Source organism: Salvelinus namaycush, chromosome 40, assembly GCF_016432855.1.
Source record: "Salvelinus namaycush isolate Seneca chromosome 40, SaNama_1.0, whole genome shotgun sequence".
Lineage (NCBI taxonomy): Eukaryota > Metazoa > Chordata > Actinopteri > Salmoniformes > Salmonidae > Salvelinus > Salvelinus namaycush.
This window is the reverse complement of record NC_052346.1, coordinates 17,175,504-17,247,592: the sequence shown is the minus strand read 5'-3', so window position 1 is coordinate 17,247,592 and position 72,089 is coordinate 17,175,504. Positions and strand designations below refer to the sequence as shown.

The 72,089-nt window shown below is 44.2% G+C and overlaps 1 protein-coding gene across 1 annotated transcript; it reads left to right on the top strand.

Annotated features, from left to right (window-relative positions):
* Positions 1-22,833: 22,833 nt before the first annotated feature.
* On the top strand, positions 22,834-49,110 carry LOC120033378 (gamma-tubulin complex component 3 homolog). The gene is made up of 21 exons (XM_038979696.1): positions 22,834-23,055; positions 23,970-24,077; positions 24,551-24,618; positions 24,719-24,793; positions 26,606-26,826; positions 27,467-27,621; positions 28,344-28,456; positions 33,281-33,475; positions 33,598-33,730; positions 33,933-34,099; positions 37,539-37,649; positions 37,758-37,866; positions 38,495-38,684; positions 38,798-38,933; positions 41,319-41,387; positions 41,810-41,945; positions 42,075-42,163; positions 42,445-42,576; positions 43,121-43,261; positions 47,526-47,642; positions 48,634-49,110. The coding sequence occupies exons 1-21, from the start codon at positions 22,980-22,982 to the stop codon at positions 48,793-48,795; spliced, it is 2,703 nt and encodes a 900-aa protein (XP_038835624.1). The 5' UTR covers positions 22,834-22,979; the 3' UTR covers positions 48,796-49,110.
* Positions 49,111-72,089: the final 22,979 nt, after the last annotated feature.

Below are 72,089 nucleotides of genomic sequence, written 5' to 3'. Positions count from 1 at the left end.
CTCCCCAGCCCCACTGCACCTTCATATGGCTGTTCCTGCTATTATAGTAATCATCAGGCTCGGTCTGGAGGCCAGGGTGATTTTCAAAACTACCAACCAAGATGTTAGCGTGTCAGAATTGTGTTCCATGTACGGGGTGAACTGAGATGGTTGGTGTGACTCATTCTAGGCAACCGTGTGGTAATCTGAAATCAACACCCTCTCCAGCGCGTAGAACAACAGTGCCCGTGCATACGTGCCTGTGTCAGTGTGTTTGGTTTGACTCCACCAGTTGAGAGATCTCAGGCTGATTACGTGTTCAGCTCCAGTCCTGCACCTGTGTTGTGACCTCACCTCACCTGACCTCTGTAGAAACATAACATCAACTGGCTAGAGAGAGAGAGAGAGAGAAAGAGAGGGAGAGAGTCAAAAGAAGAGAGAGATGCAGAGGGACAGATAAATAAAGAGAGAGTAACTGAGAAAGAGGGGAAATGAATAAGCACTCCCTTCTCCAGTGCCAGCCTGAACTGGAGGACTGTAGTAATTGATAAATGGAGAGGCAGGATGGTAATGATCAATGTGCAGAGGTAATAGAAGGTAATATAATTTACTGTCATCCCCAGTGCTCTCGAGCGGCTAGATGTTCTTTACCATTCGGCCATCAGATTTGTCACCAATGCTCCTTATAGGACACATCACTGCACTCTATACTCCTCTGTAAACTGGTCATCTCTGTATACCCGTCGCAAGACCCACTGGTTGATGCTTATTTATAAAACCCTCTTAGGGCTCACTCCCCCCTATCTGAGATATCTACTACAGCCCTCATCCTCCACATACAACATCCGTTCTGCCAGTCACATTCTGTTAAAGGTCCGCAAAGCACACACATCCCTGGGTCGCTCCTCTTTTCAGTTCACTGCAGCTAGTGACTGGAATGAGCTGCAACAAACACTCAAACTGGACAGTTTTATCAATCTCTTCATTCAAAGACTCAATCATGGACACTCTTACTGACAGTTGTGGCTGCTCGTGATGTATTGTTGTCTCTACCTTCTTGCCTTTTGTGCTGTTGTCTGTGCCCAATAATGTTTGTACCATGTTTTGTGCTGCTACCATGTTGTGCTGCTGCCATGCTGTGTTGCTGCCTTGCTATGTTGTCGTCTTAGGTCTCTCTTTATGTAGTATTGTCTCTCGTCGTGACGTGTGTTTTGTCCTTATATATGTATGTATATATTTTTTTATATCGCAGCCCACATCCCCGCAGGAGGCCTTTTGCCTCTAGGTAGGCCGTCATTGTAAATAAGAATTTGTTCTTAACTGACTTGCCTAGGTAAATAAAGGTTAAATAAAATAAATAAAATGTCGACCTAGGAGCTACTACATGCAACAGCAGGTACACTCTCATCTCCTCCTCTCCTCCCCTCCCCTCCTCCCCTCCCCTCCTCCCCTCCCCTCCTCTCCTCTCCTCTCCTCTCCTCTCCTCTCCTCTCCTTTCCTACCCTCCCCTCCCATCCTCCCCTCCCCTCCCATCCTCTCCTCCCTTCCCATCCTCATCCCCTCCTCTCCTCCCCACTGTTACTTTGGGAGACAGAGCGCTGAGCCCAGAGAACTATAGTACTACCAGCTGAGTCACTCATTACACACAGACACACTTGAGTTTTCCAGTTGAATGGTATTGCATGACACTGCACTGTTTCCCAGCCATGAGCTAACAGTGAACTAAGGAGTGTAAACAGTCCATGAGAGATTGTTTTTGGAGGAAACATCTCGCCTGTCCCAGTTGTTTCATCTCACTGAAGAGGAAAGGAAAGGAGACAAGGAGAGGAGAGGAAGCCAGGGTGTGGCTATTACGTAATACCTGCTCCAGGTTCCCATTAGTCTTTATGTCACACTGAACCAGCCCAACTCTGGAATGCCATAACTACACTGCTGACATATCATCAATACTCCTGCACACTGAAGGTGACTGTTGCATTAAAAAGACAATAGAAAAAGGCGTATGACTCCGCGTTGCTACACAAACCACATATGTTCCCTTTTCGTTTTCGTGGCTTAACGCTACAACATAAACTCTACATCAGCACCGTATTATTAACATGCCGGTTATTCACTGGGGACAGAGTTTCATAGACAAAGATATTCCCAGATATTCACCTACTTCTGTGTCTATCGGGGTCACCAGGGCAGAACACAGTAGCAGCTGCTCTTTATAAAAGCCCACCTGACAGAGGTAGAGGGATCTGTCTATAGAGCCTTATGCTGAGGGAGGCTACAGTAACTCAGCCTACGTATCCACTCCTGTCCTATTCAATCAAAACCAATGGTCACACTACATTTTTACATGATCATAGTTGCACATACAGCAAGTCTTTTAGTCAGCTACTGGAATGCTACTGCTACTGAACTGCTACTGCAGTGAAATGACATTTGGGGCATGACGAAACATAGGCCTAGGTACTAACTGCATTCCACACATGTGGTTCATAGAATGTGTAGCCTAGCGTTAATTAAATAACACATCATCCATGCATGGTGTCATACAGTAGTCTGCTGTAAGGCTCAGTACAGGACAGCTCCAGTGCTGCTAGGTGACCTAAACTGGGACATGCTTAACACCCCGGCTATCCTACAATCTAAGCTTGATGCCCTCAATCTCACACAAACTATCAATGAACCCACCAGGTACAACCCCAAATCCGTAAACACGGGCACCCTCATAGATATAATCCTAACCAACTTGCCCTCCAAATATACCTCAGCTGTTTTCAACCAAGATCTCAGCGATCACCGCCTCATTGCCTGCATCCGTAATGGGTCTGCGGTCAAACGACCACCCCTCATCATTGCCAAACGCTCCCCTAAAACACTTCAGCGAGCAGGCCTTTCTAATCGACCTGGCCCGGATATCCTGGAAGGTTATTGACCTCATCCCGTCAGTAGAGGATGCCTGGTTATTCTTTAAAAGTGCCTACCTCATCATCTTAAATAAGCATGCCCCATTCAAAAAATGTAGAACCAGGAACAGATATAGCCCTTGGTTCTCTCCAGAACAGACTGCCCTTGACCAGCACAAAAACATCCTGTGGCGTTCTACATTAGCATGGAATAGCCCCCGTGATATGCAACTTTTCAGGGAAGTTAAGAACCAATATACACAGGCAGTTAGGAAAGCTAAGGCTGGCTTTTTCAAGCAGAAATTTGCATCCTGTAGCACAAACTAAAATAGTTCTGGGACACTGTAAAGTCTATAAGAGCACCTCCTCCCAGCTGCCCACTGAACTGAGGCTAGGAAACACTGTCACCACCGATAAATCCACTATAATTGAGAATTTCAATAAGCATTTTTCTACGGCTGGCCATGCTTACCACCTGGCTACCCCTACCCCGATCAACAGCCCTGCACCCCCCACGGCAACTCGCCCAAGCCTCCCCCATTTCTCCTTCACCCAAATCCAGATAGCTGATGTTCTGAAAGAGCTGCAAAATCTGGACCCCTACAAATCAGCCGGGCTAGACAATCTGGACCCTCTCTTTCTAAAATTATCTGCCGAAATTGTTGCAACCCCTATTACTAGCCTGTTCAACCTCTATTTCGTATCGTCTGAGATTCCCAAAGATTGGAAAGCTGCCGCGGTCATCCCCCTCTTCAAAGGGGGAGACACTCTAGACCCAAACTGCTACAGACTTATATCTATGCTACCCTGCCTTTCTAAGGTCTTCGAAAGCCAAGTTAACAAACAGATTACCGACCATTTTGAATCCCACCGTACCTTCTCCGCTATGCAATCTGGTTTCAGAGCTGGTCATGGGTGCATCTCAGCCACGCTCAAGGTCCTAAACGATATCATAACCACCATCAATAAGAGACATTACTGTGCAGCCGTATTCATCGACTCTGTCAATCACCACATTCTTATCGGCATACTCAACAGCCTTGGTTTCTCAAATGACTGCCTCGCCTGGTTCACCAACTACTTCTCTGATAGAGTTCAGTGTGTCAAATCGGAGGGCCTGTTGTCCAGCCCTCTGGCAGTCTCTATGGGGGTACCACAGGGTTCAATCCTCGGGCCGACACTCTTCTCTGTATACATCAATGATGTCGCGCTTGCTGCTGGTGATTCTCTGATCCACCTCTACGTAGACGACACCATTCTGCATACCTCTGGCCCTTCTTTGGACACTGTGTTAACTAACCTCCAGACGAGCTTCAATGCCATACAACTCTCCTTCCGTGGCCTCCAACTGCTCTTAAATGAAAGTAAAATGAAATGCATGCTCTTCAACCAATCGCTGCCCGCACCCTGCCCGCCCATCCAGCATCACTACTCTGGACGGTTATGACTTATGTGAATATGAGAATATGTGGACAACTACAAATACATAGGTGTCTGGCTAGACTGTAAACTCTCCTTCCAGACTCACATTAATTAAGTATCTCCAATCCAAAATTAAATCTAGAATCGGCTTCCTATTTCGCATAAAAAGCATCCTTCACTCATGCTGCCAAACATACCCTCGTAAAACTGACCATCCTACTGATCCTCGACTTCGGCAATGTCATTTACAAAATAGCCTCCAACACTCTACTCAACAAATTGGATGCAGTCTATCACAGTGCCATCCGTTTTGTCAACAAAGCCCCATATACTACCCACCACTGCGACCTGTACACTCTCGTTGGCTGGCCCTCGTTCATACTCGTCACCAAACCCACTGGCTCCAGGTCATCTACAAGTCTCTGCTAGGTAAAGTCCGCCTTATCTCAGCTCACTGGTCACCATAGCAGCACCCACCCGTAGCACACGCTCCAGCAGGTATATCTCCCTGGTCACCCCCAAAACCAATTCTTCCTTTGGACGCCTTTCCTTCCAGTTCTCTGCTGCCAATGACTGGAACAAACTGCAAAAATCACTGAAGCTGGAGACTCATATCTCCCTCACTAGCTTTAAGCACCAGCTGTAGAGGCAGCTCACAGATCACTGTACATAGCCCATCTGTAAATAGCCCATCCAACGACCTCATCCCCATACTGTATTTATTTATATTGCTCCTTTGCACCCCAGTATCTCTACTTGCACATTCATCTTCTGCACATCTACCATTCCAGTGTTTAATTGCTATATTGTAATTACTTCGCCACCATGGCCTATTTATTGCCTTACCGCCCTTACCCTACCTCATTTGCACACACTGTATATAGACTTTTTCTACTGTATTATTGACTGTATGTTTGTTTATTCCATGTGTAACTCTGTGTTGTTGTGTGTTGAACTGCTTTGCTTTATCTTGGCCAGGTCACAGTTGTAAATGAGAACTTGTTCTCAACTAGCCTACCTGGTTAAAAAAAGGTGAAATAAAAAAAATGGAGGAAAAAAAATGCATGGTGTCATACATTAGTCTGCTGTAAGGCTCAGTACAGGACAGCAACATGCATGGAGTCATAAAGTAGTCTGCTTTAAGGCTCAGTACAGGACAGCACCATGCATAGTGTCACAGTATACTGTAAGGCTCAGTACAGGACAGCACCATGCATGGTGTCATAGTCTACTGTAAGGCTCAGTACAAGACAGCACCATGCATGGTGTCATAGTCTGCTGTAAGGCTCAGTACAGGACAGCACCATGCATGGTGTCACAGTCTACTGTAAGGCTCAGTACAGGACAGCACCATGCATGGTGTCACAGTCTACTGTAAGGCTCAGTACAAGACAGCACCATGCATGGTGTCACAGTCTACTGTAAGGCTCAGTACAAGACAGCACCATGCATGGTGTCACAGTCTACTGTAAGGCTCAGTACAGGACAGCACCATGCATGGTGTCACAGTCTACTGTAAGGCGCAGTACAGGACAGCACCATGCATGGTGTCATAGTCTACTGTAAGGCTCAGTACAAGACAGCACCATGCATGGTGTCACAGTCTACTGTAAGGCTCAGTACAGGACAGCACCATGCATGGTGTCACAGTCTACTGTAAGGCTCAGTACAAGACAGCACCATGCATGGTGTCACAGTCTACTGTAAGGCTCAGTACAGGACAGCACCATGCATGGTGTCACAGTCTGCTGTAAGGCTCAGTACAGGACAGCACCATGCATGGTGTCACAGTCTACTGTAAGGCTCAGTACAGGACAGCACCATGCATGGTGTCATAGTCTACTGTAAGGCTCAGTACAAGACAGCACCATGCATGGTGTCATAGTCTGCTGTAAGGCTCAGTACAGGACAGCTGCTGAATCACTGTTAATAAACTCCTTCCTCCATGCTACAGAGGGTAGGACAGAGGACGAGGCTATGCTAAGCTATACTAGCCCAAACCTCCTGGGCCTTCGCTACACCATCTCCTCATAAATCCTCTTCTCACTTCCTCCTTTTGTTCCAGGAGACACTACACATACAGACCATGGCACAAGATGATATCGTAGCCATCTTGGAGATGGCTAACCCACAGTGATAAGTGATAAACCTGTGTTGGCGGGTCATAGTGTTTTCTGGGACCTGCTCAGCTGATTGGGGTTAGCAGTAAACAACTGATGTGTGGTAGGAAAGTGTTCTAGCTGTATCCCTCTAGCATAGTCAGAGATACTGTAGTCAGCAGGGAATGACAAGAGCACAGAGTGATAGGAAACAGCAACACCTAAGTCCCAGCGTCCCAGGCTCTTTGTTATTGTAGAGGCTGACTTGTCCCAGTCCCAGGGCTATAAGTCAGTCCACCCAGAGCTGAGTGTTCCCAAGGCTTTGTTTTGTCCCAGGCAGGACCAGACAGGCTCCAGGGGGTGTGAAGTGGTGGATATTAGGCTGTAGCTGGATGGAACCAGACTAATTAGTCTATTTCCATGAATTGCCGACTGGCCGTCTGCTACATGGGGAGAAGACTGATCATATTATCCTACTGATTCATGGCACACTGTGACAGACGCTGTTTCACAGTCAATGCTTGGACGGGAAACAAAAATGCTGTTCCTCAAAGTATAATTCATTACTAATGTCAAGTAAATGAAGCAATCTGTTTAATCATGGACGAAGAGGTTCACAAACTCAATACAAGCCTGATGAAACTTTAAAGGGGAGTTTCGAGTGGCGCAGTGGTCTAAGGCACTGCATCGCAGTGCTAGCTGTGCAACTAGAGATCATGGTTCGAGTCCAGGCTCTGTCACAGCCGGGGGACCCATGGGGCGGCGCACAGTTGGCCCAGCGTTATCCGGGGAGGTTTTGGACGGCTGAAATGTACTTGTCCCATCGCACTCTAGCGACTCCTGTGGCAATGCACGCTGACACAGTCGCCAGGTGTACGGTGTTTCCTCTGACACATTGGTGCGGCTGGCTTCCAGGTTAAGCGGGCATTGTGTCAAGAAGCAGTGCGGCTTGGCTGGGTCGTGTTTCGGAGGACGCGTGGCTCTTGACCTTCGCCTCTCCCGAGTCCATACAGAGGTTGCAGCGTTGGGACAAACTGCAACTACCAATTGAATATCAAGAAATTGGGGAGAAAATACTTTTTTAAATACTGCTACACAAACAAGTCATATAAGCATAAGTTCCTGCAGGCTTCTTACCTTGAAACTGAGATACTCCTTTTGGTTCCCAGAGCAATGTTCTGGGCATACTGCCAAATTGCTTAGTCAATCTGTCACTCGCAGCTAGTCTGTACAGGTTATTAGAAAGCAGCATTATTCTAAACATACGATTGGATACACACAGAACATTTCCATCACAATGCATTACTAAAGTCAAGTGGAAAAGGTGCAGGTTATCAGTGCGTTCATGTGGCTTCACAAGCAGTATGACTCCCAGGAATGGCTGTGTGACGGCAGCTAGTCTGTTTGTCTGTAGAGTGGTGCCAGGTTTGGTCCTCTCCTCTCTGTCTCTCTTCCTGCTCGGTCTCCCCAGCTATCGTCTCTGTCTCTCTGTGTGTGTGTGTGTGTGTGTGTGTGTGTGTGTGTGTGTGTGTGTGTGTGTGTGTGTGTGTGTGTGTGTGTGTGTGTGTGTGTGTGTGTGTGTGTGTGTGTGTGTGTGTGTGTGTGTGTGTGTGTGTGTTTTCCAGGCCTAAGAGGCAGTGTGTCTGAGAGAGCAACATAAATCCCAGGATGGCCACAGCAGCCAGTCATCCACTCACATGGTCTCTGTGTGACTTCCTCAAACAAACCCCCTTTGTCTAAAGCTACCACACACACACACACACACACACACACACACACACACACACACACACACACACACACACACGATGCACTGCATTCCAGAGACAGGAAAACATCCAACTCAACTCCATTCAAGTCAACCCGACAACACTCAAACCAAGTGCACATAAAAACTCTAGATGTTGTCGCCAAAAGATTTTAGCCTTTGGAATCCGTTGAACACAGCTATGAATCCTAACAAAGCTCCCCATGACTGATCATCTACATGGTCACACTAGTGTGCATGTTACACCATAGAGGCAGTTCTGTTCTGAGCTAAACAGTCACATGATCACACAGGCCTTAGTCATGTGATGGGGGACTGCCTGTGTGGTGGGATCAGACCCGCTGACCCTTCAGCAGGGGTAAATATGTTAAGACCTAATCTGCTCAGCTCTACTGAACACAGGCACTGTGAGGAACACCTCAGAGCTCTGTGCTCAGCCAGGTTTGATTATACCTCCACTCCCATCAATTCAAACGTTATAAACTACACAAGCTTCCAACATATCAATTAATGAGATACCAAACCCGTTCACGGGGTTGGTTAACTCTTCAGATTCCTCAGGTCTCCATGGAATTAGGTAAATCCGCTTTTAGTTCTCACGCTCCACATTTTTGGAATCACTTACAAAACTCATTACATTTAGATTCCCTGGTGCACTAGGGCAGTTTGAAACCCTGATGATGAATGAGTTCACAGAGGTGTGCAATAGTTTTGACTGATTGATTTAGTAACTTGTTAATGAAGGCTGTGATGTTGCTGATGTTCTAATGTAATGTACTTGTTATTGGATCTTGTTATATTTCTTTAAATCTTTTGCTTTGTGGTCTCAGTCTACCATTGAAAATGAACCCTGGTCTCAACTGGACTCCACTGATTAAATAAAAGTAGCTAAGAATGTATCAAATGACAATAGAACAGACGCCAAAACAGAAATGCCAAAAATAGACCTGTCAATTCTAAGTCCAGGGCTGTGTTCAAAAACCTAGCGGAGGTGTAAGTGTGAGCGTCACAGTGAAAGTGTCTCTCTGGTCTCAGTGTAAAAGGTTACATCGCCGTGCACCGCCCCACATATTGTAACAATGCGGATGGCTCGTAAAGCTCCGCATTGACCTGATTGGGACTTCCTGTATAAACACAAACACTTCTTTGACAACTTCCTTCACAACAGCTCTGCTCTGCGAAGCGTAAGAAGTATACATGCCCTGACTTCTGCAGAGGCCGTATCTCAGTAAATGCTGTACAGCCACTGCAGACGTCAGATTGACCATACAGAGCCTTTAAGGCTGTCTGTCTGTGGTGTTATCTAATCCACCAGACTAGAGCCAGGTGTGTGTGTGTTGGCCCTGTGGCATCACTTCACTACACTCTCACCTTAGCAGCACCAGTCAGCCAGCCAGTCAGTCAATCTCCTACTACCTATAAAACATTCAACAGCTAAAGCCAGGACCAAAAATAGCATAGACCTGTCAGGAACCTCCCTGTCATAGAGCTAGGAGCCAGCTAGGGGACAACACAGACCACAGTCACAGCTCTGGCTCTGACTTTAACCCTTTATTTAATTAGTTTGAATGAAAACATTGAAAATCGATACCAGTAAAAGTTTTGAACGGAGAGAGTTGAGGTTATTTTTTTCTGACTTGAAGCTGAATTGTTTTGACTAGCAGAAATCTCTCTCACACTCACTCAACGTGCAGCCAGGCATAACAACCCAATACCTCTCCGTCAGATCACTGACAGCTCCTCTTCTCTTCTAAATGCTTCAAATCGATCTGTGGGCACATTGTATCCACTCACATCACCAGGCGTTTGATAGACAAAGGCTGCCAGCAAGAGCCAGCTATCTTTAAATAGATCATTTAGCAGATTACAGGCCTAGACTGAGGAATTTCTAAGCACGCAGAGACAAAAGGACATGGTAGGGAAGTGATACTGAAACAATGGAAATCTGTTCTGAAGTTCACGGAGCTCGCAAAGTAAGAGTTGAAAAATAATGTCTTTGTGGGATCAGATTAGGCGATTAAGCCAATTGTAATACTTGTATCATTACGGTGCCTCGGCCCACTCACAATATGTGGACAACGAACACGATCATCTGTGATATTTGATCACAGGATATGACAGATATACACAAACATACATACACTGAATGTACAAAACATTAAGGTCACCTGCTCTTTCCATGACAGACTGACCAGGTGAATCAAATCAAATTTTATTGGTCACATACACATGGTTAGCAGATGTTATTGCGAGTGTGGCAAAAATGCTTGTGCTTTTAGTTCCTACAGAGCAGCAATATCTAACAATTCCCCAACAACTGCCTAATACACACAAATCTAAGTAAAGGAATGGAATAAGAATATAATATATGGATGAGCAATGACAGAACGGCATAGGCAAGTTGCAATAGATGGTATAAAATACAGTATATACATATGAGATGAGTAATGCAAGATATGTAAACATTATTAAAGTTGCATTACTAAAGTGACTAGTGATCTATTTATTAAAGTGGCCAATGATTTCAAGTCTGTATGTTGGCAGCAGCCACTCTATGTTAGTGATGGTTGTTTAACAGTCTGATGTTTTTCAGTCTCTCGGTCGCAGCTTTGATGCATCTGTACTGACCTCGCCTTCTGGATGGTAGTGGTGTGAACAGGCAGTGGCTCGGGTGGTTGTTGTCCTTGATGATCCTGTCACATCGGGTGCTGTAGGTGTCCTGGAGGGCAGGTAGTTTGGGAAAGGGAAAGGGGTATACCTACTCAGTTGTACAACTGAATGCATTCAACTGAAATGTGTCTTCCGCATTTAACCCAACCTCTGAATCAGAGAGGTGCGGGGGGCTGCCAAAATCGACATCACCCATGGCCACGCAGTCATGGGTGAACAGGGAGTACAGGAGGGGGCTGAGCACGCACCCTTGTGGGGCCCCAGTGTTGAGGATCAGCGAAGTAGAGATGTTGTTTCCTATCTTCACCACCTGGTGGCGGCCCATCAGGAAGTCCAGGACCCAATTGCACAGGGCGGGGTTCCGTATAGCTATAATGATTGGTTGACGGTAGGTGGGGGCGGTAGTTCCTAAACACAAACTCACTTCTTTGACAACTTCCTTCACAGCAGCTCTGCATGAAAGCTATGATCCCTTATTAATTCACTTGTTAAATCCCCCTCAATCAGTATAGGTGAGGAGACCGGTTAAAGAAGGATTTTTAAGTATTGAGACATGGATGGAAGGGTGAATGGACAAGACAAAACATTGAACTGCCTTTGAACGGGGTATGGTAGTAGGTGTCAGGCGCACCTGTTTGAGTGTGTCAAGAACTGCAATGCTGCTGTGTTTTTCCCGTGTGTATCAAGAATGGTCGACTACCCAAAGGACATACAGCCAACTTGACACAATCCCCTAGGAACGCTTTTGACACCTTTTAGGCGTCCATGCACCAATGAATTAAGGCTGTTCTGTGGCAAGGGGGGGCAACTCAATATTAGGAAGGTGTTCCTAATGTTTTGTACACTCACTGTATATTTAAGTCTACTTTAGTCAGTGGTGACACAATGACCTCAGAAAGCCCCCATTCCAGCACTTTCCATGTCCTCACAATCCACAGTTCAGAGCATGAAGAGATTGTTTTTATTACCCAGACAATTCAATTTGACTTCCATCACCACATTATTCTAAAGCCTCTCTCTCATTCCCCCACCCTTCTCTCTCTCTCGTTACCGGCTTCAGTCGGCGAAACCTTTCCCCTTTTCCTGTGTGTGTGTGTAATGCTGCTGTCTCACCCCAGGCCTCCTGGCTGGTGGGCGGTCACATGATGATCCAATGACCCAGTACTCCAGGGAAACAAAATCCCAAAATCTACACTGAGGTCTTCCTCTATGAGACTGAGGTCTTCCTCTATGAGACTGAGGTCTTCCTCTATGAGACTGAGGTCTTCCTCTGATGATCAGAGACAACAGAGTTGTAGCAGGATCTTGTTATAACATGGTACAATTTAGGAAAATAGAATTATCTTTGATTAATAGGAGATGGTGTGTGTTTTCCATTTCAAAATGGAAGGACACTTTGACACTATCAGTTTTCTGCTGCAGAGAACACATCCTAGTGATGAAGACCAAGATAAAATTCAGACTGCCATGTCTTTGTTCTAGTTTTCAGACGACCTTTCTTGTACATTATGTATGACAGACAAACCATAGACAGTCAATCACATGAGTGTTTAACATGTTTTCTATGACGACAACCAATGTTGAAAGGTCAGAGGTCACAGCCTAAACACATCAGCAGCGTGACGTCTACAGAACCAACCATTGACTTCTAATCAAACTAGTCTTTGTGCTCCATTATAACCCTGAAAAGGGTTTTTTAAGGGGATCACACACACTGATTTTCCGCTCCGCTCGTCCGGGCACGGGCCAGAGAGCTGGTTGCATGAACCCTGATGTCCTTGGTCGTCACTGTGGGAACAGGAGGAGGATCTATATTATGGTACGCTGCACCACGGCTCTCACCTATGGTGTTGACACAGTGGATAAAATAGTACTACGCCTCAGTGTGTTTCATTAGTTCCCTATCAGCCGTGAAATAAAGCTGCCACCTGTGCCCTCAGCCACTCCCCCCTCTCTTTCACTTCCTCTCGCCATCTCTTCCTCTTTTACTCAGTGACAGCATGTTTCAAGGAGGCTCAAGACGCCCCCCCCCCCCCCCCTCTCTGTTTTACACTCATTCACACAATTTATTCCAAGGACAGAGTGTGTCTCCAAGTTGTCATTGCACATTCTTCAAGAATTCTGACAATTATTTAACCATTAGCTCATCATTTCCATCCCAGCAGGGGACCATGAGGAGGGACATCCTGTTTTAACTAGTCACTCGTCAATAATCTGATTAATATCAGTCATAATAGATCAAAGGGAATGTCAAGCTCTTTCTTTCTCTCTCATAATGTATTTCCAGGCTGAGCGTGCCGTTCATCAAGTCTAGAAGTTGAGAATCTCTCCTATTCGAACAGTGAGGACTTTCACACTTCACTTCACTAAGGTCCTATCAAACTGACAAACGCTCATCCACCATCCATTGCTATTACATCACCACTGTCTGCTGTGCTAGGCTTGCTCATTCTCCTCTGACACTGCTGTAGATAGGTAGAGGGGCTCTGTTCTCTAGGACAGAATGTCCTGAACGATCCATCCACATAGAAATGTATTGCGTAGAATGGACAATGTTCTATCACACAGTATTATTTCTATCTACATTCAGTTTTATGAATGTGTCGTGCTGGGCTGCTTTCATCCTAACATCACTGTAGATTAGAACGGTTTCAGTTGGATCACATGGAACAGGTTTTGAGCAGCTCCCTCTGGGCTCTGGGACCAGTGACCTAATAACAAAACACTGTTAAAAGAAAAAGAGTACTGTCATTGAGATTTGATTGAATTGAGCCCAAAGCCATTTCAGACTATTGAGATACACCTGAGCAATGTTCCCATCTCTGTATGATCTCTAAAGAATGAGTGTGTGCTGTGTAGTGAGATATGATTCTCTGAGGGGGACGGCATTAAGGGTTATGCCCCCATTTATCAGCACTCTTTAGTGTTCCTATCCAAGGGCCCGGAACCAACACGTGGGACATTACCAAGTTCAAACACTCACTGGCTCAATCTCTCCTGATGTGGCCTTTTCTGCTCCATTAAATCACTGCAATCCATCATCAGCCTCTTGGTCCACAGGGCCCTCCCTGTGTAGGTTAATACTCAGCAGTACGGTTGGTAATACTGGAGCTGTAGCAGCTCAATAGTTATAGGCAGGGCCAAAGATATACAGAGTTTGGTGGTCAGCTTTGAGATTCTAGAATTATGATGGACACCATGTTGGAACCAAATGAATGGAAAGTAGAATGTTATTGTTATTGGATGGAAAGGAAAGGAATTAACCGGATACTTAAAGGAGAGCAACAAGACAAAATGTATTAAGGAGGAGCTCTGTGAATCCCTGTTCAAGAAGTAGTCCAGTCTGTCCGCACAGAGAGGCAGACAGACACACGAACAGTATGAGGGTGTTAAGTCATATGTTATTACCACCTGGCTGAAAGGCCCTGGACCGAGAGACACAGAGGGTGGGTGCAGCGAGGTGTGATAACACTGTGATTACACAGCTCACACAGTCATAATACCGCTATTTAACCTGGCTACAGCTAGATCAATACGGGAAGCTTGAGTCGAAGCTCTATGAGTGAGGTCATCAGGAGAAATACGTACTCATGTCCATTGAGAGTTGCATAGTATTTTCATGCAGCAAGCCTACATCAAGGAAATTAGCTTTTTTTTTTCTTTATCTCAGAAAAATGGTTTTAAAGAGACCAAGCATATTACATCATATTGTAATGTACAGTACAGCTTTTGAATTGATGTAATTTACACAACAACCAAAAAATTTTTTGGGTTCAGATAAAATGTTTGTGTGAACTTTAGAAACCCCTGACCGGATCCTAAGTCTAACTACTAACGACAAGTGGTGTCATGGCCCGTTATCCGTTTAGCTCAGATCCTACTAATCCCAAAACGTCTCTCCTGTCCCGTTCTGTCCCTAGAAACACAGCACAACAGTCACAACGCCATACATAGGCAGTAGATCCTGTGTAAATATCCCACTGGTGGACACAGATGCTGTAGTACTGTATTACTGACTGTCAGGAATAATTAAACACTAAGAACATGCTATACAGTACATCTAATGTAACAGAGTATAGGCTAAGTTACATAAAGGTAACATTACATGCTCATGAGTTTCTCTTTCAAAGCAAATTAATTCAATATCTTCTTGTCTCAGTTGGAGAGATCCATTGTGCAGTCAGATATGATTATTTACATGTCTGTATATTCACCTCATAATCACCTCTCAACAACATGACCCCATTATATCATGATATGGTTCTAGTGCTTCATTAAGGTCCCTCCCCCTGGCGAGTATAAATTAGATTATATATCTATGTGGACAGCGAGAGAGAGAGAGAGAGAGAGAGAGAGAGAGAGAGAGAGAGAGAGCTCCCCCACTCCTAACCTAATCCCCAGGAGACAGGAAGTCAGCAGGAGAGAGACTTCCTGTCCAGACGAGCAGATTAGTCAGCAGCCAGACAGCCACGGCCTGAGAGTTTCAGGCTCTGTCCCACCTTACTAGTATTGACCAGTGTGTTATTGTTCCTATGTGATTGTGTCTGTCTGTCGGTCGCCCGATCTGCTTCATACATGTTTCATCGCTCACCTTCGTGTTAATGAATAATACATTACTGTCTCTATGCTGTTGTTGTTTCTATGTTTCTGTGTATGATTTTGTACTTGTGTTTTGAGTGAACCCTCAGGAATAGGGAAGAGTAGCTGCTCTGGGAACCAAATAATTGAATAGCGAACAGATGTCATTGGCTGAGACTGATGGCAGAATCATTGATAATGTCCTGATTCCTGTGTCTTGGCTGATTTCCCCCGAGGCAGAACACGTTCCCGAGGGAATTACCCCAAAGGAATAATGTATTCATCAGTAACAAGCCATTGTCAGGGGATGAGCCCAAAACACAGTGCTACACACAGAAAAAAAGTCTGTACAACGAGCCTCATCATTGTAAGAAACAGCAATTTCACTCATGGCTTCATCTCTATGGATGAATTAGTATTTGGGTTTCATAACCCACCAATACATCATAGGCAGAGTGGGGGTGAAGAGGACATGTTGACAAAGAGGAGATGATGGAAAAATGCATAAAAAGACGACCAGGAGAGGAACAGCGGGCACCTTGTGCAAACTGACAGCTACAAAGATTACAATGCTGCCTTTGAACACTTTTGCGGGAATGACAATTTGAAATTGTCAACCTAAAAAAGGTACACTTGCATAACTGTGTGTGTGTGTGTGTGTGTGTGTGTGTGTAAATCTTCTCCTCTCCTAACGCCAGACAGCATTACTACGCATTAGATCAAAGTTCAGGGGGGCCCGAGCTTTTCGTTACACATTACACTCTCGCTCTCTCCACAGTCCCCTCGTGACTAACTAACCCAGTGCGTCCAATGGCTTGCCTCCCTCTACTCACTGTCACGGGACCGCTCTCTAATAGACATCATTGATGCCCATCAAAAGTTACAGTATGTTATTCAATAGTCATGTATGTAGTGAAGTCCTATGGGTGTAGGTTTGTAGCCAATCACCAAGACGACGTCACTATTTGCTATTCTTTAATTCACGCCCATCATCCCTCAACAGAGCGAGGCTGTGTGAATCAGAGTCTGTCTGTCTGTCAGCCCGTCTGTTTGCTGATAAACACACGTCTCAACACGCGGCTACAGTCATGGCCTTCAGAGGTGACGCGCTGGACGACTCGCATGTATACCCCGACTAGTCCACTGATGTTCTGTGTAGTTTTGTTGTTGAGCCAAAGATGCCATGTTATTGAAGTGTTCCAACTTCATGCGAAACATCACAAATAATCACTGAGGCACAAAATGTAATAAACTGAAGTTTCTCTCCGCCACAATTCAGTTCTATAAGCAGTAAGCTCATTAAACCCAGAGAGCCAGGTGTGTGCACTGGGCAGCTACCCTTTAATACCTGAGAGCACCACACTGTGTCTCCTTCATTCAGTTAATGGCTACAGTCAGTAATATGTCCATAAGCTTCTCCAAATGCCTCGGACCCCGTGGGCTCATGGGAGCAGCCCTCTGGATTAGCGCCAAACACGCATTACTGTACTGAACTGGATAACCCACAGCCCATAGGCTCCGCTGTAACCTATTGATTTCCCCAGCAGCACACATCAGCCCTAAAACCACTCGATTACGTAATTCTCCACACAACTACGCTAGTCATATGGTCTAATGTGTGGTAATAGGATGTGTTCCTGCCTGGTCATAAAGACAAAATGAGTGTTTGTTTGCTTTAGGTAAGCCAGAGGAGGCTGGTGGGAGGAGCTATAGGAGGATGGGTTCATTGTAATAGCTGGAATAGAACAAATGGAACGGTATCAAAACACATCCAACATATGGAAACCATGTTTGAATCGGTTCCATTTATTCCATTCATTACATTGAGCCCGTCCTCCTATACCTCCTCCCACCAGCCTCCTCTGATGTAAACTTATGAACAGGTGGTTTATGGACATCTGTAATATTTTTTGCTTAATCTTTTAACATGCAACACAGAACATAAATAAATTGGTAGAAGTGTATATTTGCATTCTTGGGTTGTTGCTGTTTTACATAACTTTACCAGGGGTCTCTACCTCATGAGTTCAATTCCATTATTGTTATGTTTACATTTCAGTCAATGATTCAGTTTTCAATCATTATTCTTCCTAAATTAAAACACTCTGAATTGATGGTTTGGCGTGTGCTGTCAATTACGTCTGTCATTGCGTGCATCAGTTTGACTTTAGCCTATCTGCCGACTAAAGTGCGCTTATATCATAATCTATTTAATGAAAAAGACATGAGGTGACATTGATGCTGTATCAGCAGTCAGCACAGGTTCCTGGTGATGTCAGAAGAAAAATATATATCAACAAATGATTTTGTCAGCAACTAGGCTATAAATTAAAATAAACAATTATAATAGGCTACAAGTGAATACTCTGCCAAGCTCGAAGAAAAAACTGAATTGTAGAACCCTATACCCTTAAATTGAAATGCTTAAATGCAAGTTTAAATGCAACTATGATGATTTGCTCCTTCCGTATTCTAAGCGTGAGTCCATACTTCACCTTACAGAGTCAAGACTATAGTGACATTGTGCAATTCAAAAAGTTTAAACCAACCAATTACAATATCTTTGATGAATTAATTGAACTTTTTATGATGTAGCCCATTTAAGCTTTTACACTCTAAGGAATTGGCCTATATGGATACGGTTAAATTTAAATGTTTCTTACAGAAGAAATATTAAAAATGCATAACCATTGTAGCAATTGAAAGGGAACAGTTTGGAGAAAACTATGAGACGAAAGGTGAGTACACAACAGCTCACCTGACAAAAAAAATCCAACATTAAACTTGATTTTATGTGCATTTTACATTTATGCCACATTTGTTGATAACGAAATCGGAAAATACTCTGGACACATTCAGTAACCTGATAAGACTATACCTGGAAAATGTGGGGTAGGTGCAACATAAAACAAAAACATTACAAGGGTTTGAGTGAGAGGACTAACTGGTGTCTCCAATGCGCCACACCTCTCCAAAGTGTGCACAGTTCCTAAGCAATTTCAATGCACTTTTAATGACTCAAAGAAGAGTCTTCAACTATAAGGTACTTTTTTTTGCTCTGCTAGCTGTGACGTTGAGGAACTAGAGCAAGCACACTTGTAATTCTTTCATTTGGAACACAACCCTGAATCGCCGCCATCACACAATTACTGTTGTTGTTTACACAACCCAAAATTGGCCCGTTATAAATCGCAATCTGGGTCAGGTGGGCATGATTTGAAAGCTTGTTCTATTGCTAAGTTATAAAATACGATCTAACGGCTTTCACAAGGCAATTCGGAGAAACAGATCGTAATTTTGGTGTACATAGAAAGGAGTCATTAGTGCATTTGGGTGCGTGTGCCACGATACATTTTCTTCACAATAAACAAACAAAGTCTCATTCTGTTCAGAACAACATAGGGTATGACAACATAGGGTATCTTGTAACTGTACATAAAACATAATGATCATAAACGTTGACACTGTACACGGCATGAGTTTTATTTCGAAATGTGAAGTTCACATTTGGGTTCACTGTTTGGCTTGCTTGTATGACATCAAAGCGGTATTTACTATAATCCTCAATGTCTCATCTTTCAAAATACATTAAGTCATCTTAATTTATTCAGAAAACAACAAAAAAGCAAAATATTGCCCAATTAGAGGGTGGGATAGGGGCAACTTTTTGTCGTGCGTGGTACTCAAATTCATAAAGGCTGTCAGTCAAAACCCACACAGCGCCGTGAAGTGCAGAGCCGAAGCTCTGACGTCATGTATTGAGTGTTCCTGTACAGCCATTACGTTTCAATTTAGGAGCTTATTAGTGCGGAAATCTGCTTATTTCAACCGGTATATGGGTACAAGTGTAAAGGGCTACATGGGAAATGGAAACTCACAATTGTTCATAGAAACGCAACAATGTTTCATTGAGAATAGACTGTAAAGCCGCAACCACCTGACCAACAAGTTGGTAACCTACGCAATAGTACTATGCAATAGTAGGCTAAACTCCATATACTTTTGTTTTGGCACAACCAAATGGATTCCAAGAAAGTAATTCAGTGCAATAGGCTACTTACCCATCTGGTGATGAACTTGCGAATAGAGCTAAAATCCATTCTTTAACAGGTTCCAGATGCTCCAAGCAATTTCTTTTTTGCCGTCTTCTTTACACTTTTGACGCTAGCTAATTTTTATTTCTACTCTATACTCCATGACTTTCGGACGGTCCTCCTTTTCTGCCTAAGAACTATAATAGTCTGGGTGCGACTATTGTAATCCTACACGATAAGTCACCTATTGGTCTCTCTATGAAAGGTAAAGCTCAAATGCCCACGCGCTTTCATAGTTCTGGTTTCATTCATATGCTGACATGTTAGTCTATGATTCAGCAACAAGTGCGGTATTCTTTTCCCCTAATGTTTCAGACGCAAAGTCGCCTACTTCTACTAGTCAGAAGTAGCGTCTTCTTTTTTCTCTACTGCCTTCTCTCTGTCACCTTCCTCGCGCTGGTAATCTTCTTGGCTCTCCGCTGTGGGAAGTAACCGTTTTTCTTCCATCATAGGCTACGTCACTGGGAGCCGTAAGCGCTTGCGCACTCTAGTGTCACACACTTGCCAACTGGAATGTATCAGTTTCGGTCAGGCATGCATGCTCATGTCTTTTCTCAGCAGAATCGCTTAAAAAACTTCTTCAGGATTGGTGGGTCCCCTGCGGACGGTTGAGCTAATGTAGGCTAATGCGATTAGCATGAGGTTGTAAGTAACAAGAACAATTCCCAGGACATGGACATATCTGATATTGGCAGAAACCTTAAATTATTGTTAATCTAACTGCACTGTCCAATTTACAGTAGCTATTACAGTGAAATAATATCATGCTATTGTTTGAGGAGAGTGCACAGTTTTGAACATGAAAAGTTTATTTAAAAACAAATTAGGCACATTAGGGAAGTCTTAATTCAACATTTTGAACAGAAATACAATGGTTCCTTGGATCAGTCTAAAACTTTGCACATGCACCTCTGCCATCTAGTGGCCAACATCTAAATTGCACCTGGGCTGGAATAATACACTATGGCCTTTTTCTTGCATTTCAAAGATGATGGTACAAAAAAAATACAAAACAACAGTTGGATTTTTCTTTGTATTATCTTTTACCAGATCTAATGTTATATATTCTCCTACATTCCTTTCACATTTCCACAAACTTCAAAGTGTTTCCTTTCAAATGGTACCAAGAATATGCATATCCTAGCTTCAGGGCCTGAGCTACAGGCAGTTAGATTTGGGTATGTTATTTTAGGCGAAAATTGAAAAAAGGGGCCAATCCTAAAGAGGTTCTTAACTAATTCACAAAACTGTTGCATTCACTAAGAGTTAGAAACCAAATGGAATGGCAAATTCCCCATTAATGCATGGCAGCGCACCATGGTAAAGTTTTGGACCATAAAGCCTAATTCATTTTGGCACGTGCAGGCTACAATAAACTTAAATCAAAAAGTGTGTGTGTTTGTGAGAGGGAGAGAGTTCACAAACCTGCTCTACTAACACACTGACACCTTAGGACCAGAACATCCAATCAATCAGATCAAACCAAATTACAACACAGTCAAAACAAAACATGGCACCCTGTAGAGGAAAAGCTGTGCAACCACTGCACCCCAGCAGAACCCAAAACAGAGCTGCATTTCCTGACAAAATGTCACAAATATGAAACAATTAGAGAGTGTGATTTCCCCAAATTTGAAACACTTATTCAAGGTTTCAAAGACCTCTCTGATGTGGATAGGCTAACCGTCCTGTTGCGGGAGGACACAGAGAGCTGTGGGTTGGCAGCGCACTACATTGCTGCCTGCCATTTAATGAGGGACAGTGTCATGCCAATGAAGCTAATTGAATTTAATTGAGAGAGAGAGACTTGAATCAGTTATAGAACCTATTGCCCTTTATGGTTGTGAGGTCTGGGGTTCACTTTCCAACCAATAATTCACTAAATGGGACAAACACCAAATTGACACTCTGCAAGCTCAATTCTGCAAAAATATCCTCAGTGGAAAACACAACGGAAAACACCAAATAATGCATGCAGAGCAGAATTAGGCCGATACCCGCTAATTATCAAAATCCAGAAAAGAGACGTTAAATTCTACAACCACCTAAAAGGAAGTGATTCCCAAACCTTCCATAACAAAGCCATCACCTACAGAGAGATGAACCTGGAGAAGAGTCCCCTAAGCAAGCTGGTCCTGGGGCTCTGTTCACAAACACAAACAGACCCCACAGAGCCCTAGCACAGCGACACAATTAGACCCAACCAAATCATGAGAAAACAAAAAGATAATTACTTGACACGTTGGAAAGAATTAACAAAAAAAACTGAGCAAACTAGAATGCTATTTGGCCCTAAACAGAGAGTACACAGTGGCAGAATACCTGACCACTGTGACTGACCCAAACTTAAGGAAAGCTTTGACTATGTAAAGACTCAGTGAGCATAGCCTTGCTATTGAGAAAGGCCGCCGTAGGCAGACTTGGCTCTCAAGAGAAGACAGGCTATGTGCACACTGCCCACAAAATGCGGTGGAGACTGAGCTGCACTTCCTAACCTCCTGCCAAATGTATGACCATATTAGAGACACATATTTCCCTCAGATTACACAGACCCACAAAGAATTTGAAAACAGATCCAATTTTGATAAACTCCCATATCTATTGGGTGAAATACCACAGTGTGCAATCACAGCAGCAAGATTTGTGACCTGTTGCTACAAGAAAAGGGCAACCAGTGAAGAACAAACACCATTGTAAATTACAACCCATATTTATGTTTATTTATTTTCCATTTTGTACTTTAACTATTTGCACATTGTTACAATACTGTATATTGACATAATATAACATTTGAAATGTCTTTATTCTTTTGGAACTTTTGTGAGTGTAATTTGTATTGTTAATTTCCCTTTTATTTATTATCTACTTCACTTGCTTTGGCAATGTTAACATATGTTTTCCATGCCAATAAAGCCCTTGAATTGAAATTGAATTGAGAGAGAGAGAGAGAGAGAGAGAGAGAGAGAGAGAGAGAGAGAGAGAGAGCTGTCCACTACTTGGGTCATGAAATGCTTGCCTTGTACCCCAAGTCTTTCAAGTCTGGGAACTGTCCACTCTCCTGGTTCTGAAATGCAAATATGCAAAATAACTGTCTTTCGATAAGGCTGTATTTCATTGCAATTAATTCCAATAAAATAATTAAAAATTAACACTGAAAATGTATTTCAAAATTAACAGTCAACTGGCTATCTACTTAGCTTACAATTTGACCACCATAAGCATGGGGCGAAGACTAGGAACAACTGACATGGGAACTTTTAGCGCCATTGCCTTGTTTTGGAGGGTAATATTTTCATTTATTTTTCCCATCTCTTCTTGCTAGCAACGCCTCCAGTCAGGACGCTTTCGGCGGGTTCCGTTAAAATGGCTGTTACTGAGAGTGGAAACCCAAAGCAAGAACAATCGTAGTGGGTACAACTGCATCCAGTAGTATCGCTGGTGTTTGATAAGGAAAATAAAAGACTGCAACGCAATGGCTGCCCTAGATCAAAAGTCCCCCAACGTCCTCCTTCAAAGTCTCTGCTGCAGGATCACTGGGAAGAGCGAAGGTAGCTATGATGCTAGCTAGTTAGATTGGCCAGGCGCGCTTATGTGCAGCTAGCCTGGTCTGTTGCTAGCTAGCTAACATTAACAGTGATGCTGATATAACAGTTGTATGCCAGCGTTCAGCTCGCCATCTAGCTACAGTAGCTAACGAAGTTTGTAGTTAAGTCAAGTTTGTGTGACAGCCAACGCAGTGCCAATGCTAGTTAGCTTAGGCTAGCTAGTAACTGTACACCAAGCTAGCCAAGTCAGAGATGGTAGGCTATGTATGGACCACAGCTAGCTAGCCATCTAGCTAACGTTAGCTCGACCCTTATTTGTATTTAGGTGATGGCTACATCCAAGGCTTTAGCTAGCTAGCTAGCTAACTACCAAAAGTGTGTCATAGCTAGATATAGGTAGCTGCAGATACGGTTGACAACAGTCCAACCACGCCTTGTTCAAGTAAGTTAGCTAGTTAGGGATAGCTAGCTTGGCTTGCCAGGCTGCCAGAAAGTTTGCCTAATAAATCTGACTTTGATACCAATTCTTGGTATACAGTCTGAAACAAAGCACTGCACAATCGTGGACATTTTCCTTACAAGCCAGAATGTTGAATACAATTACGTTTGAACTTACTATACCGGTTGTCTGTGCAGTTAGTCTTTCAGCTGCTCGAAATATGAGACAAAATATTCACCGGAAAGTATTGTTTACCAGGACTTTTTAGAGCGCAGGTACTAAAGTTTAATTTTCTATCACATGGCATGACTACCAGGAAGTGTAAGATTGGGAGCTAGCTACTGATTGAGGGGAAACGTTCTGCATCTGTAAGATTTGAACCAGTCTGAAAGACCCATTCACTAGTAGTGACATATGGTTTAGGAAAAGCCGATATTCCGTGCTCAGTACTTCAACTCAACCCTATTTCACATTTCAGCTGAAGTAGCCCACCAGTTCCAGTATGCTGTGAGAGTCGTCGGGAGTAACTATGCTCCCACCATTGAGAGGGATGAGTTCCTAGTGTCAGAGAAGATCAAAAAAGAACGTGAGTGACCTATGACCTATTATTAGAGACAATAATGTGAGTGACCTAAACTGGACAGGTTTGCTGAGTGAATCCTCTTTGAGGGTCCATCTCGACAGTCGAAAGTGGCATCTGCACATCACTGGTTTGCACTTTCTCTGTTACCTTTGCAAACTTGCATCCTTTATTAATGTGGTCTTTTGTTGTTGTTTTCCCAGTAGAGATTTTCTGTCTTGTGTTAAAGGTACATTTGACAATAAAGAAATAAGTTTGTTAAGAGTGTCCATAATAGTAAATCTCAATAGATTTTGTTTGTAGTCGGAGTAATGCCACTAATGACCATCTCATCGATCGCTAAGCATAGTAAAGAAACAGCACTTACCCTTGTTCGGAGTGGAGTTGAGCCCCCTTTAATCAACTTGTGTTTTTGGAATTGGTCTATGTCTGTTTATTTAGGGGTCTGATTCTGTTTGTCTTGTCCTTTGGTTCTCCAGTGCTGAAGCAGAGGAGAGAGGGTGACGCTGCCCTGTTCTCTGAGCTCCACAGAAAGCTGCAGACTCAGGTCACTCTTCTGTTCCAATACCCTGGTGCATATGCATACTTGTATTGGCTTTGAAAGGAGAACCAATTGAGAATCTGTGTGTTTTGCTTTCCATTAACAGGGGGTGCTGAAACACAGGTGGTCCGTCTTATACCTGCTGCTCAGTCTCTGTGAGGACCCCAGGAAACCATCCAGGGTGGGTATACTTGTCATTACACCACATTGCTCTCAGCACACACACACACTAACCATAGCTATATATACAGTACAGTCAAAAGTTTGGACACACCTACTTATTCTAGGGTTTTTGTTTATTTTTACTATTTTCTACATTGTAGAATAATAGTGAAGACATCAGAACTATGAAATAACACATATGGAATCATGTAGTATCCAAAAAAGTGTTAAACAAATCTAAATATATTTTAGATTCTGCAAAGTAGCCACCATTTGCTTTGATGACCGCTTTGTACTCTTGGCATTCTCTCAATCAGCTTCACCTGGAATGCTTTTCCAACAGTCTTGAAGGAGTTCCCACATATGCTGAGCACTTGTTGGCTGCTTTTCCTTCACTCTGCGGTCCAACTCATCCGAAACCATCTCAATTGGGTAGAAATCGAGTGATTGTGGAGGCCAGGTCATCACTCCATCACTCTCCTTCTTTTTCAAATAGCCCTTACACAGCCTGGATGTGTGTTGGGTCATTGTCCTGTTGGAAAACAAATGATAGTCCCACTAAGTGCAAACCAGATACGATGGCATATCACTGCAGAATGCTGTGGGAGCTATACTGGTTAAGTGTGCCTTGAATTCCAAATACATCACTGACAGTGTCACCAGCAAAGCACCATCACACCACCTCCTCCATGCTTCACGGTGGGAACCACACATTCGGAGATCATCCGTTCACCTACTCTCACATAGAAACGGCGGTTGGAACCAAAAATCTCCAATTTGGACTCATCAGACCAAAGAACAGATTTCCAGCGGTCTAATGTCCATTGCTTGTGTTTCTGGGCCCAAGCAAGTCTCTTCTTCTTATTGGTGTCCTTTAGTCATGGTTTCTTTGCAGCAATTCGACCATGAAGGCCTGATTCACGCCGTCTCCTCTGAACAGTTGATGTTGAGATGTGTCTGTTACTTGAACTCTGTGAAGCATTTATTTGGGCTGCAATTTCTGAGGCTGGTAACTCTAATGAGCTTATCATCTGCAGCAGAGGTAACTCAGGGTCTTATCTTTCCTGTGGCGGTCCTCATGAGAGGCAGTTTCATCATAGCGCTTGATGGTTTTTGCGACTGCACTTGAAGAAATGTTCAAAGTTCTTGAAATTTTTCGTATTGACTGACCTCATGTCTTAAAGTAACAATGGACTGTTGTTTCTCTTTGCTTATTTGAGCTGTTCTTGCCATAATATGGACTTGGTATTTTACCAAATTGGGCTATTTTCTATATACCACCCCTACCTTGCCACAACTCAACTGATTGGCTTAAATGCATTAAGAAGGAAAGAAATTCGACAAATGAACTTTTAACGAGGCACAGCTGTTGATTGAAATGCATTCCAGGTGACTACCTCATGAAGCTGGTTGAGAGATTCTAAGAGTATGCAAAGCTGTCATCAAGGCAAAGGGTGGCTACTTTGAAGAATCTCAAATATAAAATATATTTTGATTTATTTACACTTTTTTTGTTTACTACATGATTCCATATGTGTTTTTTCATAGTTTCGATGTCTTCACTATTTTTATACAATGTTGGAAATAGTAGAAATAAAGATAAACCTTTGTGTGTCCAAACTTTTGACTGGTACTGTAGATACAGAAAATGAAAGCAGTATAATCCTCCAGACTACATCATCACAAACAGTAATTCCATCGTGGCCATGTTAGTTCTGTAGAACTCCATTAATAGCAGAAATAGCTATTCTATTAAATGTTCCATATTATTCCACATTTGATTATTTAATTGATACATCATTGATTTATTGATAGCATGTGTCATTCCCAGGTTGGCAGCTATGGGGCGCTGTTTGCCCAGGCCCTCCCCCGGGACGCCCACTCCACCCCGTTCTACTGCACCCGGCCTGGGAGCCTGCCCCTCAGCTACCCCGAGCGCTCGGGGCCCGGGGGCGTCCAGATCTCCACCAGCATGGGCACCAGTGGCATCAGCAGCCTGGGGGTGTACTCCCTCAACGGGCCCACACCCACCCCTCAGCCCCTGCTGGCCGGGTAAGACCAATTGATGGAACCCTGTTTGTCCGGTCAGCACCCAGGACTCCATAGTCAGTCGTACATGACTCTAGACTTTCTCCAGTCTTGTTCCTGTGGACTCGCAGGGAGTGCATGCGTTTGTTGTAGCTCAGCACCGCAACTGCATAACCAATGAACCTTCAGAATATGAAGGGGTGTTTAAATTAGTAGGACATGTTTAAAAAATATATTTTTCTTTGTAGCCATTTGTTGTAGCAGGGTATTTCCATTCTGTTGTGAGCATCAATTATGCATGTCCTTCTGCACTACCCCACCAGCACTTGTGTATAATTAGTCTGGCTATACTCGTCTAGTGCCAGGGTACGTATCTGATTAGTGGGTGGTTGAGTGGATCATCATCAACACTATAAAAGTCATTTGGAGCTGAGGCATCGCTACGGTGGTGTGACTCTAAAGCCATTCTCTGCTGTTGAAAGGCAAGAGTCCCTCATTAACAGGCTATTAATGGTAATGGTCCTACAAGACAGTTTGCATTAGGAGAACCAACATGTATAGGGGAAGAGTTATGCATGTCGAGGGGGAGAAAAAATGTCTATAGTTACACGGATGTAAACATACAAAATGATCCATTAAACATTTCTGCGTGTGCTCTCTCCAGACACCCACCCCAGACAGCAGGGCAGCAGCTGGGCTCTCGGCTGGCGTGGGCCCTCCCGAACACCTCCGCCCTGGCACCTACCTCACGGGCCCCGCTCGGCCCCCCACCTCTGTCCACCCGGGCCCCCAGGCCACGCCATGACGGGGACCTCACTGGTGAGTTGGGGGTGGGGATCGACATTGTTGGGATGTATAGGCCTACTTTTAGTGTATGAAACCAAATGGCGTTGTTGGGACATGCTTCACGGTTGGAGGAAATGTTGTAACGTAGGCAGAAGTTGGGCAGGGGGCCTGTAATGGTAAAAGACATTGCTCTCTGCACAGTGGCTCTGCAAACTGAAGACTCAATATTAAACAGAAAGAGATTAGTTTGGAGGGAAATTTACCAAGTCTGCAATGAAATGTTCCTGTTCTGCAGTAAGAATCACCTCACATAATCGCCTCATTTCATAAATGTTTAGTTGCTCTCCCGGTATTTAATTAGTCTTGGTGCTCCTCTGACAGGGTTGGGGGCTGACTTTAATAGATATACAGAGAGATACAGCACCTACTCATTCCAGGGTTTTTCTTTATTTGTACTATTTTCTACATTGTAGAATAATAGTGAAGACATCAAAACTATGAAATAACACATATGGAATCATGTAGTAAGCAAAAAAGCACTTTTTTGCTTACTACATGATTCCATGTGTTCATTCATAGTTTTGATGTCTTCACTATTATTCTACAATGCAGAAAATAGTCAAAATAAAGACAAACAATTGAATGAGTAGGTGTCCAAACTTTTGACTGGTACTGTAACTTTTTTCTGGCTTTCGTTAATGTTGTCCTACTTGTTGTTGTTTTTCTGAATCCCTCGTTCTTCTTCTTCTCTCCAGCGGAGGTTGGTGAGGCTGCGCTGGTCCGAGACATCCTGTATGTCTTCCAGGGGATCGACGGCAAGTTCATTAAGATGAGCAACACAGACAACTGCTACAAGATCGACTCCAAGGTGACTTGAACATTCGGTCATACGTGAACAATGTCCATGCCAAGGTGTCTTTGGTATTTAAATTCGTGCACCTTGTTCCTGAAATATTTCCCTGACGAAAATAAAAACTGATGACCAACTTCATAAGCTATTTGACCTTTCACCGAGTGTACTAAACATTAGGAACACCTTCCTAATATTGAGTTGCACCCCCTTTTTCCCTCATAACAGCCTCAATTTGTCAGGGCATGGACTACAAAGTGTCAAAAGCGTTCCACAGGGATGCTGGCCCATGTTGACTCCAATACTTCCCACAGTTGTCAAGTTGGCTGGATGTCCTTTGGTTGGTGGACCCTTCTTGATACACACGGGAAACTGTTGAGTGTGAAAAACCCAGCAGCGTTGCACTTCTTGACACACTCACACCGGTGTGCCTGACACCTACTACCACCCCCCCCCCCCTTCCCAGTTCAAAGGCACTTAATTATTTTGTCTGGCGCATTCACCCTCTGAATGGCACACATACACAATCCATGTCTCAAGGCTTAAAAATCCTTCTTTAACCTGTCTCCTCCCCTTCATCTACACTGATTGAAGTGGATTTAACAAGTGATGGAAAGAGCAGGTATTCCTAATGTTTTGTACACTGCGTATATGTTAGAGTTAGTCAACATGTTGTGTTTAGACGCACCATGGCAGGTAGGCTAGCGGTTAAGAGCGTTGGGCCAGAAACCGAAAGTCTCTGGTTTGAATCCCCAAGCTGACTAGGTGAAAAATCTGTCTGTGCCCTTGAGCAAGGCACTTAACCCTAATTGCTCCTGTAAGTCTCTCTGGATAAGAGCGTCTTGCTAAATGACTGAAATGTTTAATGTAGACAGCGCCGTTCTTCCATCCATACTAGCTAGACCAGTTATTGACAGACTACCCTGTTTCATCGCTAGCTGACTCCCTGACATCATGGCTGTTGTAGAACCGGCTGACCGACAGCGTTTTTCAGATTCAGCTGTAGTGCTGCTGACATCATGGCTGATGTAGAACCGGCCGACCGACAGCGTTTTTCAGATTCAGCTGTAGTGCTGCTGACATCAAGGCTGTTGTAGAACCGGCTGACCGACAGCGTTTTTCAGATTCAGCTGTAGTGCTGCTGACATCAAGGCTGATGTAGAACCGGCCGACCGACAGCGTTTTCAGATTCAGCTGTAGTGCTGCTGACATCATGGCTGTTGTAGAACCGGCTGACCGACAGCGTTTTTCAGATTCAGCTGTAGTGCTGCTGACATCAAGGCTGATGTAGAACCGGCCGACCGACAGCGTTTTTCAGATTCAGCTGTAGTGCTGCTGACATCATGGCTGTTGTAGAACCGGCTGACCGACAGCGTTTTTCAGATTCAGCTGTAGTGCTGCTGACATCAAGGCTGTTGTAGAACCGGCCGACCGACAGCGTTTTTCAGATTCAGCTGTAGTGCTGCTGACATCAAGGCTGTTGTAGAACCGGCTGACCGACAGCGTTTTTCAGATTCAGCTGTAGTGCTGCTGACATCAAGGCTGATGTAGAACCGGCCGACCGACAGCGTTTTTCAGATTCAGCTGTAGTGCTGCTGACATCAAGGCTGTTGTAGAACCGGCCGACCGACAGCGTTTTTCAGATTCAGCTGTAGTGCTGCTGACATCAAGGCTGATGTAGAACCGGCCGACCGACAGCGTTTTTCAGATTCAGCTGTAGTGCTGCTGACATCAAGGCTGATGTAGAACCGGCCGACCGACAGCGTTTTTCAGATTCAGCTGTAGTGCTGCTGACATCAAGGCTGATGTAGAACCGGCCGACCGACAGCGTTTTCAGATTCAGCTGTAGTGCTGCTGACATCAAGGCTGATGTAGAACCGGCCGACCGACAGCGTTTTTCAGATTCAGCTGTAGTGCTGCTGACATCAAGGCTGATGTAGAACCGGCCGACCGACAGCGTTTTTCAGATTCAGCTGTAGTGCTGCTGACATCAAGGCTGATGATCTGTTTCTAAAAGGGTAAAAAGCTCGACAGATCAATAGTTGGCTCTTTGGTTAGGAGCCACATCGATGGCGTCCCTCTATCATCCATCAAGTATTCATTACAACTTTCCTCCTTTCTAATATTCCTACAAATTACAGTCGACCTGTTTCAGCTATACATCTTCTCAGCGTTATATATATATAGCCTGCTGTCAATACGCTGGCCTAGGAGCACTGTATCGGACGAGAACACTGGAGCCAAATCTAGCCGTCAAGGGTGTTTCCTTAGGTCTTTTTGAAGTCATCATTTACGCTATAAGCCCTATTCAATCTAACACGGTTTCCGGAATAATTAGAACAGAATACAGAAATGGAACATTACTAGAGACATGTTTTATTATTCTGTCTAAAGTAGAGAAGGTGAGTATCAACACCTCGTCCTCATAAGACGACTCCGTCAGCAGAGAGACACTGCAGACAGTTTGGGCTCCAGGCTTCTTGGTGAATGTCTTCAATCTGTGAAACAAGGGCCACGCTGACTACCATTTAAAAAAAGTGAAATTAATTCTGAACAAACTGGTGTGAAAGGGATGAACCTTGAATTGGAATGGTCTTCCAGCTGGCAAAGGGCTCTGTAATAATACGGCTGATGTGTTCCTATTCATGATTCTGGGCTGAAGAGCGGAGCTGCTGTTCCTTTGGTGTTGCTGTAGTCATGGGGGGTTGTGGTGTACATGTGTGTAGTGACTGAATGGTAACCTGGCAGCAGGAGAAGCTCATTTTCCGATTGTGAGTGCCTCGTGTCTGTGGGGAGCCATACAGGACAGATGGTACACACTGGGATAATTAACTACCAACCTGGCAACCCCTCACAGAGTAAATGGGTTACTTTTAGAGGTCGACCGATTAATCGGAATGGCTGATTAATTAGGGCCTATTTCAAGTTTTCATAACAATCGGTAATTGGTATTTTTGGACACCGATTTGCCAATTTAATTTATTTTTTATTTTATAAAAAATGTACACCTTTATTTAACTAGGCAAGTCAGTTAAGAACACATTCTTATTTTCAATGACGGCCTAGGAACGGTGGGTTAACTGCCTTGTTCAGGGGCAGAACGACAGATTTTTACCTTGTCAGCTCGGGGATTCGATCTTGCAACCTTCCGGTTACAAGTCCAACTCTCTAACCACCTGCCTTACATTGCACTCCACGAGGAGCCTGCATGGCAGGCTGACTACCTGTTACGCGAGGGCAGCAAGAAGCCAAGGTAAGTTGCTAGCTAGCATTAAACTTATCTTATAAAAAACAATCAATCTTAACATAATCACTAGTTAACTACACATGGTTGATGATATTACTAGTTTATCTAGCGTGTCCTGCGTTGAGTATAATCGATGCGGTGCCTGTTAATTTCTCATTGAATCACAGCCTACTTCTCCAAATGGGTGATGATTTAACATGCGCATTTGCGAAAAAGCACTGTCGTTGCACCTATGTTCACCTAACCATAAACATCAATGCCTTTCTTAAGATCAATACACAAGTATATATTTTTAAACCTGCATATTCAGTTAATATTGCCTGCTAACATGAATTTCTTATAATTAGGGAAATTGTCACTTCTCTTGCGTTCTGTGCAAGCAGTCAGGGTATATGCAGCAGTTTGGGCCGCCTGGCTCGTTGCGAAATGTGTGAAGTCCATTTATTCCTAACAAAGGCCATAATTAATTTGCTAGAATTGTACATAATTATGACATAACATTGAAGGTTGTACAATGTAACAGCAATATTTAGACTTAGGGATGCCATCCGTTAGTTTAAATACGGAACGGTTCCGTATTTCACTGAAAGAATAAACTTTTTTTTTCTCAATTATAGTTTCCGGATTTGACCATATTAATGACCTAAGGCTCGTATTTCTGTGTGTTATTATGTTATAATTATATTTGATATTTGATAGAGCAGTCTGACTGAGTAGCAGCAGGCTCGTCGGCATTCATTCAAACAGCACTTTCCTGCGTTTGCCAGCAGCTCTTCGCAATGCTCCAAGCATTGCGCTGTTTATGACTTCAAGCCTATCAACTCCCGAGATTAGGCTGGTGTAACCGATGTGAAATGGCTAGCTAGTTAGCGGGGTGCGCGCTAATAGCATTTCAAACGTCACTCGCTCTGAGACTTGGAGTATTTGTTCCCCTTGCTCTGCAAGGGCCGCGGCTTTTGTGGAGGGATGGGTAACGATGCTTCGAGGGTGGCTGTTACACTGGCAATACTGAAGTGCCTATAAGAACATCCAATAGTCAAAGGTATATGAAATACAAATGGTATAGAGAGAAATAGTCCTATAATTCCTAAAATAACCTCAACCTAAAACTTCTTACCTGGGAATATTGAAGACTCATGTTAAAAGGAACCACCAGCTTTCATATGTTCTCATGTTCTGAGCAAGGAACTTAAAGGTTAGCTTTTTTACATGGCACATATTGCACTTTTACTTTCTTCTCCAACACTTTGTTTTTGCATTATTTAAACCAAATTGAACATGTTTCATTATTTATTTGAGGCTACATTTATTTGATTGATGTATTATATTAAGTTAAAATAAAAGTGTTCATTCAGTATTGTTGTAATTGTCATTATTACAAATAAATAAATACATGTTAAAAAAAATAAAAAATAATATCGGCCGATTAATCGCTATCAGCCTTTTTTGGTCCTCCAATAATCGGTATCGGTATCGGCGTTGAAAAATCATAATCAGTCGACCTCTAGTTACTTTGACAGATATTCACAGTATTTTGTGCCTGTGTGTGCCTGCGTGTGCATTCTCCTGTCGTAACTTCTCCAGTGTGTCCCTAGGTCGTGCTCTGTAAGTCTCTAAGGGACACCAGTAACCGATTGGCTGAGCTGGGCTGGCTCCACAACAAGATCAGGAAGTACACTGACTCGCGCAGTCTGGACCGAGCCTTCGGCCTGGTGGGACAGAGCTTCTGTGCCTCCCTGCATCAGGAACTGAAGGAATACTACAGACTTCTGGCAGTGCTGCACTCACAGGTAAGACACACACTTTTCTCTACCTCTCAAAACACTACCGCCTTAGTGAATGAACTTTGTTCTTAGCCCTTCAAGAGGAAAACCCATGTAGGCTACAGGACATGTAAAGGTGTGTTTGACAGTTGCAGGTGGAGGATGACCAGGGAGTGAACCTGGGAGTGGAGAGCAGTCTGACCCTCAGACGTCTCCTAGTCTGGACCTACGACCCTAAAGTCCGCCTCAAAACCCTGGCTGCCCTCGTTGACTTCTGCCAAGGTAGAGCTGTGTGTGTGTGTGTGTGTGTGTGTGTGTGTGTGTGTGTGTGTGTGTGTGTGTGTGTGTGTGTGTGTGTGTGTGTGTGTGTGTGTGTGTGTGTGTGTGTGTGTGTGTGTGTGTGTGTGTGTCTGTGGCGCCTGCTGATTGGTACCATCAAGTATCCATTTAAATAGTGTGTGTGGTTGAAATGTTGTGTGTGTAGGGAGGAAGGGAGGTGAACTGGCGTCAGCGGTCCATGCCTATGGGAAGACAGGGGACCCTCAGATGAGAGCTCTGGTGCAGCACATCCTCAGCCTGGTGTCACATCCCATCCTCAACTTCCTCTACCGCTGGATCTACGATGGCGAGCTGGAGGACACTTACCATGAGGTGACGCGCACACACACCATATATTTAATACACACACCATATATTTAATACACACACACTATATATATATATACATACATACATGCATGCATGCATGCATGCATGCATGCATGCATGCATGCATACATACATACATACATACATACATACATACATACATACATACATACATACATACATACAAACAAACAAACAAACAAACAAACAAACAAACAAACAAACAAACAAATGTCTTGTTAACAAACTATAGTTTTGGCCAGTTAGTTAGGACATTACTTTGTGCATGACACAAGTAATTTTTCCAACAATTGTTCACAGACAGATTCTTTCACTTACAGTTCACTGCATCACAATTCCAGTGGTTTAGAAGTTTACATACACTAAGTTGACTGTGCCTTTAAACAGCTTGGAAAATTCCAGAAAATTATGTCATGGCTTTAGAAGATTCTGATAGGCGAATTGACATAATTTGAGTAAATTGGAGGTGTACCTGTGGATGTATTTCAAGGCCTACCTTCAAACTCAGTGCCTCTTTGCTTGACATCATGGGAAAATCAAAAGAAATCAGCTAAGATTTCAGAAAAATAATTGTAGACCTCCACAAGTCTGCTTCATCCTTGGGAGCAATTTCCAAAAGCCTGAAGGTACCACGTTCACCTGTACAAACAATAGTACGCAAGTATAAACACCATGGGACCAGGCAGCCGTCATACCGCTCTGGAAGGAGACGTGTTCTGTCTCCTAGAGACGAACGTACTTTGGTGTGAAAAGTGAAAATCAATCCCAGAAAAACAGCAAAGAACCATGTGAAGATGCTGGAGGAAAAAGGTACAAAACCGTCATAAAAAAGTCAGACTATGGTTTGCAACTGCACATGGGGACAAAGATCGTACTTTTTGGAGAAACGTCCTCTGGTCTGATGAAACAAAAATTGAACTGTTTGGCCATAATGACCATCATTATGTTAGGAGGAGAAAGGGGGAGGCTTGCAAGCCGAAGAACATCATCTCAACCGTGAAGCACGGGGGTGGCAGCATCATGTTGTGGGGGTGCTTTGCTGCTGGAGGGATGGTGCACTTCACAAAATAGGGAGGAAAATTATGTGGATATATTGAAGCAACATCTCAAGACATCAGTCAGGAAGTTAAAGCTTGGTTGCAAATAGGTCTTCCAAATGGACAATGACCCCAAGCATACTTCCAAAGTTGTGGCAAAATGGCTTAAGGACAACAGTCAAGGTATTGGATCAATCCTATAGAACATTTGTGGACAGAACTGAAAAAGCATGTGTGAGCATGGAGGCCTACAAACCTGACTCAGTTACACCAGCTCTGTCGGGAGGAATGGGCCAAAATTCACCCAACTTATTGTGGGAAGCTTGTGGAAGGCTACCTGAAAACGTTTGACCCAAGTTAAACAATTTAAAGGCAATGCTACCAAATACTAATTGAGTGTATGTAAACTTCTGACCCACTGGGAATGTGATGAAATAAATAAAATCTGAAATAAATCATTCTCTCTACTATTATTCTGACATTTCACGTTCTTAAAATAAAGTGGTGATCCTAACTGACCTAAGACAGGGAATTTTTTACCAGGATTACATGTCAGGAATTGTGAAAAACTGAGTTTAAATGTATTCCGACTTCAACTGTATATATATATATATATATACACACACACATTTTGTCCATGACAATAACATAAAATTGATCAGAAATACAGTGTAGACATTGTTAATATTGTAAATGACTATTGCAGCTGGAAACGGCTGATTTTTTTTAATGGAATATCTACATAGGCGTACAGAGGCCCATTATCAGCAACCATCACTCCTGTGTTCCAATGGCACGTTGTGTTAGCTAATCCAAGTTTATCATTTTAAAAGGCTAATTGATCATTAGAAAACCCTTTTGCAATTATGTTAGCACAGCTGAAAACTGTTAGGCTGATTAAAGAAGCAATAAAATTGGCCTTCTTTAGACTAGTTGAGTATCTGGAGCATCAGAATTTGTGGGTTTGGTTACAGGCCACAAAACACCAGTCTCAACGTCAACAGTGAAGAGGCGACTCCGGGATGCTGGCCTTCTAGGCAGAGTTGCAAAGAAAAAGCCATATCTCAGACTGACCAATAAAAAATATTAAGATTGGCAAAAGAACACCGACACTGGACAGAGGAACTCTGCCTAAAAGGCCAGCATCCCGGAGTCGCCTCTTCACTGTTGACATTGAGACTGGTGTTTTGCGGGTACTATTTAATGAAGCTGCCAGTTGAGGACTTGTTTCTGTTTCTCAAACTAGGGTGGCCTTGATGACAGCTTTTACATTTATTTTTACTGCTCTAATTAAGTTGGTACCCAGTTTATAATAGCAATAAGGCACAGCTAAGGGGCTGTGTCCAGGAACGCCGCGATGCGTTGTGTGTAAGAACAGCCTGTAGCCATGGTTTATTGGTCATATACCACACCCTATTTTGCCTTTTTGCTTAAATATAATACACACACACACACTTCCATTAGTTTGTCATGGTCAGAGTCCGGATGGTAGTAGCTGAGCTTAGGCTGAAGTGGACTCAGACGTCAGACAGGTTAATCTCCGAGCTGAGATGGAGGGAAAGGGGGACGGGAGTGGGGGAGGGATACGGCGGCCTTCCAAATGAGGATGGATGAGAGGACGGTAATGGGGAACTGAGTGATGGCCCTCTCTTCTTTCTCTCCTCCCATCTCTGTCCTTGCTCTCCATCCATCTCCCTGTCTCCACAACTACAGGACAGTAGAAGACCGTGAATCTAGTCCTAATGCACCTGCTGCTGAATCGCCCTCTCAGACTCCGTCTACCTGAGACTAAGTGCTGATTGGGCGAGCACAGAGCACAGGAGAGTTGTAGCGGCTTTCAAGACCGACTGCCGAGCTATTCTCAGAAGGGAACGCTTCAAAGGTCACACTGTATTTAAGCCCCCTGTATTGACCCTCTCTGTAGCAGGCCTAAGTGATAGTTATGGAGCTGTTCCTTCCCAGCAGAGGGGAATGAGGGTATGGCTCTGAAGCTTACAGGCACCTCTGTCAGCCCAGAGGGCGGCTGGGAGGTGGCGTTAGACTGTAAACACTCATTATGACAAGAAGAGCCGAAATTTAAATAAAACTTTATATATACTTTTTGTTTACTAAAAGGCTTTTCAATCCCCCTTGTTGTACCCCCTAGGAGAGAAGTCTTCACCTTGTAACACTGATGTCTATTTATCGGCATCCATTTTGGTTTTCAAGTTGAACCACTGGCTCAGTGATGATCAAGATCATGATTGAGAGATGGAACCACCATTCACCTTCTTTCCATTACTGTAATAAGTATCCATTGTTGTAGTAATCTCCTGTGTTGTTCGGATATAGTTGAGTCCTGTCTTTTTAAAGTGTGATTATGATGGGGATTCCTCTCCCTGCAGTTCTTTGTGGCGTCTGACCCCACGGTGAAGACAGACAGACTGTGGCACGACAAGTACTCACTGAGGAAGTCCATGATACCCACCTTCATCACCATGGACCAGGCCCGCAAGGTAGACACACACACAAACACCAATTATCTCATCCTCAATGTAAAAAATATAAACTTTGCATTCACATGTTACTTTTGCTCGTTCTCTCTTCCTCTTCTGTCTCTGTAGGTTCTGCTCATTGGAAAGTCCATTAACTTCCTGCATCAGGTGTGCCATGACAGAACCTCACCAGGGAAAATCACCCCGGCCTCTAAGTCTACAGACTCTCCCAAAGATGGTACGCTCTCTGACCTCTCTCCCCCACCCCAACACACTGTGGCTAGCTCAATACAACACAGGCATTTGGTGTTTGGTACACATTTCTACATAATATATCTCCAGAGAGTGTGTATTGAGCAGGCAGTGTCTTTCGACAGAGTAGAGAAGCCTTGGTCTTGCCATAGTAGTGTTTGTAGCTAGTGAGAGCAGAGCTGCATTGATCTGTTTGGCATCAGAACTGGTTGTACTGTTATGGTACTTACGGTCGTATCGACTGGGTTTAGTCTCACTCCTCTCTCCGTCGCTGATCAATGGTTTTACAGTTCCTTCCTTAGCCTCGTCCTTGAGGGGAATGACTGCACACTGACTGGCGTTGGTTGGGTTGTAGTTTTACCTTGTCTGTCCCAAATGCCACCCTATTCCCTTTAAAGTGCACTACTTTTGACCATAACCTTATGGGTTAAAGGTAGTGCATTATGAAGCCCCCGGTCAAAGGTAGTGCATTATGAAGCGAATAGGGTGCTATTTGGGATGTATTATAGATACAGAGTTCAGCAAACGGTCTGAGAGATGAGTTTAATATGCATCATGTAGTGCCAACTCCAGTACCCACATAATGACCACAGATAATAACTCTCTCTCTGTAGCTGCAGAGCTGTTATCAGACCTGGAGGGGGCGTTCCAGGGGAAGATAGATGCAGCCTACTTTGAAACCAGCAAGTACCTGCTGAATGTCCTCAACCAGAACTATCTGCTGCTGGAGCACCTGCAGGCCATGAGACGATACCTGCTGCTGGGCCAGGGAGACTTCATACGCCACCTCATGGACCTGCTAAAGTTAGTACACACACACACACAGGTGTACAGACAGATGGGTACGCACAAATACACACACACACCAACCCCAACCTATATGTCATATATATTGACCTTAGTGTTTGTCCCTTCAGACCAGAGCTGGCCCGCCCAGCCACCACTCTGTACCAACACAACCTGACAGGCATCCTGGAGACAGCCGTGAGGGCCACCAACGCCCAGTATGACAACGCTGAGATCCTCAAAAGACTGGACGTACGCCTGCTGGAGGTAGGCTACAGCTCATACCATTATTACTGTCATAGGCTATTATAGCTCATACCATTACTACTATCATAGGCTATAGCTCATATCATTACCACTGTCATAGGCTACAGCTAATACCATTACTACTATCACAGGCTACAGTTCATACCATTACTACTATCATAGGCTACAGCTCATACCATTACTACTATCATAGACTACAGCTCATACCATTACTACTATCATAGGCTACAGTTCATACCATTACTACTGTCATGGGGTACAGCTCATACCATTACTACTGTCATAGGCTACAGCTCATACCATTTCTACAGTTCATACCATTACTACTGTCATGGGGTACAGCTCATACCATTACTACGGTCATGGGGTACAGCTCATACCATTTCTACTGTCATGGGGTACAGCTCATACCATTACTACTGTCATGGAGTACAGCTCATACCATTACTACGGTCATGGAGTACAGCTCATACCATTTCTACTGTCATGGGGTACAGCTCATACCATTACTACTGTCATGGAGTACAGTTCATACCATTACTACGGTCATGGGGTACAGCTCATACCATTACTACTGTCATGGGGTACAGCTCATACCATTACTACTGTCATGGAGTACAGCTCATACCATTTCTACTGTCATGGGGTACAGCTCATACCATTTCTACTGTCATGGGGTACAGCTCATACCATTACTACTGTCATGGGGTACAGCTCATACCATTTCTACTGTCATGGGGTACAGCTCATACCATTACTACTGTCATGGAGTACAGTTCATACCATTACTACGGTCATGGGGTACAGCTCATACCATTACTACGGTCATGGGGTACAGCTCATACCATTACTACTGTCATAGGCTACAGCTCATACCATTTCTACAGCTCATAACATTACTACTGTCATAGGCTACAGCTCATACCATTACTACGGTCATGGGGTACAGCTCATACCATTTCTACAGCTCATACCATTACTACTGTCATAGGCTACAGCTCATACCATTACTACTGTCATAGGCTACAGCTCATACCATTTCTACAGCTCATACCATTACTACTGTCATAGGCTACAGCTCATACCATTTCTACAGTTCATACCATTACTACTGTCATGGGGTACAGCTCATACCATTACTACTGTCATGGGGTACAGCTCATACCATTTCTACAGCTCATACCATTACTACTGTCATAGGCTACAGCTCATACAATTTCTACAGCTCATACCATTACTACTGTCATAGGCTACAGCTCATACCATTTCTACAGTTCATACCATTACTACTGTCATGGGGTACAGCTCATACCATTACTACTGTCATGGGGTACAGCTCATACCATTTCTACAGTTCATACCATTACTACTGTCATAGGCTACAGCTCATACCATTTCTACAGCTCATACCATTTCTACAGTTCATACCATTACTACTGTCATGGGGTACAGCTCATACCATTTCTACAGCTCATACCATTACTACTGTCATAGGCTACAGCTCATACCATTTCTACAGCTCATACCATTACTACTGTCATAGGCTACAGCTCATACCATTTCTACAGTTCATACCATTACTACTGTCATAGGCTACAGCTCATACCATTTCTACAGTTCATACCATTACTACTGTCATGGGGTACAGCTCATACCATTACTACTGTCATGGGGTACAGCTCATACCATTTCTACAGTTCATACCATTACTACGGTCATGGGGTACAGCTCATACCATTACTACTGTCATGGGGTACAGCTCATACCATTTCTACTGGCATAGGCTACAGCTCATACCATTTCTGCTGTCATAGGCTACAGCTCATACCATTACCACTGTCATAGGCTACAGCTCATACCATTACTACTGTCATGGGCTACACTCTTACCATTACCACTGTCATAGGCTACAGCTCATACCATTACTACTGTCATGGGCTACACTCTTACCATTACCACTGTCATAGGCTACAGCTCATACCATTACTACTGTCATGGGCTACACTCTTACCATTACCACTGTCATAGGCTACAGCTCATACCATTACTACTGTCATAGGCTTCAGCTCATACCATTACTACTGTAATAGGCTACAGCTCATACCATTACTGCTGTCATAGGCTACAGCTCATACCATTACTACTGTCCATAAGCTTTATCTCAGTGGGCTAACACGGTATTGAGTCACGGTTTTGAAACACAACCTGGTAACCCGTGGCTCAAGACTGTGTTAGCCCTCTGAGCTGAAGCCTAGATGGTTGATGTCTGGATGCTGGATGTACATGTGTCAGAGTTACCTATTGGATTTCAAACTGTCAACTTGGCACCATGTTATCCCTCTGACCTACAGCCTGGTCATCAACCCATCTGTGCTCCTTCTGTAGGTGTCTCCCGGGGATACGGGCTGGGACGTCTTCAGTTTAGACTACCACGTAGAGGGTCCTATCGCCACGGTAACCACAGCACTTTACATACATACACATACCATCCTATCTGGTGTTGCCTTGTCTCTCTCCACACACACACACACACACACACACACACACCCTCGCAAACAATCCAATAAGCTTCTCCTCTTCTCTCTTCATTCATCCATAAAAGCCCACTGGAGCATCAGAACGTTGTTTCTTTCTGCTCTGTTATACATGTTCATTCACAGGCCACCAGTCAACCATGTTAGATGAAGTCAAGTGCTGGCTGGTTTTGTGTTGTTCTGTGAGGTGGCGAGAGAACATGTGTAAATGCTGTGCCACCCTGTGACAGGTGTTCACACAGTCTCTCTCTCTCTTCACTCGGTCTCCTTTGTCTCTCTCTCTCTCTCCTTTGTCTCTCTCTTCTTGCTTTCTGTTTCTCTCGCTGGTTCTGGCTGTGGCAGGTGTTCACACGGGAGTGCATGAGCCACTACCTGCGCGTGTTCAACTTCCTGTGGCGAGCCAAGCGTATGGAGTACATCCTCACTGACATCTGGAAGGGACAGATGTGCAACGCCAAGCTGCTTAAGAGCATGCCAGGTGAGAACGGACACACACACACACACACACACAACCATGCAGTTCCCTCTCACCTCCAGCAGAGGGAGTCATGTACCGAAGAGCTGTAGATAAGGCAGCCAGGGTAACATGTTAGATGTTGTGTTACAGAGCTGTCTGGCGTGCTGCACCAGTGCCACATCCTGGCCAATGAGATGGTCCACTTCATCCACCAGATGCAGTACTACATCACCTTCGAGGTCAGGGGCCATACTTTTCATTCATTTATCTAGAGACCACTGGGCTCACCTAGCCTCTCCCTCTCTAGTCCTCTCACTCCTCTCACACTCTCCCTCCTCCCTTGTCTGTCTGGGTCTCTGGCTGTCTGGGTCTGTGGCTGTCTGGGTCTGTGGCTGTCTGGGTCTGTGGCTGTGTGTGTGTGTGTGTGTGTCTGTGTGTGTGTGTGTGTCTGTGTGTGTGTGTGTGTGTGTGTGTGTGTGTGTGTGTGTGTGTGTGTGTGTGTGTGTGTGTGTGTGTACAGGTGCTAGAGTGTTGTTGGGATGAGCTGTGGAACAAGGTAGAGAAGGCCCAGGATCTAGACCACATCATCGCTGCCCACGAAGGATTCTTAGACTCTGTGATCTCCCGCTGCCTACTGGACACTAACAGCAGGGTGAGACACACACACGTATGCTCATACACTCTAACAGGCACTTACTGACATCCACTTCTCTTTTACCTGCACTGTTGGCGCTTAAAGGGATACTTTGAGATGTTGGCAATGAGGCCCTTTATCTATTTTCTCCAGAGTCAGATGAACTTGTGGATAAACTTTCATGTCTCTGTGTCCAGTATGAAGGAAGTTGAAGGTAGTTTCGTGACCCAATGCTAACTAGTCTTACTGCAATGATTGGAAGTCTGTGTATCTGCTAGCATGCTAGCAGATACCCATAGATTTAGTCATTGTGCTAACGCTAGTTAGCAATTGCGCTAGAGGCAGTTAGCAACTTCCTTCAAAGTACACGCAGAGACTTAAAAAATGGTATCAGCGAGTTCATCTGACTCTGGGGAAGTAGATGAAGGGCCTCATTGCCAAAATCTCTAAGTATCCCTTTAAGAATTTTCCTGTACCCAGCTATTACATCTGCGACCCTGTACATGTGACTAAACTCTAATGTAATCTAAAATGTTTTTCTCTCCCGCTATCCTCTCTCCAGTCCTTGTTGAACCAGCTGAGGGCAATCTTTGACCAGATCATAGAGTTCCAGAGTGCCCAAGACTCTCTGTACCGCTCTGCCCTGGAGGAACTCACCCTGCGGCTGCAGTACGAGGAGCGGAAGAAGCAGAGGGATTCTGAGGTAGAAGGATCAGGGCTTGAAGTGGACTGAAATGGGTGCCAGCACTTAGGGCTGTTACGGTGACCGTATTACCGCCACACCGGGCGGTCACGAGTCATGAAGGCAGTCAAATTCCACATGACTGTTTAGTCAGGGTAATTAGGCTTCTCCAAGCTCTGATGCTGCTGCTGTTCATTAGTAGCCTATCAAACTTGCTAACTGCCTGGTACTCAACACTCTATTGTCCCTCTAGTCACTCTGAAATCAATGCAAATGTATTTGAAAATCTAATCAAACACTTCATGAGAGCTCATGTTGCGCAACATTTCTATAGGCTATGCAATTGTGTGAGAAAACAGAGTGATGGCTTCTATTAAAAAGATAAAATACTATATTTTATTTTTTAAACTTTCCTAATATTAAGCACATTGCTTATATGTACAACAGGAGTATAGCCTACTGGCTGGCATGAAAATAAACACGTCCTCCATTTGCTATTTAAGTGCCTAGATGTATTTTTATCCCTCTGCCCCAGTTTTGAGACAGGTGCATGATAATGGTCCATTCTAAATCAAAACAGATTTCACATATATTATTTAGTATACTTTATGTAAAGACCAGATTAAATCAAGAATAGTCTGATGGGTGACAATATTAGCCTATCATTTATGAATTATATATTATCACTTTCTTTTGCGACTTTTTCAATCTTAGTCCCACACCTCATGTAGCCTAGCACATAGGCCTATATGTTTTTGATAGGGTTTGTATCACAACTAAAGTGGCCAAATAACTTCTTAAAATTAAGCACATTAATTCGCTTTACAATGGGTGTAGAGCCTAACTGGCATAAATACGCAGCGCGGGAGTTTCAAGTTTGGGGAAGATCATTTTCACCATAAAAATGCACCTTTTTATAATAAAAGCATTACATGCATAATCTAACTTTTGATAATGGTGTTTTCCATGTTAATGGAACATTTGCGCTTGTAGCCTTGTGCGCATTGCTGCGGTTATAATGTGAAGAAATAGCCTAATAGTTTATCAACAATTTAAGCTAAATGTTCTGATCTGTTGCGTCAGCCCCATTGCGTAAAAAATGTTTTTTTGATACTAGTGGTCGTATTAATTTGGGATCTATCGCATCCCACAACTGTCCCAGACTGTTTGAAATATTTATTTCTCACACAAAATATAGAATAGGTCAACATTTGTACTATGGGGGATAGTTGATTGACATAGGCTAGTGCTTTTGCTGTTCGTTAGGCCTACACATCTTGTTGGCTGATGAAAAGTAAATGTGGACAGTTCTTCCAATATCTTCAATATGCACCTCGGAATTGGATAAGGACGGGCGCAGTTGCGCCCCCGATGTGTCTGTCTTCACTTGTAGCCTGTGAAAAAGACTAGATCACGTGACAGAGAGCCAAGTGAGTGAGAGTTGCTTTTTTTAGGGGCATTACGGCCACATGAAAGGGATGCCGGCGGGAAATTCGAGTCATTATCAAGTGCTTGTCAAATTGTGAATGAGAGACTGATTAAGTGTGTACAGCCTGCACAAAAAAACAAAGCAGAGCTCATGCCTTTCAAGCAACTTTTCTCAAATCATCATTAGAGTCGCATCATGCAGCCTTAGAATGTATTAAAAGTCAAAACATATACAGCCCAACATTTGTATCACAACTAAAGGTACATAAATAACTAAATTTAGCATATAGGAGTACCTGTTTCTTTTGTTAACTGCTCAACACAGAGTAGCCCATGTGGGCGCTCCCTCAAATCGTTTGGAGAAAGTATCCTTAATATTTTATTCAGCTTTGTTCAATTGTATTCTTCATACTATAAAAAACTATAAAATAATGCCACGGAATTCTAAGCAAATCTTGTCTGCTAAATGAGTGTAGCCCACAGCCATTTGGCATAGCCAGATCAGGACCTATCATAAGGACAACTCAGAGTATGCTATTCTGTTCTTCTGAAATAGACTACATTTTCATCATGTTTCTTTAGACCTGTCTAAAATAAATAATGGATTTATTGTGAAAGTGTGGGCTATATTACATGGATTTATTTGACTTTTTGAAATGTAGATGTTCCAAAGGTCTGCATCAGTGTGGAAGCCAGGAGATACTAAGTGTGTTAATGTTCACTAACGGTCAGTTACTGTGAGACTGGCAGTTATTTGCTTGACAATCACCGGCTGACAAAGTTTATATTTAGGTTCCGGTACTCTGCAATATTTTTAAGCCAATATTCTATAAGAGGTGCCGGTACTCAAGCAGTAGAACATTTGAGGTGTTGGTTTTCAGCACCGGTGTGTACTGGCCCAATTCAAGTACTTATAATGATAACTTTTAGTTATAGAGCGGAATTGGAGGGCCATGTACTCTTCAGAGAGTCACATGTCCTGTTTGTTCTAAGTCGTCAGGAACCCAGCCCGGGGCCAACTCAAGTTCCCTCCTTAATGGCCATTGGCCATGCTGGTGTTGTCATTTTATTGATTTAACAGGCCCTGAGCATCAGACTATTAAACTCTAAGTGTTAGAAAAACAAACATAGCCTCGGCGTTTGCCAAGTTTCTCTTTTAATAGCTTGTAAATAAGGCTGAGGTCCAAGGTAAGAGGGTTTGGGGTGACAGAAGCTGTTGGTCAGTGATGGGGGATATTGGATTTTATATTAACTTTAAATATTGGCCATTGAGTGTGTTTACATGAATGAGAAGTATGTGAGTAGAGAAGACATTGAAGGTGATGTCTCTGGGGAGAATGCTGGGGTCATAGAGCGGGAATCTGTAACAGTTTAGTATGGGTGTTAGTTACTCATTTACTGAAGTAAAGAGATGGCACTGGTTACTCTTTCAAATCAAATTTTATTAGTCACATGCGCCGAATAGAAAAGGTGTAGACCTTACAGTGAAATGCTTACTTACAAGCCCTTAACTAACAATGCAGTTAAAAAAAATACAGATAAGAAATAAAAGTAACAAGTAATTTAAAGAGCAGCAGTAAAATAACGAGACTATATACAGGGTGGTACTGGTACAGAGTCAATGTGCGGGGGCACCGGTTAGTTGAGGTAATATGTACATGTAGGTAGCGTTATTAAAGTGACTATGCATAGATGATAACAACAGGGAGTAGCAGCGGTGTAAAAGAGGGGGGCAATGCAAATAGTCTGGGTAGCCATTTGATTAGATGTTCAGGAGTCTTATGGCTTGGGGGTAGAAGCTGTTTAGAAGCCTCTTGGACCTAGACTTTGCGCTCCGGTACCGCTTGCCGTCTGGTAGCAAAGAGAACAGTCTATGACTAGGGTGGCTGGAGAATTTTTAGGGCCTTCCTCTGACGCCGCCTGGTATAGAGGTCCTGGATGGCAGGAGGCCAAGCATTTGCCATACCAGGCAGTGATTGATGCAACCACTCAGGATGCTCTCGATGGTGCAAGCTGTAGAACCTTTTGAGGATCTGAGGACCCATGCCAAGTCTTTTCAGTCTCCTGAGGGGGACTAGGTTTTGTCGTGCCCTCTTCACGACTGTCTTGGTGTGCTTGGACCATGTTAGTTTGTTGGTGATGTGGACACCAAGGAACTTGAAGCTCAACCTGGTCCACTACAGCCCCGTCGATGAGAGTGGGTGCGTGCTCGGTCCTCCTTTTCCTGTGGTACACAACCATCTCCTTTGTTTTGATCATGTTGAGGGAGAGGTTGTTGTCCTGGCACCACACGGCCAGGTCTCTGACCTCCTCCCTATAGGCTGTCTTGTCATTGTCGGTGATCAGGCCTTCCACTGTTGTCATCTGCAAACTTAATGATGGTGTTGGAGTCGTGCCTGGCCGTGCAGTCATAAGTGAACAGGGAGTACAGGAGGGACTGAGCACGCACCCCTGAGGGGCCCCTGTGTTGAGGATCAGCGTGGCGGATGTGTTGTTACCTACCCTTACCACCTGGGGGAGGCCTGTCAGGAAGTCCAGGATCCAGTTGCAGAGGGAGGTGTTTAGTCCCAGGGTCCTTAGCTTATTGATGAGCTTTGAGGGCACTATGGTGTTGAACGCTGAGCTGTAGTCAATGAATAGCATTCTCACGTAGGTGTTCCTTTTGTCCAGGTGGGAAAGGGCAGTGTGGAGTGCAATAGAGATTGTATCGTCTGTGGATCTGTTGGGGCGGTATGCAAATTGGAGTGGGTCTAGGGTTTCTGGTACCACACTTTGATACCACACTGATGCTGCAGCAACAAAGTTCCTTCTGAAACTTGACACCTCTAATGTTGCCTGTCTGTGTGTGTGTTTTCAGGGTGAGTGGGGCGTGACGGCTGAACAGGAGGCAGAGGAGAAGAGGAGGATCCAAGAGTTCCAGGAGACCATACCAAAAATGCGCTCTCAGCTGCGGATACTAACACACTTCTACCAGGTATGGGTCTTACTCTCTTCTCACTGCTACAGTGGCTTAAACTAGGACCGTCTGTGGTAGTGTTCAGTGGATAGGACCGTCTGGTTGTCTGTGGTATTGTTCAGTGGATAGGACCGTCTGGTTGTCTGTGGTAGTGTACAGTGGATAGGACCGTCTGGTTGTCTGTGGTAGTGTACAGTGTATAGGACCGTCTGGTTGTCTGTGGTAGTATTCAGATGATAGGACCGTCTGGTTGTCTGTGGTAGTGTTCAGTGTATAGGACCGTCTGGTTGTCTGTGGTAGTGTACAGTGGATATGACCATCTGGTTGTCTGTGGTAGTGTTCAGTGGATAGGACCATCTGGTTGTCTGTGGTAGTGTACAGTGGATAGGACCGTCTGGTTGTCTGTGGTAGTGTTCAGTGTATAGGACCGTCTGGTTGTCTGTGGTAGTGTTCAGTGTATAGGACCGTCTGGTTGTCTGTGGTAGTGTTCAGTGTATAGGACCGTCTGGTTGTCTGTGGTAGTGTACAGTGGATAGGACCGTCTGGTTGTCTGTGGTAGTGTACAGTGGATAGGACCGTCTGGTTGTCTGTGGTAGTGTACAGTGTATAGGACCGTCTGGTTGTCTGTGGTAGTGTTCAGTGGATAGGACCGTCTGGTTGTCTGTAGTAGTGTTCAGTGGATAGGACCGTCTGGTTGTCTGTGGTAGTGTTCAGTGGATAGGACCGCCTGGCCGTCTGTGGTAGTGTTCAGTGGATAGGACCGTCTGGTTGTCTGTGGTAGTGTTCAGTCGATAGGACCGTCTGGTTGTCTGTGGTAGTGTTCAGTGGATAGGACCGTCTGGTTGTCTGTGGTAGTGTACAGTGGTTAGGACCGTCTGGTTGTCTGTGGTAGTGTTCAGTGGATAGGACAGTCTGGTTGTCTGTGGTAGTGTTCAGATGATAGGACCGTCTGGTTGTCTGTGGTAGTGTTCAGTGTATAATATCTTTGGTTGGTTGTGCTCCTTCTCAGGGCATAGTGCAGCAGTTCCTGGTACTGATAATGACTAGTCCAGACGAGAGCCTGCGCTTCCTCAGCTTCAGACTGGACTTCAACGAGCACTACCGGGCCAGAGACCCCCGTCTGAGGGCCTCACTGGGGGCCACCAGGGGCCGGCGGCCCTCCAACATCTGACCTGACGCACACCACCATGTCACAACATAGGGACAGAGAGCCACACAGAATCTGCCTTGGTAGTATTTATATATGACATGAAGATGACATCAAAGTAGGGCTAGATGGAATCTGTTGTGATGACATCACAATAGAACCAGACAGAACATTGACGTCACAAAAGAGCCAGACAGAATCTGTTGTGATGACATCATAATAGAGCCAGGTGGAGAGAATGCCGCATTCAAAACAACTAGGAACTCTGAAATCTCCGACTTCAATGCGTTCAAAACAACTGGGAACTTGGTAAAAAACAAGCTCCAACTGGGAAAAATCGTTTTGAACGGTCATCCAACTCGGAATTCCAAGTCAGGAACTCGGGCCTCTTTCCAGAGCTCCGACTTTCCGACCTGAAGATCACTGACTTCATGATTTGACCTAGTTTTTTTCAGAATTCCCAGTTGTCTTGAACAGACAACTGGGAATTCTGAAAAAAACTAGGTCAAATCATGACGTCAGTGGTCTTCAGGTCATAAGTCGGAGCTCTGGGAAGAGACGCCATAGGAGGATGATGTAGTGGTGACTTCACAGATTCCGTTTGGCCCTGCATTTTAACACCTCAAGACAAATAGGGCTAACTGGGATTCATTTCACTATGACATAAACAAACAGAACATTTTGAAACCCTGCCTCCTCCCCCAATGTCATTGACAAATTACTCACACAAACACACACACACACGCTCAATTCACCATACACACACACACATCCACGTTTCCCACTCTTTCACAGTCCCCTCTTGGGAGATGTGGTTTTAGAAACCTATCATTTTAGTACTCTGCCTCCAGCATCCAGCTGTGTTCACCCTCACCTCTTTGAGGTGTCTGATAGGCTACCATCACCGTGTGAATTTCATATTGTACATTTGATAATGAACAGAATGTCTTGATTTGATTGGTTTGTTTACATGTTCTGTGAATATTTTGTTTAGTTTTTCTTACTGACGTTTGTTTATTTTTCATACCAGTGTCTTAAAGTCTGCGTGTGTTTTATAACTGTTAATAAACACTGTTATAGCTGTTTAACAACTGTATTATGGAACCAACACAGCAGGCTCCCACCCACCTCTCTAAAGAGATTCAAAAACAATGCCCACAGCCCCTAAGGCTAAAAGACGGACAGACGTTAGGATTTTAATAGTGTTTTGTATTATTTAGCTGGGTTTCTCTTGATTCTCCTTGCAGACTGTGGCCTCTGTTCTGCATGTGAATCTGTCATGTTGAACCAGCTCAATTCCTTAATTGTACAAGACAGATTTGTCAAATGTGTTGCACCCAACTTATGCCACTTTTCTCTCCTGACCACTCAGACAAACCTGGGAAAATACTTTTGTCATACTGCGACATTAAACCTTGAAGAAGCTACAAGTGGAATGGTAACTGTATGGTGACATAACTAGCCTTTCAAAACCCTCCTATGATGGAGTATACTGTAGTATTCGGGTGCATCTCAATAGTCAGAGGTGGCTTCCTCGCCTCCCTTCCCTTGTCACTGATCTGAAAGCGACATGGAAGACGCTTACCAAGACTTGCTTTCATTCACCTATCTGCAGAGCAGATGAAGGGAAGGGGGCAATGAAGCTATTGGATGCGTCCTAAATGGCACCATACATAATAGGGTGCCATTTGAGATGCAGAGTTAGAGATGCACCCTTTAGTGTTTTAACCCCTCCAAGCAGGCTCCCCTGTCTTTGTTTCCAATCACAAGTTCTCATCAGGGCGTGCCAAGAGAAGATGCTACCGGAAGACCTCTGTCTGTAAATCCTGTCCATTGTATAGCACAGATGTATAGAAATGACATGCAATGGACACAAACATCCTGTCATCTCTTTAATAATAAAGTTAAAGTTTTTTAACAGTTTGTACTTCGTTTTTTTTTGTCAGCATCAGGGGTGCATTCTAAGTAGACCATAAGAGGGCCTTTGTCTAAAAAAAAAAAAAAAAAAAATGTATTTTCTAATAAATTGAATTTAATACATCGCGCTCCCGTTGATTTTATTTTCTTGCAGGACGCATTCAGAGTTGAGGCCTAATTAGTTTGAAGGATGCATGTGACTTGGCCATTGTGCTGGAGTTCGAGAACGCAGCAGAACGCATGTGAAGTTATACAGTGGAAATCCATGATATAGCAGGTAAGTTTACTTAAATAGTTAACATCTAAGTGATTTTAGAAACTTGGAAAGTAGTCGACATGAACGGGGCAGACTTCAGATAATGTTTTCTAGGTAGATTGACAAGTCTGTGCGTCAAGTTCTATGTCAATTCCCGCTTGTTTGAATCTAGTAAGTAAATCATTTGTAGACAACTGTCATGGTTAGAAAACAAACACTATTACAGATAACTGGAGTATACAGTAGTAGTAGTAGTAGCTACACTTGTACTAGCTAGACACTTACAACAAGAGCTGTCTTGAGATATTTGAGGTAGAATGAGTTTGAGTATTTAACCACGTGGTGGCAGTGTATCTCAATACATGCGAGATAATGACGTTTAGTTGATTGATCGCTCATGTTGATCTGTGAAACCGTGGATTCACTTTTCTATCCACAATATGATACGTAGTCAGCGCTCAAGCATTTTGCTGTGTGTTGGAGTAGAATAGACAGTCACAGAGCAGCTTTATTAAGTAGAATATATTTGGTAGGAGAGGTGTCACAATGGCAGTGGATGTCTCACTGCAGCCTGGCTTTATTTGGACACGTCACAAGACCCATGACACTATTTCCCCCCCATTGAGATGAATGGTGTCCTTGTTCTTTACACTAACTCACTTTGTTTCATTAGTATCCCTGTTTGTTGTCTGTGTTCTGGTGCCTGTGTGTCTGTTGCTGGTGGCAAACTTAATTAGCTGATCTCGGGATCAGTATATTTAATAAAATGATTTATAGCTCTGATCCATAGATGCATCGTCTGATCCACTACAGTTACTGGCAGGCAGAGTGGAGGAGGGGGTGAAAGACCATTTAAAATGACATTAATCAAACTCTCCTGCTGGTGTAGCCGGCAGCCACATCAAGCAGTCAGAGAGAATGCAAGTGTGTGTGGTCCATGAAGCAGCATTGCATGTCACAAGGGCACTACTTCCCAGCTTAGTAGCCTGTAGGTGCAGGCTATAAATGAAGTGCACAATTACTGTACACTTACAGTGCTTCACATTTGATGTGTGACGTGTAACTGCTAGCGATTAAGACTGTTGGGCCACAAACCAAAAGGTTGCTGGTTCGAATCCCCTAGCTGACAATGTGAACATATCTGCCGATGTGCCATTGCGCAAGGCACTTAACCCTAATTGCTCCTGTAAGTCGCTCTGGATAAGAGCGTCTGCTAAATAAAACAAAAATAACTAGGTCCGTGTTGCTGTTCTTTAAATGTGATGTTCTGGCCTGCAGCAGCCACCTTGAAGCAGAGAGGATACCAAGCTTTGTTTACACACAGATCAACCTTAGCTTTTACCACACTTTGGTTTTTATCCTCTGTTGATGATATATACTAGCTATACAGGACACTTTTAGTGGTGTTCCAGTACAGTTTACACACGACCTTTGAATTCTGGCTGAATATGAGATGTTAGGCTTATCAAAGTCACTGAGGGAATGGATCTGTGTCTCTGTATAACTTTCTGGAAGGTCCCTATTGACCCTGTGATGAACCTGCGGGCGTGATCATCTGGCAGATGATAAAGTCTAGGACAATGATGCATAGTGAACTAGGTGAGAGTGACCACATGAAACTCATGGTTAATACATGAGAGGGGTGCAGCCTCATGCCTTCAGCGTCACACACAGCTGCCTAGCGAAACAATGAGGGATTGCATGAATGATTATCAATAAAGTAATTGTCCCTTTTTCATGTACAGTATTAGAGATGAATCTCCATATCTTCTTAAGTTCCCATTTGCATCTCATAATGACTTGATTCTTAACTGTATGTACTGTGTTCTGAAGAATTCTAATCTCCTTGATTTGTGACTGGTTGCAAATGAATGTTTTCCCACTTTGTCGCGGGGCTGCAGAGAGGGATTCTGTGCATCACAATCAATGACCCATGGCTTCTAATTAGCATAGAGAGTGAAAATGGCCTAAAGTCATTGTATTCTTTTTCCTTACTGCACGATGTTGACCTAGTTTACAGTAGCAGTGTAATCAGAGGGGCTCCATCTTCTAAAAGAGCCATTTATGAATTCAGGTTGTAACACTTTCTGATATTGTCTGACTAAGTGTTTGGGCAGAGCAAGGATGAAAGTGTTACATTTAAAAAATATATACATTTAAAAATATATATATATATATATTCCCAATTTCAAGGTATCCAGTTGGTAGTTATAGTCTTGTCCCATCGCTGCAACTCCCGTACGGACTCGGGAGAGGCGAAGGTCAAGAGCCTTCGCCTCTTCCGAAACACGGCCAAGCCGCACTGCTTCTTGACACAACGCCCGCTTAACCCGGAAGCCAACCTTACCAATGTGTCGGAGGAAACACCGTACACCGGGCGACCGTGTCAGGATGCATGTGCCCGGCCCGCCACAGGAGTCGCTGTGCAGTGCCTTAAACCGCTGCGCCACTCGGGAGGCCCCCGCAAATTGATTTTAACAAACAATTGGTTCCTCCGTTGAATTTCAAAATCCCGATGTGGCCCTCAAGCCAAAAAGTTTGCCCACCCTTGGCCTTTAGTGTCCCATTCAGTCGAGGCCAGTATACAGGTTTGTGAGATACTTAAAATGTTTGGGAAACTCCAGTTAGATTACCAGAGTAAGCTTTGGATAGTTGTTGGACGGAGGTATCGGGTGGGGGGTTGGAGGGGTTGTATCAGCTGTTGTCACACCACTCCTCAGCTGTCTGGCCTGGGGTCAAGTTTGGCCCAGACTGGAGCCAGACAGACCTAATGTATAGGAACAGACCCACTTAAAGGGATAGTTCACCCACATTTCCAAACAATAGATCATCTTAAAGTAAATTATTTGAGCTAAGCAAAAAATGCTAATATCTGGGGTATTGACTTACACTGGCATTTGATAAAAAAATCTAAACAGTTTGGAGACAGTGGCCAGGTACACAATGGATTGGATTGCTGTCTTACCTTGTCCATGGACTAGCTTTGGGAGAACTATCCCTTTTTAAAGGAGTAGTTCACACCAAAATCAAAGCTTGTCAGAAGTTTCCGTACCTCAAAAGTGCTCAAAGTTCAGCTGAATTTATATTCCAGGCAGATGCAGGTACATTGTGCAGACAAGGACCTTTCTAACTTCCTATCATGGGGAAATAACCTCAGTCAGTCATAGACCATACATTTCTATTACAACTCTGAACATTTTACATAATGAAATAAGTGCCTGGTGTACAGTAGCTGCCATTCCCTCTGCCTGAGTCTGTCTGTCTCTAGAGTGTTGGCTCTGTTGTGTGATAATGAAGTGTTTCCCCAGACAGACCGAGCGAGTCGCACAGAGAGCCTGCTTGTGAAAGATAGGCATCAGGGATCCATTGACTACCCAGGGATGTTGTACTGGGTGATTGGCTCTGTAAATCCCAGTTTGTTTCTATGCGATAAGAGGGGGGTGGAGGATACCCATCTTGTGTGGAGGGATACCCACTGTATGTCTGGCTGCATATCATGCTATCAGATGTGGTAGGCCAAGGCAATAGAGTTGACTGAGGAAAGAGAGAGTCCTGATGTTGAGAAGTCTCTGAATCTGGAACTAATGCGTCCTTTATTGTCACAGACTTGGTGTGGTGCTGCTGTGGAGGAAGTGGGCAATGGCATTGTTCACAGTGTGCTCCCATCGTAAACTGTCTGTGTGTGCGTGCGTGCGTTGGTCCCTGAGCATGCACAGATTACACTTGGCTGGCTGTTGGTATAATTAGCGCAGCAGAAGGGGATTGGTGGTCTTAAACAGCAGCCAGCGCTGTGCTCCCTCCATCCCCCATCCCGGGTCCCACCCCTCTCTTCCTCTGCTGTCAACCGGACGTACCACCACCACTAAGATGTGTTCCCCAGTCACACACACAGTCACAGACAGACTGGCTGAGGAGTGAAGGAATCAGAGGCACTGTTTGGCACAGTGCGGCTTGGTTTGACTCATTTAGACTTGATTTGGAGAGACTGGAACACACACACACACTGAGCGTAGCTTAGTGTGACCTGGCTCGACTTGGGGACTCCGGAACACTCACCCACGAAGCTGCATACACACACACTCTCTCCCTCACACACTCTGTCATGTCTCTGGCGGAGTTTGTGAGTCAGGGACAGCTGCAGGAGGCTTCATCACATCTGTTGTCCAGACTGGGTCAGGTCCTACACAGCCTGTCTGTCATTGTCCTGTCCCACAGAGCTACAGACAACCTCCGCTATAGCTACAGACACAAGAGCACCTACTGGGACCGCCGGGACACAGGTTAGGAGTCTGTGTGTGTGTGTGTGCTTCGGACCCTGGGTGTACTTCTGTGGGGTGTTCTTTTGCGGACTGTGTGTGCGTGCATAAATCTGTGTGTGTGTGAAACACTGTTGTCGGCCTGTGTTTACAGAAAGCTACCGTCAGTTTGAAATGGCTGCTACAGGAATCTCCCTGCAACTACTTGAGTGGTTTAATGAAGTGCAGTATTTGCCCTCGAGAGTTCATTGCCTCACTTGACCCTGATATCTAGCTAATGATGATGGCGCCGACGGAGATGGCAGCATCGCGACTACCTCTTAGAAAACTAGCAGTATTTCGTTTTTTTATGTGCTTTTTTTTACATTATTAGCTCAGGAAATGTTTTGTGTCATTACATACAGCCGGGAAGAACTATTGGATATTAGAGCGGCGGTAACTCACCAGAACTACCAGCATTACGACCAGGGATACGACTTCCCTGGAGCAGATCCTTTGTTCACTCTCTCCAGAGCAATTTAACTTATCCCAGAGGCCGACCCAAAACATCACCAGCGGAGGAGAGGCATTCCAGGCGGCCTCCTGGTTCGACTTAGGAGGCGCTCACACCACCCACCGCTTCCGAGTATATTACTCGCTAATGTTTAGTCTTTGAATAACAAAGTTGATGAGCTTAGAGCAAGGATTTCTTTCCAGAGAGACATCAGGGCCTGTAACATACTTTGTTTCACGGAAACATGGCTCTCTCGGGATAATCTGCCAGAGTCAGTAAAGCCAGCAGGATACTCAGTACGTCGCGCAGACAATAAATATCTCTCAGGCAAGCAGAAGGGCAGGGGGGTATGTTTCATGATTCACGAATCATGGTGTAATTCTAGGAACATACAGGAACTCAACTAATTTTGTTCACCCGACCTAGAATACCTCACAATTAAATGCCAACCATATTATCTCCCAAGAGAATTCTCCTCTGTTATCGCCATGGCCGTTTACATCGCACCTCAAGCCGAAACCTCGACGGCCCTCAAAGAACTTCACTGGACTTTATGCAAACTGGAAACCACATATCCTGAGGATGCATTTATTGTAGCTGGGGATTTTAACAAAGAAAATCTGAGGACTAGGCTGCGAAATTCTACAACATATTGACTGTCTTACTCGCGCTACTAAGACTCTCGACCATTGCTATTCAAATTTCCGGGATGCTTACAAGGCCCTCCCCCGCCCTCCTTTTGGAAAATCTGACCACGATTCCATCTTGTTCTTCCCGTCCTATAGGCAGAAACTCAAACAGGAGTGCTTCGTACTATTCAACGCTGGTCTGACCAATCAGAATCCACGCTTCAGGATTGTTTTGATCACATGGCCTGGGATATGTTCCGGAAGGCATGCGGAAATTATTTATCTATCTATCTAGACGCATACACGGATACGGTGACTGAGTTCATAAGGAAGTGTATAGGAGATGTAGTACCCACTGTGGCTATTAAAACCTAACCAAACCAGAAACCGTGGATAGATGGCAGCATTCGCGCGAAACTGAAAGCAAGAACCACCACATTTAACAATGGCAAGGCGACTAGTAATATGGCAGAATATAAACCATGTAGTTATTCACTCCGCAGGGCAATCAAACAAGCTAAACAACAGTATAGAGAAAGTGGAGTCGCAATTCAATGGCTCAGACACAAGACGTACAATCAAGGACTACAAAAGGAAAACCAGCCACTTTTCCAAGACGACGTCTTGCTTCCGGACAGGCTAAACACATTCTTGCACGCTTTGAGGATAACACGGTGCCACCAACGCGGTCCGCTTCCAAGGACTGTGGGCTCTCCTCCCCCGTGGACAACGTGAGTAAAACATTTAAATGTGTTAACCCTCGCAAGGCTGCCGGTCCAGAGCGTCCTCAGAGCATGCTCAGACCAGCTGGCTGGTGTGTTTACGGGCATATTCAATCTCTCCTTTATCACAATCTGCTGTCTCCACATGCTTCAAGATTGCCACCATTGTTCCTGTACCTAAGAAGGCAGAGGTAACTGAACTTAATGACTATCGCTCCGTAGCACTCACCTCTGTCATCATGAAGTGCTTTGAGAGACTAGTCAAGGATCATATCACCTCTACCTTACCTGCCACCCTAGACCCACTTCAATTTGCTTACCGCCACAATAGATCCACAGACGATGCAATCACCATCACTCTGCACACTGCCCTATCCCATCCTGACAAGAGGAATACCTATGTAAGAATGCTGTTCATTAACTATAGCTCAGCATTCAACACCATAGTACCCTCCAAGCTCATCAGTAAGCTTGAGGCCCTGGGTCTGAACCCTGCCTTGTGCAATTGTGTCCTTGACTTCCTGACGGGCCGCCCCCAGGTGGTGAAGGTAGGAAATATCACCTCCACTCCGCTGATCCTCAACACTGGGGCCCCACAAGGGTGCGTGCTCAGCCCCCTCCTGTACTCCCTGTTCACCCATGACTGCGTGGCCAAGCACGCCTCCAACTCAATCATGAAGTTTGCAGAAGACAGTAGTAGGCTTGATTACCAACAACGACGAGACAGCCTATAGGGAGGAGGTGAGGGCACTCGGAGTGTGGTGTCAGGAAAACAACCTCTCACTCAACGTCAACAAAACAAAGGAGATGATCGGTGACTTCAGGAAACAGCAAAGGGAGCACCCCCCTATCCACATCGACGGGACCTCTTTCTATTCTGGTTAGAGCCAGTTTGCGCTATTCTGTGATGGCAGTAGTACACAGCGTTGTACGAGATGTCCAGTTTCTTGTCAATTTCTCACATTGAATAGCCTTCATTTTTCAGAACAAGAATAGACTGACGAATTTCAGAAGAAGTACTTTGTTTCTAGCTAGTTTGAGCCTGTAATCGAACCCACAAATGCTGATGCTCCAGATACTCGACTAGTCTAAAGAAGGCCAGTTTATTGCTTCTTTAATCAGAACAACAGTTTTCAGCTGTGCTAACATAATTGCAAAAGGGTTTTCTAATGATCAATTAGCCTTTTAAAATTATAAACTTGGATTAGCTAACACAACGTGCCATTGGAACACAGGAGTGATGGTTGCTGATAATGGGCCTCTGTACACCTATGTAGATATTCCATAAAAAATCAGCCGTTTCCAGCTACAATAGTCATTTATAACATTAACAATGTCTGAATGGTAGTTTATATACAGTTTTTTTCTATGCTATTCTACTGTATCCGTTCCACTCTGACATCGCTCGTCCATATGTATATAGTCTTAATTCATTCCTACTTAGATTTGTGTGTATTGGGTATATGTTGTGTAATTTGTTAGATATTACTGCACTGTCGGAGCTAGAAGCACAAGTATTTCGCTACACCTGCAATAACATCTGCTAATCACGTGTATGTGACCAATGAAATGTGATTTGATTTAATGGATAACCTCTCTGGAACCACCCTGTGAAGAGTTGAAACAGTTGTAGAGGTCAACATGCTTAGAGTATTTCCTATAGTGTAGTAGTTACAACTACTGGCCTCCATTCACAAGTTTTGTACACTAGATAGTCTCTGTTGTGTGTGTGTGTGATTGGGTCAGGATGGCAGCTAGCCATTTCTGCTGCTGGTCTAAGAAGAGAAGAGACTAAGCTGCAGGAGCACTCAGGTCAGTGGTTCTGCTGCTGGTCTGAAACAGAGCTGTAGGAGCACTCAGGTCAGTGATTCTGCTGCTGGTCTGAAACAGAGCTGTAGGAGCACTCAGGTCAGTGATTCTGCTGCTGGTCTGAAACAGAGCTGTAGGAGCATTCAGGTCAATGGCCCCGAGGTCAGTGATTCTGCTGCTGGTCTGAAACAGAGCTGTAGGAGCATTCAGGTCAGTGGCCCCGAGGTCAGTGGTTCTGTGAGTGGCAGTGGAATATTCCCTTTTGGTTTGTTTCAGGTTAGTAATGTTCAAGTGTTAACGTCACGTTGGAAGACTCTGATTCGTTGTGTTTGTCTTCTATGATTCAGGTGGCTCTGTTGGTTGGGACAGGGGTTCTTGTAAAAGCACTGGTATGGGTTGGTTTCCTATAGGTGCTGGTACTGTGTTTTGTTACAGCCTCCCTGTCAGAATACTCTTTATTGTGAGTAACTGAGTAAGAGAGATGGCTATAATGTGACTGGAACCTTACAGGAGTCTTGTTGTGTGGTTAGGGTGGAGAGATCTGTTTCTGTTGCACTGTAGCTGAGTAAGGCAGTCAGGTAAATCCAGCTCAATGGCAGAAGTGAAACTGTGTGTGTGTGTGTGTGTGTGTGTGTGTGTGTGTGTGTGTGTGTGTGTGTGTGTGTGTGTGTGTGTGTGTGTGTGTGTGTGTGTGTGTGTGTGTGTGTGTGTGTGTGTGTGTGGAGGCGTAGCTCTCAAAGGTAAAAAAAACTCGAGAGAGGACCAACAAAGCATTCAGAGCTACTCATTTTTACTGCAGCTGTTTGGAAGGTGGGAGAGGGAGGGAGAGAGGGAATGAGGGAGGGAGGGACATCATAATATAGAGGTGTGAAGAGAGGGATGACAGAGCAGCACTGGTTCATATCTCTGTGACAGGTGGTGATGAGGACGGGAGAGAGTGATGAGAATATGAAGGAAAAAGAGAAGATGGGAGAGAGGGATGAGATGGAGGTGCGTTTGCAGTCCAGCGGACACGGAGGAGGAGGAGGATGTGTCCACATTTCTCTGGAGGAAGTGAAGAGCTTCTACCGGTTCTCACAGAGCTGTCAGCGGCTGCATAGTGAGTGTGTGTGTGTGCATGTGTGTGTCATGCGTAGCTAGCTCTTACTCTCACTGCTTTGAGACAGTGGTGAAAGTGTGTTTGTGTGAGCCTCTGTGTGTTCATCGTGCACCTCTGTACTGTACTGTGTGTGTATTACCCAGGGTTGTATGTTTACAGTGTTAAAGGGTCTGTTCAGCCACCCACCAGAGTGTAATAACATACAGTACATAACCTTGTAATGCTTGGTGGAGTTTCTCATCATGCCACTAATAAGCACTGACTTCAACATCAGCCTATTGGTCAACTCTGAAGTAATGCATTCCTGGATGAGGCTGATCTGAATGTTTTATGTGCCAGGATGCAGGACCTATATGGTGTGTTTGAGACGTTCATCTCCTTTTCACTGTAGTCAGTTTTATTGCACAAGGCAAGCTGTGTCAGGAAATCCCTATTGTGTTCACTGGTAATTGTTACATGGTTATATCCTTATTTGCTCAGGGTGTTGCTGAATATGCGTAGGAAAGGATAATGGGAGTCAGTGCTAATCCAAACCCCAGCTGAGCTATACTATTAGAGTGCATATTTGCCTGAATATTTTGACATAAAACATTCACCCTGCCTTGGACTACAAAGTCTGTTAAACTGAAAAAAAGATAAGAGTTAATTTTAGCCTCATTGATGTGCACCTCAGGGACTTGGATTGCTGTGTCATGCTGTCAGGGACTTGGATTGCTGTGTCATGCTGTCAGGGACTTGGATTGCTGTGTCGTGCTGTCAGGGACTTGGATTGCTGTGTCGTGCTGTCAGGGAATGGCCGCTATTTAAAGGTTTAGTTCAGCCAGAAACCAAAAGTTTGTCAGATGTTCTTATATCTCTGAAGCCGTCTGAAGTTGAGCTTCAGAGATTGTTTTCCACACGCCGTCTACTGGGTAGAACTCGCTAAAGAGAGAATTCTGCAGGCGCCCGTCCTAAACAAACAGGAAAGATTGGCACCATGTTATTGGATGGCATTAGACAGTGCCAATATTTCCACTTAATTTCACAGTCTTTGTAAGCCACTCACATTTCTGCATTCATTTCCCATTGACATCAATCAGTGGTGGTCGGAGCCGTTTAAGATGAGGTCGATTCATTTTTTTATGAGCATGACCTTATTTCCATTACAGCATATTGGATGACTGTCATTCATATTCCATTCACCCAGTTCAATGTAACAGTGATGGGTTTAGGCTACTACATGATACTCTAATTTCCCTATACCCATCATGAGGTTGTTACAACCTAGCCTATGAATGAAAGTTTACAACATCGGTGCACAGGTAAAGATGATCATTTTTTGTAATCAAGGTGACAGACAGTGACACATTCATAACCGCCTTGCACACTCTTGCCTGCATCTAGCTGATCTAGGGGGTAATCATTAGTCCAACAGTTGCAAAGAGTTTCTATTGGACAAAATTCGGGTATGTTTATCCCCATTTCATTCCGTTTGCTTCCGTTTTGGGAAACGTTTTTCAACAGAATTGGCGGAATGAATACACCCCTAATCACACGCAAACACAGTTCACTTTCATAGCAGCCACATACAAACAGCATGATCACTTTGCTTGTTGTAATTCCTTCTCGCATCTACGTGCTGTCCTCTCTCACCCTTTCCCTTCGCTTGTGGACTTTAGTACAACACATCAGCTGTCTGTGACCAGGCAAAAAAATACTTTCCAAGCCAAAGCTTCATATCATAACCACTACGCACAGCCTTCATAGTTGTCACCATATTATCTAACGTGATAGTCAACATAGCTAATAGAACTAACACATTAGTAAACCCGCTACAATCATGCAGTACAGTGTACAGTCAGCAAGTACTTTCAGCTACACCAGCAGGTCCTGGTGGCAATAAATTAATTAAACCAAAGGCTTACCTTGACTTGGAAGAGTTCCAGTGTTGGATAGCCGTAACCAACTAGCTAACCTAGAAGCCCTCTCAGTTTGAACCGGGTGTTTGAATAGGCTAATCTAGCTAGCTAGCTAAGTAAGTGAAAGCTAGCTAGCTCTCTCTCTCTCCCTCTCTCTTGCTTCTCCTTCATTTTTGAAGAAATGTAATTGTCACGACTTCCGCCGAATTCAGTCCCTCTCCTTGTTCGGGCGGCGTTCGGGGGTCGACGTCACCGGTCTTCTAGCCATCGCTGATCCACCATTCATTTTCTATTTGTTTTGTCTTTGTTTTCTACACACCTGGTTTCATTCCCCAATTGCATGTTCATGTATTTAACCCTCTGTTTCCCCCATGTTTTTGTGCGTGATTGTTTCTATGTTCATTCGGTACGTTATGGCTGGTATTTCGACGGGTGCTGTTTTCACCCGTGCGTAATTGATTACCGTTTATTGTTGGTCAAGTGTATTGTGACCTTGTGCCTTTATTTTGAGTAAAGTACGTTGCTCACTCATTCTGCTCTCCTGCGCCTGACTTCATGCACCAGCTACACCCACCTTCTGACAGTAATTGTTCAAAACTGTTCAACTATTGTCTTTCTCTCTCTATGTCAACTACTCACCATATTTTATGCACTAGCTGTAGCTTATGCTTTCAGTACTATATTAATTCTCTGATCCTTTGATTGGGAGGACAAAATGTCAGTTCATGCTGCAAGAGCTCTGACAGGTTGGAAGATGTCCTCCGGAAATCGTCATAATTACTGTGTAAGTCAATGGAATGGGGTGAGAACCATGAGCCTCCTAGGTTATGTATTGAAGTCAATGTATCCAGAGGAGGACGGAAGCTAGCTGTCCTCCAGCTACACCATGGTGCTACCCTACAGAGTGCTGTTGAGGCTACTGTAGACCTTCATTGCAAAGCGGTGTGTTTTAATCAATTATTTGGTGACACATATTTGGATACATTTAGTATAGTTTTATTAAAAAATTATAGGTTTTTTAATGTTTCACTTTTTTTTAAATGAAATTCACTGAGGGTCTTCCCCTTTCTCTGAGGAGCCTCCACTGACATCCATGCATGGTTTACTTAAAAGTCAGAGTTTCAAGTGTGGATCTAATGGTAGGATTCAGCCCTAACAACACACTATGGGCCAGTTTCCCAGACAGATTAAAGCTAGGCCTGGATTAGAAATCATTCTCAATGGAATCTTCAGGACTAGTATTTATCTGTGTCCAGAAAACTGTCCCGATACATTTTCCGCCACTTTTGTTCTGTTACACCTCAATCACATGACCATGATTCCTAGTAATTTATATTTCAGTTTCCTTTTCATCCCATAGAACACCCTCTCTATCTGTCAGTGTAGATTTCGGTTTCCTCGGCCCAGCGGTGACCTTTCCCTGACCTCTGAACCTCACTGTGACCCCTCTGTAGCGCTCTGCAGTGTCAGCATCTCTAGATACTGAACAGCCCAGGCCCAGTCACTGACACATAGTCTACCCCCTTCCTGTCCTATCCTTTATCCAACTCGTGTTACTCGAGTCCAGTGTAGACTGTTGCGTGCGTCCTTTGGTATTGTGCTTGTGAAAGAGGCGATATGTTTTTGACTCGGCTACGGTATCCGATAAAGATGATGAGGCTTTCTCTGTCAGACTCGGGTAAGATTTCAGTGTTTGTCTTGCTAAGAAGTGGCATGGATAATGGTGTTTTTTTTTGCCCGTGCCTGATAGGATGCTATCGATGTTTCTTTATGATTGAGCAGGGCGTGTGCAATAGGTGTTACATTAGGTTGACTGAATTGTCTGTGAAATGTTCAGATTAATCATTGTCCACCATGAAGGCTTGTCTGATTGTTTTGGCTGTGCTCTCTCTACCTCTATCCTGTTCTCTTGTTTGTTGTTCCCTCCCTTGTTTTTCCCTTCCATCTTGTCTGCCATCTGTTCTTCCATCCCTCCTTTCCCAAGTTGTCTGTCTTTCAATGTAGTCGTATACTAATCCCCACAGCTGGTAATCCCAGGTGTGTCAGGCTATTGATAGTGTTTTATACATGATGAATGTTGGAAGTATGATTATTTAATCATTATCCCAAATATGTGTCACGACGCCCAGGTTCCGAGTAAGATATCTTGATAAGGACACAAGCCTGCCTGCCCTGGTAGCACCACCCAGGTTGCTGGTGAGGCGGACGTGACTGGGAGTGGCCAGGAACAAGCAAATTGGCCTTAATGACCGTCTGGAATTCTGAACAGATGCACATAGAGTGACGGAGAAGGATATGGGGATATAGAGAGGTTGAGAAACAGAGAGACGGAGACGGGGAGTGACCAGCCAGTCCCTTTGGTAAACAAATACACATACAGTGTCAGAGAAAGGAAATATGAAAGATTGGTTGTTGTTCTCTTGTACTATAAATTATCTCAAAAGCAACATTTCGTTTTTAGGTGTTTTCCTGTCCGATGGTTTGACAGCTAAACTAGAGACAAGTCTAATCCTTTATTGACTCAGTGGATGGTCAATTGTCTTATGAGTCCTACATGTCCCGGTGTTCCCGCTCTAGAAATTCCCCTGAGATCATGTCAGCTCTCAGGTGGCTGTTATCTTACACCTACACAGATCCCACAGGCCTTAAGTCACACCTCAATGTTTCTTTTCCTGGTAAGTTTATGGGGGGAGGGAAGAAATGTTTTTTGAATAAAGAGACGGGGAAAGCCCGGCATAAACAGTTAATCAAAGCAGTTAGTCTGGGTCCAGTCTCCACCATGCCCCGCAGACCCACTGTTTCATCACAGGCCACTAAAAGGACCAGTACATGTTTATCAACCACAACAATTACTTCTGAACAGGCCTGCCAACGGTCAGCACTAATCTCATGTTATCAGTCACGTTATAAATTAAAAGTTGATATCAACCGCCTGGATCACGTGTCAAACTCATTCCACGGAGGGCTGAGTGACTGCAGGTTTTCACTCCTCCCTTGTACTTGATTGATGGAATAAGTAGTAAGGAACTCCCCTCACCTGGTTGTCTAGGTCTTTTGTCTAGGTCTTAATTGAAAGGGGAAAAACAAAAACCTGCAGACACCTGGCCCTCGGTGGAATGAGTTTGACACCTGTGGCCTAAGTACTAAGCTCAGTTGTCCACAAGTTCCACCCAGAATAAAGCTAGTATGTTTGACCCTTGGATTACTTAAGACAGGTCAATTTCTCTCACCCACAGGACCAGCTTCTGTCTCACACATAATGGACACACAAACACACACTTCACAGTTGTCTCAGAGACCGTGGGAACCCCACCCATAACACTAACATCAAGTCATGTTAATAGTACCTGGCTCCAGCTGCTATTAGTCATGTATTTAGTTCCATCAGTCAACAACAAGACAATCAATCCTCTATTATTCAAATGTACAAAAACTATTCGGAAGGAAACTGCATCACACAGATACAAGTGTTGCACGTAATGCAAACAAATCGAGAGCATCGTACCAATAGATTGGTCTACATTGTAAACATTGACAGAAGCATCTAGTCCAGGGGTGTCAATGTTTACAATTTACAACATAGCAGGCCAGGCATGGGTCACAACTAAGTTGCCTAAAAATCTGTTTCTTGGAAATGAAATGCTGACCGGTCTGTTGTGCACCATGCCCTGTGAATAGACGCCTCATGTGTCCCAAAGCAATCCAGCAGCCACAGGAAACTGTCCGTTTATAAACTACCACTTCCTTTCCTAGAGTCAGCGTTCAGTGTCACACAGGTCACACACTGTCCCTGTCTACTTCCCATCTTCTGCCCTGGATTTCATATCAGTTATCAGGTCAGTATAGATATATGAGATGAGACGCACCCCTACAATGGGACCATGTGACAGGAAGGCTGTCAGCCATCCCATAATACAGTAGAACAGCTGACAAGCTGAATCTCCAAATGCTTCCTGCTTCCTGGGACTGTCTTCTCATAATGGGGACAAATACAGTAACGGCAGTCTATTTCCATCACTACGCCGGCAGAGAGACGATGTAAAAGGATTTGGATCAGACACACTTGGTGTGCTTCCCAAGTGGCACCCTATTCCCTTTATAGTGCACTACTTTTGACCCCCTGTATAGGGACTAGGGAGCTATTTGGGATGCAAGCGTGTTTACTCCTGAGTCTGTCCCTGTTGACTGACGTCAGATGTGCTTGACTAATTACTGTAGGGCCTGGGTTCATGTCTTTCAAAAGTAATTGAAGTGATGCATATTTATGCGTAGCAATTACTCATAACATTACCTATGTTATTGGTATGTTCATTATGACGTTATTATAATGTTGTGTAACAGGAGGTAGATAAGTATTGGGGAAGGGACGGGGAAACGATTGAAAGGGAGGGATGGAGTGGCCCTGGGGCAGAGAGACAGACGGTAACAGGTCAAATGATCCTTTTATATTATACCATGAAACCACAGTCTTGTCTGCTGTAGTCTGGGAGCCAGAACCAGCCTGACGAGAGAGGTTGCTGGTAATACTCTGTCTCTAGATGTATTGGACTGTGGGAGTCTATAGGACACAGACTGGAGAGAGAGATGGGATGAAACCAATTCATTTTACCGTTCTAACCCCATCGTCCCTCATCTCTAATCTCTCAGTCATTTCAGTTTTTACGTTAAATGAAAAACCTAATGCCACCCTGTCTGAATACTGCCGGGGATTATACAACATCCTGTATGTAGAGGGGTCTCCTAATCTGTTCTGTATTCTATGTGGAAACTTGTAGCACTGTCAGATACATGACTTCATCACTAGGTGGCCGTCTCATAAAGGACCACAATGACAATATAAATAGAACAGCAGAGGAAGTACATGACTCTGTGCTCTCCACCATGGCCAGACAGATGGTTGTCTCCTATGTCTGGATGGATGTCTGGATGTCTGGATGGCTGTAGCGTGGGGGGGGGGGGGGGGGCTGATTGTAGAGGTCGACCGATTATGATTTTTTAACGCCGATACCTATTATTGGAGGACCAAACAAAGCCGATAACAATTAATTGGCCTATTTATTTTGTATTTATTTATTTGTAATAATGACAATTACAACAATACTGAATGAACACTTTTATTTTAACTTAATATAATGCATCAATAAAATCAATTTAGCCTCAAAAAGATAATGAAACATGTTCAATTTGGTTTAAATAATGTAAAAACAAAGTGTTGGAGAAGAAAGTAAAAGTGCAATATGTGCCATGTAAAAAAGCTAACGTTTAAGTTCCTTGCTCAGAACATGAGAACATATGAAAGCTGGTGGTTCCTTTTAACATGAGTCTTCAATATTCCCAGGAAATACGTTTTAGGTTGTAGTTATTATAGGAATTATAGGACTATTTATCTCTATACCATTTGTATTTCATATACCTTTGACTATTGGATGTTCTTATAGGCACTTTAGTATTGCCAGTGTAACAGTATAACTTCCATCCCTCTCCTCGCCCCTACCTGGGCTCGAACTAGAAACACATTGAAAACAGCCACCCTCGAAGCATCGTTATCCATTGCTCCACAAATGCCACGGCCCTTGCAGAGCAAGGGGAACAACTACTTCAAGGTCTCAGAGCGAGTGCCGTCACCGATTGAAACGCTATTAGCGCGCACCCTGCAAACCAGCTAGCCATTTCACATCGGTTACACCAGCCTACTCTCGGGAGTTGATAGGCTTGAAGTCATAAACAGCTCAATGCTTGAAGCACAACGAAGAGCTGCTTGCAAACGCACGAAAGTGCTGTTTGAACGAATGCTTACGAGCCTGCTGCTGCCTACCACTGCTCAGTCAGACTGCTCTATCAAATATCAAATCATAAACTTAATTATAACATAATAACACACAGAAATACGAGCCTTAGGTCATTAATATAGTCAAATCCTGGAAACTATTATTTCGAAAAAACAAAACAAAATATTGCTGTTACATTGTACAACCTTCAATGTTATGTCATAATTATGTACAATTCTGGCAAATTAATTACGGTCTTTGTTAGGAAGAAATGGTCTTCACACAGTTCGCAACGAGCCAGGCAGCCCAAACTGCTGCATATACCCTGACTCTGCTTGCACAGAACGCAAGAGAAGTGACACAATTTCCCTAGTTAAAGTCATTTTAGCAGGCAATATTAACAAAATTTGCAGGTTTAAAAATATATACTTGTGTATTGATCTTAAGAAAGGCATTGATGTTTATGGTTAGGTGAACATAGGTGCAACGACAGTGCTTTTTTCGTGAATGCGCTTGTTAAATCATCACCCATTTGGAGAAGTAGGCTGTGATTCAATCAGAAATTAACAGGCACCGCATCGATTATACTCAACGCAGGACACGCTAGATAAACTAGTAATATCATCAACCATGTGTAGTTAACTAGTGATTATGTTAAGGTTGATTGTTTTTTATAAGATAAGTTTAATGCTAGCTAGCAACTTACCTTGGCTTCTTGCTGCCCTCGCGTAACAGGTAGTCAGCCTGCCATGCAGGCTCCTCGTGGAGTGCAATGTAAGGCAGGAGGTTAGAGCGTTGGACTTGTAACCGGAAGGTGGAAAGATCGAATCCCCGAGCTGACAAGGTAAAAATCTGTCGTTCTGCCCCTGAACAAGGCAGTTAACCCACCGTTCCTAGGCCGTCATTGTAAATAAGAATTTGTTCTTAACTGACTTGCCTAGTTAAATAAAGGTTAAAAAAAAAATAATAATAAAAATCGGCCACAATCGGTGTCCAAAAATGCAGATTACCGATTGTTATGAAAACTTGAAATCGGCCCTGATTAATCGGTCGACCTCTAGTTGATTGCCATGTGCGATAGGATCTGTGTAGTGAGTTGAGGGGATTTCCCACACAGTGCTCGTCTGTGTGTAACCGTCTCAGCTAGAGTCTCGTATTACTTCCTGAGGAGATTAGCCCACTGCTTCACTATCTCACTAGCTGTGATCCATGCACCAAGTCCCTCTGGACTTTTATGTCAAGGAGAGGCTCAGTAGATAGGACCACCGGCAATTAACACTGACTGTAAACATTCTGCATTTCACATTTTCTAACAGAGTTTGCCTCATTGACAGTAAAATAATCAAAACTCTGTAGATCTATGGCTAAGTACACACACAGACACGCACACCACACAGACACACACACCACACAGACACACAAGGGGAGTCAGGAGACAACAGGTCAATGTCAGGGGTCCAGATCACCTGGTGTCTGAGTGTCTAGAACAGAGCTGGTAAAAGGGAAGACTGGGAGAGAAGTCTACAAGCTCCTCGCTTCTTTCTCCCTCTCGCCTCTTTACACCCCCCTTGTCACCCCCTTCTCTCCCTCCCTCCAATGTGCCCTCTGTTTCATCAAGGTTTTGCTGTCCTCCTATTGGAACTGTAAAGATGTGTGTGTTTTTCCTCTGAATACAGAACCTATTGGTTTATTCAGTCCCAGCAGTAATGGCTCTCTTCTGTTTGCCTGCTCTCTGTGTGTGGCACACTGGGTCCCTTGCTCTCCTCCTGCAGTGTGTGTGTGTGTGTGTGTGTGTGTGTGTGTGTGTGTGTGTGTGTGTGTGTGTGTGTGTGTGTGTGTGTGTGTGTGTGTGTGTGTGTGTGTGTGTGTGTGTGTGTGTGTGTGTGTGTGTGTGTGTGTGTGCTAATATACACTGTGTACAAAACATTAAGAACACCTTCCTAATATTGAGTTGTGCCCCCTTTTACCTTCAGAACAGCCTCAATTCATTGGGGCATGGACTCTACAAGGTGCCAAAAGCGTTCCACAGGGATGCTGGCCCATGTTGACTCCAATGCTTCCCACAGTTGTCAAGTTGGCTGGATGTCCTTTGGGTGGTGAACCGTTCTTGATACACACGGGAAACAGTTGAGCGTGAAAAACCCAGCAGCATTTCAGTTCTTAACCCACTTAAACCGGTGTGCCTGTCACCTACTACCATACCCCGTTCAAAGGCACTTGAATCTTTTGTCTCACCCATCCACCCTCTGAATGGCACACCTACACAACCCATGTCTCGATTGTCTCCAGGCTTAAAAGTCCTTCTTTAACCTGTCTCCTCTCCTTCATCTACACTGATTTGAAGTGGATTTAACATGTGGCGTCAATAAGGGATCATAGCTTTCACCTGGTCAGTCTATGTCATGGAAAGAGCAGGTGTTCCGAATGTTTTGTACTCTGTGTCGGTACCATTGACTTGGGTTGGAATTGTGACACAAATGCAAAAAAGTTAGCATTTGAAACAGTGCCACTGTAAACAAAAGCAAAGCATGGGTTGCTGTCATACCTGGTCCATAGACTGCTTATACAGTAAAAAAAAAAAAAAATGTAGTTTGGGTGAACCATCCCTTTAACAATGGATGTGGGAATTCTTTAAATAGCAGGAACAGCACCATCTAGTGGTCAGAACCTGGTAATATCAGGATGTAGGATGGGGAAAAAAAACAAAATTCACTGAGAATACATTACATAGGATGAAGAAACAGAACTCCATACTACTTGTCAGACACAGAACTGACACTAAATACTCGTTGTTGATGTGGGATTGGTGTGGGGGGTCCGTGGATGGCTTTTGACACCTTTGGATTTCTAAACGACCCGTTTTAGGGTTTGGGATTAAGGTTAAATTAAGGGTTAGGGGTTAGGGCATTGTTTGGTCCCCACAAGGATAGTAAAACAAACGTGTGGTGTGTGTGTGACAGATCTAGGATCAGCTTAACACAAAACTGACCCTAGATCAGTGGGGGCAACATCCCTCTCCATATCTCTGGCTGCATGAAAGGCCAGTAAATGTCATAGGTGGCATTGAGCTGGAGGCGGTCCCATACAGGCAGCTGCTCTGTGACATCACTCAGGCCCTGGCTCCTGATTGGCTGAGGGGTATCAGACAGAGAGGGGTCCTCCAGAGGGCTGTGTGAGGGACGATGGCTTTGGTACCAACCACATTCTGTCTGTCACTTGTCTTTATCTCCCCTTGATCTGATCCCAGACCAGCTTACACACAGATTATAGATGTGTGAGGTGCACATGTATAGGCTTATCTGAGGGAATTACATCTGGCTGCTCTCTCTTTCCCCCTCCCTTCCTCCATCTCTCTCTCTCTCTCTCTCTCTCTCTTTCTCTCTCTCTCTCTCTCCATCTCTCTGTGTCTGTCTATTTCTCTCTCTGAGTTGTTTGTTTACGCTCTTTCAGTACCTGGGAGAGAGGGATCAGTGGGAGGTGTAATCTGAAACTGAGCCCAGTCTAGCTGAGTGTGTATATGGAGACAGAGGGGGAGGGATGGGGGGGGGTGAGTGTGTGTGTGTGCCGCCCAGCGACGGAACGTTCAGTGTACGGCTGAAGTCTCAGCACTCAGGCTGTGGAGGAATGGATGGCTGTCGCTCACACGACTGCTTATTCTGAGAGTGTGTGTGTGTGTTTGGGAGTGTGTGTGTTCTCCCGGGGGGAGAGGGGGGACAGGATGGCCCTCAACCGAGTGTCCCTGCTCTGCCATGACATCACCAGGATGTGGCTGCAACTCAACTTGATAACAGGTAAGGTGTGTGTTTGTGTGGCAGGGGGGCGGTGTTTGTGACTGACAGTGCACGTGACAGAATACGGTGCGTGTGCAGCTGTGTGTGTGACTGAACGGTATTGTCAGAGAGGTGAGGAAGTTCTACTTCAGTTTAATGCACTTTTTTTTTTACACTTTATTTTAGCTTTGTTGTCATTCAGTGTGGAACATCTAAATCTGTCCCTCCCTCTTGCAAAACTACTCTATTTGCATAAATGAAAATACTGTACCAGCAGTTGATTGGTATCTGGTTACTAACAATCTTCAACTCCCAATGACTGTGTTTGTTGCTCTGCGCCAAGCAATCAGGACTAGATTCTAGTAAATGTTCAACAAGAGAATTCAAATGAAAACACCCCCCCCCCCCCCCCCCCATATATTTTACAAAGTGTCTGTTTTAATTTGCATGCTGTGCACACCCAGGCCGTTGCACAGTGAGAGTCTCTTGTCTCTGTTTCTCCACTGCCAGATGGACAGGCTTTGGCATAAAGTGGGTTTAAACTCACCCGAACCCCTCAACACCCAACCTTTGCAGTTGGCACCTCAGGTGTCACCCTCACTGCCACGTCACACGGAAGAGTGTGACGTGACGGAAGAGTCACCCTCACTACGGAAGAGTCTTCGCTCTCTACCAATCTGCCAATCTGGATGGTTTGGTCA

Bases quoted from the DNA above. Each gene is read 5' to 3' on its own strand.
- LOC120033378 (XM_038979696.1), top strand. From the start codon at position 22,980: ATGGCTGCCCTAGATCAAAAGTCCCCCAACGTCCTCCTTCAAAGTCTC. The intron at 24,794-26,605 runs GTGGGTATACTT...TGTCATTCCCAG, and splicing joins ACCCCAGGAAACCATCCAGG to GTTGGCAGCTATGGGGCGCT. The intron at 38,934-41,318 runs GTAGGCTACAGC...CTCCTTCTGTAG, and splicing joins TGGACGTACGCCTGCTGGAG to GTGTCTCCCGGGGATACGGG.